The following is a 71,581-nucleotide window of genomic DNA, read 5'->3' as shown; positions in this document are numbered from 1 at the left end:
CTTAGAGCCGGCTCTACTTTGTTGTGGGAGCCGGCTCCCACTTCCATGGAGCTGGCTCTCACCTCCTCTGAGAGCCTTGTCCCCGTTGCTTCGTTTCAATCCGTCCGCTCCTTCTCTGATCAAATCCAACCACTCTGTTGGTCTCTAAAACTAATCTTAGGACTCATAATTTAGTCTAGAAGCATTCCCCAAGATTGTTTACAATAGTTTTGAAAGCAATTACAGAGTTTAATCAGGCCATTTAAACTAGCGTTGTTGAAGAACGGCACTGAAACTAAATTGCAAGATCAGTTTTATCCCAACCCCTCTGTTCTTCCTCCAATTTTAAATTTGAAGTCTTAAATTACATCTAGTATCCAATCAGACCTCGGTTGATTTCAGTAAGATTCCAAATAAAAATTAAACCAGTAAGACGTTACGCCAAAACAGAGTCAAGAAAACATACGTGCTATGATTATTTTGTAAATAAATTTCACAGATAAAGCGATCAAGTAAAACATATATAAAACATGCATGGTTTAGTTTAAGGCCAATTAATCTCCTAGAGATGTCCAGGTGCACAGAACACAAATCAAAGGGAAGGAGGAAGATAAGAACTTGCCTGTATAGTTTTATAAACAGAACCTTGACGCCGTTGTTCTAAGCTTTCCGGCAACCACTGACTACCTTCTAGCCTCCTCTGGTTCTGATCTAATCCACCAAACACCTCCCTTGGTCCTCTCTGTTATTCTCCTTGACAGACCGTTACGACGCTCTGTTCTCTCAACTTCTCTCTTTACTGTAAACGGGAATATGGTGAATAGGGTTTTAGAAACCCTCGGCAGACGTATACCCATATATTTATAGAGTTATACCAAAACCCTAAATTAATTAGAGCCCTAACCAAATCCTAACCGGCCCATAGAACTTAATTAAATCCTGTGTCGGCTAAAGAAACTAAACCCTCAATTATGAAAATAAAATAGTTAAGTAAAATACTTCCTAAATTACTTCCTAAATTAAAACCTTTAATAATCAATTAAATAAAATAAAATGCAATAAAATGCAATTTAAACAAATAAATAGATACCAATTAAATACACGTCACACAGGTAAACAATTAAATAAAACAATTAAACCAAATAATCATGCAAAAATACAACAAAAATAATAAATAAATGCCGAGACTATCCTTTTAAATTAGGGGTATTACAATGGGCTTGGACAGTAGCGATGTACTAATCGGTTGGGTCTCATGGATTACTCGAATAGGAGAGTAACGGGTACTGTTAATATCCATAGATGATTATACATATATATTTTTTTGTATATGTGTATATAAGGTAAATCAAATTAATAGGATTTTAGGGTTGTATATAACCACGAAATCTGTAGCCGACTTATATATTATTTATTTTATATTTTGTTTTATTTTCTTTTGTTTTTAGTTTCCTCCTAGAATTAAAATTAGGTTTTCCAATACACCTATAAATATATTGTGTTACGGCTGGTTAGGGTTGAAAAAACAAAACACAGACCCTATTCACGTTCTGGGATATTAGGAGGAAACAGAGAGAGGTTTTTGAGAGAAACAGAACAAGTTGTGAGGTTTTCCGGCTGGGGCTTCAAGGCCCGACCTAGGAGAAGGGAAGAGCAGAAGTAAGGGGAGGCTAGACAGTAACTCAGTATTGCCGGAACAGTGGACACGATGCCGGAATTTCATAACTGAAATCACAGGCAAGTTCTTTCCTTTCTTTCTCCCGTTACCTGTGTTCTGTGCATCCTTAGACTGTCTCTAGGGTTTTAATTGATCAATAATTAAATTATACATGTTTGTTATGTGCTAAATCAGACGTCTATATGTGTGGAATTATTCTGCTAAAGTTCTTGTACCTCTGGTTTGCAGTTTGGAGTGGAAGCATGTTTAATCGGTTAAGGTTTTAAACACTGTAATTGAATTAAACTATTATGAACAAGTCATGGGGATGTTAATGGGATGTTATAAGACCTTAGGTTCAGTTTTGAAGAGGAGCAGAGGGGTTAGAATGGAACTGTAGTTGCAAGATTGTATTCATTGTTTGTTCGTAAAAGCGTGTTAAGACGATTGTTATTTTTGTTGTTGTTTTAATTCCTACTGTTATAACAAACTGAGGGATGCTACTGGGTGTTAATTAAACTCCTAAGATCAGTTTTAAAGACCAACAGAGTGTTAGGAATAGACCAGAGGTGAAGAGGACGGACTGAAATAAAGCAGGAACGGACTGAAGCTCGCAGAAGGGGAAAGAGACAGCTCCACGGAGGGAGGAACGGCTCCCCCATGAGTAGAGCCTGCTCTAGAGGAAGTAGAGCAGGCTCTACCTCTAAAAGAGGCGGCTCTAGGCAGGTTAGAGCCTGCTCCACTTATTTGGAGAAGGCTCTGTAATCATATTTGTGTTCTGGGGCTATTTGTGTGTTGTTTGGTTCGATGGTGGTTTTTCTGAGCTGTGTTTGGGTTAGGGAGATGGATTGATATATTAATTCAAGAAATATTAAAGCCCTAGGATGCATTAATTTATTTATATGCTAAGGTTTTAAACCGTAGGAGAATCTAAGGCAAGACGCAGGCAATTTACGGACTTAGCAGACCGAAAGGACTTAATTGTGCAAATTGCGTCTAGAAATTAAAAAAAATTGGAACATGGTTTCCAAGCATTATATTATGCTATACTAGAGCCATTTTTAATAAATTAAGGTCTTTATACTCAGGGGTTTTAATCGTGGGAAGGTATACAGCAGTGCAGGTTGTTAACGGATCAAGGAAGTTTAATTGTTTGTTTTTAGTTTAGCAATTTAACGGAGTATGTATATATTTGTAACTCTTGTTGTGGTTGTATGCTAGGATCACTCAATTAACAAGTTTGGTCTATGCATATCCTGGATGTTAATTGTTGAAATACTAAATACTTTTATACAATGCATGAATTTAAGCTTGGAATTTTAAATTGCTGTAATATTAAGCATTACACTGCAATTATTTGGATTAGGGTTTGGACTTTAATTGTTGGACTTGTACTTAGGCTCTGCCAATCTAATTAGACGTTGGCCTGGAATTAATTGAAGAAATAAATGTATATTTTTTTTGTCAATTACCTGGATGGATGCTGGAATTAAACTTGACGAATTTGTAAACTTTGTTTTGTTTAATTACATGGATGGATTCTGGATATTTAGTTGATGACTTGTTTAAATTCTGTGTTTGTCAACTATATGGATAATGTGGACTTTATTTGATGTACTGCTTATAATGTTGCATCATTTACGGATCATTTGCATATATGCACCGGTATGGGACGGTGGTATACGGAGTGATGGATTAGGTCACAACGCTAATTCCACCCCATTCATACATACGGAATGGATTAACTAAAAACAGTTAAATCCTACATGGTTTCATGTCCTGTCAACTAAAACAGTTGAACGACATACTGGATGGTTGTTTATATTTCTGCGTTAGGATGGATAGGGTTTTAACTAAAACGTTTAAATCCTGATTATATGTTGTGTCTTGACCAATGAACTATTGACCGGCACCACATTGTATTTGGAAGGAACTTATATATATAATTGGAGTAGGGATTTAATTAAAACATTTAAATCCTAATTTTATGTCGTGTCATGGCAACGAATCAGTTGAGCGGCACTACATTGGTTTGGATGGGAATTTATATATATAAATTATGGTACCGCGATTTGAGCTTGAGTCTCATAGTCGACGGTTAAGGTGCGTATATGCAGTAGGATGCGTAGCTAGCTATGTTGGTTGAGATATACCCTGTTAGGCTTAGGTAGTCATGCCCACTCTGGTGCGTATTGTATGTTACCTTCTAATCAGGTTGAGACCCTCAGCATAGTTGGTGAGAGTCTTGTAGTGTGGATATATATTTATCTATTACGGACTATATAGATATGTTTGAGACTTTTAGGATGTATCTGCGTATCGGGTCTCTGTTTGGATTGTAGTTAGGATAGAACTTGTTCGTGGGCCTGACCCACTATTATTTTTCAGGTAACGGACGGTTCCAGGTCTTAGAGCTTGTTCGTGCTGAGCAGAGACGACTACTCATTCTACCGACGATGTAGGGGGGTTCTTCATGGTTTAGCAGTGGACTTCTTTTTAGTTGTTCGCTTTCCAGTATTGGCTTTTGATTAGGGGTCCACCAGATGGATTCCCGAGTTGTATTATAATTGGAGAGGTTGGATGTAACAGACTAGTTCTTAATTATAAGATTTATTCTGAAGTTTTTAATAAAGGATTTTCATTTAGTTTCTTTCCAGCGAATTTTATTTACTCATGTTTATCTTAATTATATTTTGTGTTCGATTATTGCTTATTTGATTGATATCCTCGGGTAATCGGGCGTGGGCCTGGCCAATCCGCATCCGGAAATCCGGGGGTATCACAGTTGGTATCAGAGCACTCCAGGTTCTAGTGTCCTTAGGAGTGTTTTCGTTATAAGACTTCCGCGTTGCGTCTCCTAAAAACTTAGAGCCATGTTAGGATTCGTTGTACTCTTGTTACGGATCTTTAGGAGGAGTTGATGTCAATTGAATTCTGTAGATACAGAGTGGTTGACACGAGAAGGAGGATAGGGTTCAAGGCGAGAGCGATACGGACCCAAAGGAGTAACGGAAAAGGTTGTCGGGTCTTTGCCATAAGCAGAACTTAGGATCGAAGGTTTAGTTCCAAGGTTGGCATTACTTAGAAAGTATACGCCAAGGAAGGATTAAGGGGTAGGTGTTAGGTCACCGCTTATTAGGACCAACACAACTTCAGTTGTTCTCAAAAATGAGGTAAACAAAGAGTAGGGTTCTGAAGAGGATCCTAAGGGGGGAGATATCAGCGTCTCCAAGAAAGGGGATATTGAAGCTTGAAGATAAAGGATCGCACGAGGGTGCTCACATTCACCAGTAGTATAGTGAATAGTACTAGTGAAGTTGGTGTGAACCAATCTACATATAGTTAAAGTTTCGTAGCATCTCTCCGGGAGTTAATTGGGAAGTACTCTTTAGGAGTTTGGGAACCGGATGGAGTTCTTACCAGAACAACGACGTGATTTTATATCACATTCCGGAGAGTATGGGGATTAGGTTGTGACATTCTAAGTTGGTTTGTAAAGCCACGATAGACGGTTTGCATTCCGCATATTAGGAGGATGAGGGATAAGCCTTTGGATATTTATTTAAGCAAACGATTGTGCGGTTAATGGATAAGTTTCAAGGTTGGATAATTACCAACGAAACTATGGAATGAACTTTTGGGAACTTGAGTTCAAAGGAGGTTTTCTTCTCTGGAATGGAATATGTCTTAAGTGGAATTTTATTTTGGTTGTTTTGTGTATTGTGTGTACTACGTGTTTCATCTTTGATTGTTATGTTTTTCAATTTTGTTATTACGTGTTTCATTTTTGTTAATTAGTCCAGATTGGGAGTATGGATTGGTTGGGAACACAAGTATGTGATCAACCAACTATTATGTTGATGACATGGATAATAGCGATATGTACCCTAGGATTTGTGAAAGTATGGTTATAGGATTGAGTAGAAATACAAACTTCTAGCCAATCTAATGGATCTGCGTATGCATCAATATGGTATGCTAGTTAGGATAGGATAGTTAAACTATCAAAATGAGACAAATAATAAAAAAGGATTAGTTTGATATGCTCAATGCTAGGTGGGGATTCGTTTTTTTACAACGCTATAATAATGGTGGTTGTTAGTGTCTTGGGGATTCGTGAAGTTGTGGTAGGTAAAGATCACTGTAATTCCACTATGGTTCGGACGGAGGATTTTGTGCTGGTAGGTACTTATTAGAATGACGCCGAGAGAGAACAATGGGCTGACTAAATCTTCATCAGTCTATTCGTAAACAAGCCATTGTTCTTGAGAGTGTCATGTGGAGGGGTTGCTGGAGTGGCACTTGGAGGAGGAACCACAGGTTCTACACTGTATAGAAAAAAAAATGTGAAATTTTTAGGATCATCATTCGCAACAATTAGCTGTTGGTACGACTTTGATGACTAGATGGATGTGTTAAGGGCAGGAGGAGCGACTGCACGTCTATATAAGGAAGCAGTGCACGGTGTGTGTGGAAAGTCATAGTGAATTGACTTTCGCTAAATGGAATTTCCGGTTACTTTTGTTATTGGTATGCTTGTCATTAACTGGCGATGCATCGCTACAATTGCAGGGTTAGCTTTTGTGGATGCTCCGATATAAGCAATAGGTGTAAACAAAAGCTAGTGGTACTAGACCAGTGGGTACTTCCTGTAGACAAATGGGAAGAGGGATATAGGGACTAAAATTCAGAACTCGTAAATCTTTATTGATCCTGGTGAAAACAAAACGCTTCACGGTATGAAGCCGAGGTTTGGGGAAATCGGCAAGCAGAGGTACGTTGTGATTTGACACCATCTCTAATATGATCGAGCTGGACTATTCGAGATTGCTAGATCCTTGTAGGTTTTTTATGTTCAGGAGGAGATGATTAAATCTTTTCATGGATTTAGATGAGGGGTTGCTGACTTTTACAAAGGGCCAGGTTTTTGGTTGGAATGTTGGTTTGGTTAGATATTAAATCGGCTCAATTTTGGTTTATTTTGGACTGGTAGGATATCAGTTCGTATGAATAGAGGGGATTACAAGACGACTTAGATGCCTCAATGTGATGATTCACATTTTGCATTAAGTTCTGTCCGGTTGAAGGGAAATGGGAAGTGGACGTTTTCAAAAACCGCTAGGAGATTACGATTCTTTGTTGAGTTCGCAGTTGAAGTTTAGCCTGTATAATATTGACACTGGCTTTTATCACAGAAATAAGGAAGTCAACTGCAAATGTTGGGGTTGATCTTCGTGGAGGTGTTACTTTACTCCACTCGAGCTTAAGGTGCTGACGGCGGTTTAGTGGTTTGTGCTAGTGCTGTCAAGATGGGTTGCGATTTAAAATCAGCACTTCTTTTCAATGCACTGGGATGATTATAAGGTACATCAGGATATCAAATGTCTGGTTAAGTGAACCGGATAATGTTGGATATATAAAATTTGTCTATCTGGATGGGTTGGTTTTAAATTAATGTTATACGTTTGTTATGTAGGCTCGGACTGTGGGTAATTTAATTCTTTGTTCAGTTTCAAATTGGTATATGATTAAATTAAGGCATGGTTAAATTGTTGACATGGTTGATTTGTCAAGTATAATAAATATACTTAAGGCGGCATGGGTGATTTGCCACAAACATGGTTGATTTGCAACGGTTTAACACAATATACGAAAAAGGGGGCATGGTTTACTTGTCAAAGTATAAATAATTATACTTAAGGAGGCATGGGTTAGTTGCCAAGTTATGACTCAATCTATTCATTCTGATAGAACTGAGTCCACACGAGACCCGAAAAAATTCAGAGTTTCGTGAATTCCGAGGACTGAATTCCGTTTGTTAGGGGGGAAGAATGTAATACCCCTAGTTTTGAAAGGGATATAATCGAAATTTTATTATTTATTTTATTGTTTTCAGTAGTTATTTTATTATTTTTAAGTGCTTATGTGGCTATGTGTGGAATTTGAATGACGTGTTGTTTGAATTGATTTGTGGATTTAATTTAATTATATGCTTAATTTTTATTTATTTTATTTGGTATTTTTTTAATTAGATTAAATGTGTATTTTATTTCTGGTTTAAAATGATGGGCTTGGACAGTAGCGATGTACTAATCGGTTGGGTCTCATGGACTACTCGAATAGGAGAGTAACGGGTACTGTTAATATCCATGGATGATTATACATATATATTTTTTTGTATATGTGTATATAAGGTAAATCAAATTAATAGGATTTTAGGGTTGTATATAACCATGAAATCTGTAGCCGACTTATATATTATTTATTTTATATTTTGTTTTATTTTATTTTGTTTTTAGTTTCCTCCTAGAATTAAAATTAGGTTTTCCAATACACCTATAAATATATTGTGTTACGGCTGGTTAGGGTTGAAAAAACAAAACACAGACCCTATTCACGTTCTGGGATATTAGGAGGAAACAGAGAGAGGTTTTTGAGAGAAACAGAACAAGTTGTGAGGTTTTCCGGCTGGGGCTTCAAGGCCCGACCTAGGAGAAGGGAAGAGCAGAAGTAAGGGGAGGCTAGACAGTAACTCAGTATTGCCGGAACAGTGGACACGATGCCGGAATTTCATAACTGAAATCACAGGCAAGTTCTTTCCTTTCTTTTTCCCGTTACCTGTGTTCTGTGCATCCTTAGACTGTCTCTAGGGTTTTAATTGATCAATAATTAAATTATACATGTTTGTTATATGCTAAATCAGACGTCTATATGTGTGGAATTATTCTGTTAAAGTTCTTGTACCTCTGGTTTGCAGTTTGGAGTGGAAGCATGTTTAATCGGTTAAGGTTTTAAACACTGTAATTGAATTAAACTATTATGAACAAGTCATGGGGATGTTAATGGGATGTTATAAGACCTTAGGTTCAGTTTTGAAGAGGAGCAGAGGGGTTGGAATGGAACTGTAGTTGCAAGATTGTATTCAGTGTTTGTTCATAAAAGCGTGTTAAGACGATTGTTATTTTTGTTATTGTTTTAATTCCTACTGTTATAACAAACTGAGGGATGCTACTGGGTGTTAATTAAACTCGTAATATCAGTTTTAAAGGCCAACAGAGTGTTAGGAATAGACCAGAGGTGAAGAGGACGGACTGAAATAAAGCAGGAACGGACTGAAGCTCGCAGAAGGGGAAAGAGACAGCTCCACGGAGGGAGGAGATGGCTCCCCCACGAGTAGAGCCTGCTCTAGAGGAAGTAGAGCAGGCTCTACCTCTAAAAGAGGTGGCTCTAGGTAGGTTAGAGCCTGCTCCACTTATTTGGAGAAGGCTCTGTAATCATATTTGTGTTCTGGGGCTATTTGTGTGTTGTTTGGTTCGATGGTGGTTTTTCTGAGCTGTGTTTGGGTTAGGGAGATGGATTGATATATTAATTCAAGAAATATTAAAGCCCTAGGATGCATTAATTTATTTATATGCTAAGGTTTTAAACCGTAGGAGAATCTAAGGCAAGACGCAGGCAGTTTACGGACTTAGCGGACCGAAAGGACTTAATTGTGCAAACTGCGTCTAGAAATTAAAAAAAATTGGAACATGGATTCCAAGCATTATATTATGCTATACTAGAGCCATTTTTAATAAATTAAGGTCTTTATACTCAGGGGTTTTAATCGTGGGAAGGTATACAGCAGTGCAGGTTGTTAACGGATGAAGGAAGTTTAATTGTTTGTTTTTAGTTTAGCAATTTAACGGAGTATGTATATATTTGTAACTCTTGTTGTGGTTGTATGCTAGGATCACTCAATTAACAAGTTTGGTCTATGCATATCCTGGATGTTAATTGTTGAAATACTAAATACTTTTATACAATGCATGAATTTAAGCTTGGAATTTTAAATTGCTGTAATATTAAACATTACACTGCAATTATTTGGATTAGGGTTTGGACTTTAATTGTTGGACTTGTACTTAGGCTCTGCCAATCTAATTAGACGTTGGCCTGGAATTAATTGAAGAAATAAATGTATATTTTTTTTGTCAATTACCTGGATGGATGCTGGAATTAAACTTGACGAATTTGTAAACTTTGTTTTGTTTAATTACATGGATGGATTCTGGATATTTAGTTGATGACTTGTTTAAATTCTGTGTTTGTCAACTATATGGATAATGTGGACTTTATTTGATGTACTGCTTATAATGTTGCATTATTTACGGATCATTTGCATATATGCACCGGTATGGGACGGTGGCATACGGAGGGATGGATTAGGTCACAACGTTAATTCCACCCCATTCATACATACGGAATGGATTAACTAAAAACAGTTAAATCCTACATGGTTTCATGTCCTGTCAACTAAAACAGTTGAACGACATACTGGATGGTTGTTTATATTTCTGCGTTAGGATGGATAGGGTTTTAACTAAAACGTTTAAATCCTAATTATATATTGTGTCTTGACCAATGAACTATTGACCGGCACCACATTGTATTTGGAAGGAACTTATATATATAATTGGAGTAGGGATTTAATTAAAACATTTAAATCCTAATTTTATGTCGTGTCATGGCAACGAATCAGTTAAGCGGCACTACATTGGTTTGGATGGGAATTTATATATATAAATTATGGTACCACGATTTGAGCTTGAGTCTCATAGTCGACGGTTAGGGTGCGTATATGCAGTAGGATGCGTAACTAGCTATGTTGGTTGAGGTATACCCTGTTAGGCTTAGGTAGTCATGCCCACTCTGGTGCGTATTGCATGTTACCTTCTAATCAGGTTGAGACCCTTAGCATAGTTGGTGAGAGTCCTGTAGTGTGGATATATATTTATCTGTTACGGACTATATAGATATGTTTGAGACGTCTAGGATGTATCTGCGTATTGGGTCTCTGTTTGGATTGTAGTTAGGATAGAACTTGTTCGTGGGCCTGACCCACTATTATTTTTTAGGTAACGGACGGTTCCAGGTCTTAGAGCTTGTTCGTGCTGAGCAGAGACGACTACTCATTCTACCGACGATGTAGGGGGGTTCTTCATGGTTTAGCAGTGGACTTCTTTTTAGTTGTTCGCTTTCCAGTATTAGCTTTTGATTAGGGGTCCACCAGATGGATTCCTGAGTTGTATTATAATTGGAGAAGTTGGATGTAACAGACTAGTTCTTAATTATAAGATTTATTCTGAAGTTTTTAATAAAGGATTTTCATTTAGTTTCTTTCCAGCGAATTTTATTTACTCATGTTTATCTTAATTATATTTTGTGTTCGATTGTTGCTTATTTGATTGATATCCTCGGGTAATCGGGCGTGGGCCTGGCCAACCCGCATCCGGAAATCCTGGGGTATCACACTATCTGGGCCCCATAATGACGTTGCGGAGTCACTAAAGGTCAGGGACAGTAGCCAATCCTTCTCTCAGCGCTGCGGAGTCACCAAAGGGGGTTACATTAACAGTTTGAAAGCGATGATTCTGATTGTGAAAGGGGGAGCGACATCGACATGCATTGCATCTTATTATTTGTGTTGAGAATGATAACCATGTTGTATTCTCACCTATGTTGTATGACCCCAACTCCTATTGGCCTATTCTTTGTTTTGGATTCACGGGGTCTCATGAGGTGCGTCTTAGGCGCCACCTACTGAGCAATTCGCTTACCCCACTATATATATTATATTTTTCAAGTCATGGCAAGGAATTGGCGGATGATTATCCACCACAGAGCTAAGTGAACTTAAAGACATTTTTGAATGTATTTTGTGGGACTTGAATTATTCTTGTAGAGTGCATGACACAAAATGTATTATTTTGCAATATGTGAATTATTTGGATTTATCATGTATATGGCCATTTGGGTAATGTAATTAAATTCGTATCATGTTAATTCCCGCATATCATATAACGTGTTGTAAATTACGTTATCAAATGGTGGTTATTATTGCAATTTAATGTTGAAATGTATCTTAGTTTATGTACGTGAGTGTAGTGGCACAGGTGTTTGGACAGTGGGTGAGGATAACCCAAACCAGTCGACCTAAAACCCCATACGTCGACCGAGTTGCATGAACCAGTCGACGTGTAGCTTCCTATACATCGACCGGTATCCTGACAGTGGGCTTTTACCCAAACCATACGTGAACCAATCGACGTGTGGCTCCTCATACGTTGACCGGTATCTTTACAGTGTGGTAATGTTGTACACGTTCCAAACCAGTCGACGTGTAGCTTCCCACACGTCGACCAGTATGTCGGCAATGGGTATCACCACTGTCCATAACCCAAATCAGTTGACGTATGATGCATATACGTCGACCGGTTTAAGTCACATATGTAATTACTATTTAAGTTCTTAAATTACACTTTGGCACCAAGTGAAATTACACGTAATTATTTTCTTTGACCCACTAAAATGCCATAATTATATTTTGACCCCCGAAAGGAGTATATTGCCCCGAAGCTTATTTTATTTACTATGTGATACAAGTTAATGACCGTTGTACCCTTGAGTCTCAATTTATTGAATTATAACAAATTACCACTTTGCCCTTTTAGACCTTATTTTTTAAATTTAATGTGAAAAGACCGTTTTACCCTCGGATGATTTTGGGTCGGGTAAGGACCCGTTTAATGATCCGGATCCATGAGGATTTGGGTCGTTACACTTCCTCCTTGGTCCAGCCTTTAAGCCACAGCTGAAACCCTAATGGAAATCCCTCTGTTTGCCTCATAATCTCTCTTTGTGTTTTCTCTCTATAACACTGTACGTGCCTAGGGTTTTTCCAACCCTTTTGAAGACGTATAACAGTGTATATATAGACACCAACAAAACCCTAGGTCCAATTCTAATCAGAGATGGAAAACCTAATTAACTCCTAGTCCAGTCGGCCAATACATGATCCATAAAAGACTAAAACCCTAGTTTTATATTACAATTAAAAATACTAATAATTAAACCTAATTAACTCATTTAAATAACCAAACAAACATTTAAATAATTAAAACTAATTTAATTCAAGTAAAGAAAATAAAAATATAATTAGATAACCAATTAAACAAACAATTCAATTAAATAACAATTAGTCAATTAAACAACCAATCCACATAAATAAAACAATTAATCAATAAACATAAACACATATCCACTTAAGCACATAAAATACAATAACTAAATTCCAATTAAGTCCTCTTTAAAATTAGGGGTATTACAAAAACATCTCATTCTTTACCTCTTTAATATATGCAGCTAACTCAGCAGTTGAAAGACAAGTGCTTTGGGAGAATATCACTTTTCATGCAGGCAACTTAGCCCAATCCCCATGGCTTTTAATGGGTGACTTCAATGTCATCCCTCATGCTGGTGAGAAGTATGGTGGAGCAATGAGATAGTGCTCAGCCATGACTGATTTCAAAAAATGCCTGCAAAAAGCTGAACTTGAAGATCTTAAATTCAATGGAATCCTGTATTCTTGATGTAACAAGAGCTTGGGACTAGCCTGCAGTGCCAAAAAATTGGATTGAGCCTTGGTCAACCAAATGTGGATCAACTCTTTTCCATTATCTGAATATAGCTTCTTGACACCAGGGATCTCAGACCATAGTTCTATCTTGGTTTCCATGAATTTCAACATCCCAAAAAGAAACATTCCATTCAAGTTATTTAATGCCTGGAGCAGTCATCCTCAATTCCTACCCTCAGTTCAGGAAGTTAGGCAAACTTACATCAAAGGCACAGCAATGTACCAATGTGTGTAGAAGCTCAAACTATTGAAGCAAATCTTCAAAGCAAACTGCAAAAAGGAATTTACAGACATTGACTCTAAGCTATATGTAGTCAAATTGGACCTTGTTTCCTGTCAAATTGACCTTGACACCGATCCAAGAAATGAATGCCTCAGACAGTTGGAAAAATCATTAACCAATGAGTATTTAAGGCTGGCCAAACACTAAAAAGACATGTTGAGACAGAAATCAAGAATGACTTGGCTAAAGTTGGGTAACAACAACACCTCTTACTTCCATAAATCCCTCTCATCCAGGAACAACAGGAAGAAAATAGTGTCTCTCACCACTGATAATGGTCAGGTTCTAACAGATAGAGAATCTATCAAGGCTGAAGTTGTAAATCACTTCAAAAACCTGCTTGGCTGTTCCCTTCTCCTACTCATAGCATCTCTGATCTGCAGCCTTTCATTACCAAAATGGTTCCTGATCACTTACACAGTCTATTGGATGGCATTCCTTCTCATAGTGACATCCAATTATATATGTTCAAGTTTAGCAAGGACTAGATGGATACAATGCTGCATTCTTTCAAAAAGCTTGGGGAATTGTGGGGAATTCTGTCACTAAGGCTGTTGCTGAATTTTTCAGGAATGGAAAGATGTTGAAGATGTTATCTGAAGGAAACAATACATACATTGCATTGGTTCCCAAATATCAAAATCTAACCTCCATTCATGACTATAGATCAATATCATGTTGCAATTCCATCTACAAATGTATATAAAAAATTCTAGCATCAAAGTTACAGCTCTCCCTACCACATATAATTAATATGTCTCAATCAGCTTTCATCAATGGGAGAAAGATTATTGACCCCATTTTTCTAGCTCATGAGCTATTAAGAGGGTACCACATTGAATCTTCCACTACTAAGTTTGCCATCAAGATTGATCTAAAGAAAGCATTTGATTTAGTTAAATGGGATTTTACCCTTAGTTGTCTCAAGCTCCTTAACCTCCCAACCAAGTTCATTTCACTGTTATAGGCTTGTTTCTCTTCTCCCTCTTTCAGCATTGCTCTCAATGGATAATTCCAAGGGTTCTTCAAAGGGAATAGGGGATTGAGACAAGGTGACCCCATCTCACTTTTCCTATTTGTTATTGTTATAGATGCAGTGTCATCCATCATCAATGATTATGTTAGGAGAGCTCACACCTTCAAATTCCATTAGAAATGTGGTGCATTGAAGATCACACACATCTCCTATGCAGATGATCTCATTCTGTTTTGTCATAGAGATATCACCTCAGTCTCAGTGTTGAAATCTGCCCTTGATCACTTCTGCAGTATGTCAGGTTTGGACATCAATTTCTCTAAAAGCAATGTCTATTTATCTGGAACTGACCCACACACTGAAGCTGCAATCACAACCATGCTTGGCATCAGTATTGGATCCTTTCCAGTCAAATACTTAGGTGTTCCACTCATATCCACCAACCTAAAATCAGCCCATTGCAGCATACTTATTGAAAAGATCACAAATAGAATCTCACACTGGTCTGCAAGATCACCCCTTATGCAGGCAGATTCCAACTTATCAAAAAAGTATTGGTCTCAACACAAGTGTACTGGGCAAACATCTTCATTCTCCCCAAAGCAATGATCAATGGGCTCAACAACATTTTCAGGTCATTCCTCTGGTCAGGTCCTGAAATGAAATCCACTGGTGCTAAAGTGACATGGAGTAAAGTTTGCTTACCAAAGGAGGAAGGGAGTCTTGGCATTCTAAACCTGGAACTATCAAACAAGGCTAGAATCCTAAGGTATATTTGGGATCTTTACTCATGCAATCATTACAGAATTTGGATCACTTGGTGTAGGGTTCACCTCATCAAGTCAAGGAATTTTTAGAGAATCAACTTCCCACAACCTTGTTCTTGGAGTTGGAGGAAGATTTTGCAATTCAGGCACATTGCTAGACAGCTTCTCAAACATAGGACTGGCAATGGCTCAGAGACCTCATTTGGTTTGACAACTGGTCCTCAGGTGGCCCTCTTTGCAGTCGTTTTCCACTAACAATTCTTACTGATGCAGGTTTCAATGAATCAATCACAGTCGGCTCTTTCATATAGAACTTATCTTGGTCATTTCCTGCATGCCTTTCCTCTGCCATTCCTGAGTTACTTCTTCAGCCCCCACCATGTTCTTCAAGAAGTGATAGCAAGATTTGGTTGGCATCACCAAATGGCAAGTTCAGTTTCAAGCACATAACATTGTACCTTACAGAGCACTCTCAACTAGTCCATTGGCACAACTTAGTTTGGATTTCACCTACAATCCCTAGAATGAAATTCAACCTATGGTTAGCTGCATAATCCAGGTTATCCACTCTTGATAGCAGATCAATGTCCAACCACAATAACCTTTGTGCTCTATGTCATTCACACACAGAATCACATCAACACTTGTTCCTCACCTGTTGTTTTGCATCTCTTATCTGGCGATTCATCAAACTCAAATGTAACTTCTTCACTACAATCACTAACTGGGAGTATCTTATACAGTTGATTTCTGCACAATGAAAAAGGAACTCCCCAGCAAATCTACTTCGCAAATTATGCTTCTCATCTATGGTTTACCACATTTGGGAGGAAAGAAATGAAAGAATTTTCAAAGGGAAGAGCTCATCTCAAAGATTGGTGCTTGCTCGAATCACTGCAATTCTCAAATTGGGGTTCTTGTGCGATTGCTCCTCTTCGAGGAAGATTCTCTCAGATTAGAATCTCTCTCCTGCTTGCTGTCATCCTCTACCAAGGCCGCCGAACTGTTAACTTCACCGATTATCTTCTCTAGAGCTGCTTACCAGACTGCACACTAACACCCACAATTAACGGCTAAACAAGCCGTTAATTGCGGTTATTAGGTTGGAAATTGGTGTTAGGCCTTTCTCTTGTTGGGCCTTATTTGGCCTCCGTTTTCCTTCTTTGGACTGTTTTTGGCCTATGGGCCCACCCATGTAATTATTCTTTCTTTAATTATAAATTTGCTTAAGATTCCGAAGAAAAAAAAAAAAAAAAAAAAAATTGAATCGATCTCACCACCGTGGAAAGGTTCATGGTTGAAAAGTGGGTCGTCTCCTAACAGATAACCAAATCATTTTTATATCAAAATAATATTAATAAAATTAACCAAAATAATCTCACCTAACATCGAATAAATAGTGCAAGACCTACCTTTAATTAAGAGCCATTTTTGTAGAAGTGGTGGGATTCTTCATCACGAATATTGCGACAAGTTTTACCGAAGCGAGAAAAGACACTTCGAAAAAGAACAACCAGGCATTACAACAGTATTTTTCAACATTGCCTCTTTGTCTTGGGTTGTGATTGTCGCATTTTATTTTATTTCTTCTAACATAATTGTGATAGGTCATCAAAAAGGTAGAAAAAGATGTTTAGGTCACTTCATCTTTAACAAGGGCCTGTTGGTTCCTTTTCTTTATGTCACATAAAGGTTGCAGAATGGATTTGGTCTGGTTGAGTGACTCTACATTGAATTTGAATTAAAGAGATTGATGCTCTCAAACACAATGTAATTTTAATTAAACGAGTTTAAGTTAGTTTAAGTCAGAAATTAGGTCGATTTGGATGGATTAGTCTGAGCTCAACCAAATCTTTAAATAAGTTAGAACAAAATTTTAATTTATACTAAATTTGAAATGGACTTGAGTGGAGTTTTAGGAACCAAAGCTCAACTCCGGCAAATTTAGCTTACTAACCTAATCAACTCAAAACTAACTCAGCCAGCTTGAGTCTAATCGAAGTTTAGAAAAGGATAATGATACAATTGACGACGTATTACTCACGATTCGAAACCCAACTCGTTTGTAAGGCTAACTTGGCTACACACGTAACTACAAAATTCCAACTCAACTTACCTTATAAAAAATAAATCACGTCTTAAACACGAAATGAAAGGGTACTCGGTAGAATGGGATTTTAGGATTTTGAAATGTTAAAGGTATGCATTGCAATGGTTTGAGAAGGAGAAGAGATGGCAGAGAAGAAGTAAAGAGGATAGAGAGAGTGACGAGGGAGAAAACAAAGACAAGATTGAAGATTTGAATATAGGGTTTCATAAGAAAAGTAATGTTTTGCGGCCATTTACACAGAAATAATTGACCAAGCTAATTCTAAATATCTTCAGACTTCAGTAGTTCAGAAGCATCAAATCTGGTTCATTGGTTAACAATAAATATATATTTATTTACAGGGACAAGCCTATAAAATAATGTGAGGGGGTCAACAATAATTTTTTTAAATAATTTTAAGGGAGCAATGATAATATTTTATGAATATATATTTAGAAAAAACATGTTAACAAGAGTATATTACTAAAAAAAAATCACCCACCTACATATACATACAAGTGTGTTTGGAGTGAGGGTAGAATTAAAAAAATGCACTTTTTTTTCTCTCTCTCTTCTTTTTTTTTATTTTTTTTCAGTAGACACGTAAAAATTGAAAATATCCTACACTTATGCATTTTCATTACTAAATTACATAGAATAGTAATGTCAACACAACCATAATTCAGGAGAAACAAAAAAAAAAAAAAAAAAAACGCAACCATAATTAGTTATGTTGAATATCGAATGACAATACAGAACCATTGACAAGACAAGTTCAAATCCAATTCTGCCATCAATTATATTTGGATTCTCATGTAAAATGTCGGCAATTGGTCTGATGAGTAGGCTTCAATGTGATACTTATCCAAAAAATTGTACGAGGAGGGATAATATGGGAATTTTATTTTTCATACATAGTATATAAGTCCAAAATTTCATAGAAAAATCACTCCTATACTAGGTTCACGCAAGCTTATCCTTCTCCAGCAGTAATGTTTTTAAATATTGATCCCCTCTCAAAATTATGTTAATTAATTTAAAGAATTGGGCCAGGAAAGTTAAAAGTTAGACTAAGAAATGCAAATAATTAAAATTTAGTATTTTAAAATTTATTGAAGGTACTAACTCATTAAATTATCGAGACATCTATAACCAATGTGACGTTCGCAGACATATTTACATTCATTTCACTAACAAGAAAGTGAAAACGAAATACTAAAATTATTAACCGATCAAATAAATGAACCAACAAAAAACAAATTATTTAGAGGCATTGAATAAAGAAGCTAAAACACTTTCCTCTCCTATAATCCTATTCCTTGATATTAATTCTCAAGTGAAATTAAAAGTACATGGAGAATGAAGAATTTCCCGCTTTTTATTTTTCTTCTTTCCTTTCTCCTTTCCCTCTTTTTCAAATGACGGTGTTCCTCCCTTCCTTTCCATTCTTTCATAATAATATTATGTTTAATAATATTGCTGTATCTCACAAACTCACAATTTTAACAGAATCACAATATGTGAGACATCAAAACTTTTAAAGATTTCATAACACTTAAAATTATAGACATATTATAATTTTTCTCTCTTAGGGCAGAATCAAAAGCTAGGAGGAGGAGGAGGAGATGGGAAGATATACATGTGTGTGTCTATATATATATATATACACACTAGTAAAAAGTAAGGAAAAGGAAACGAAAAATGAGAAGGTGTAGGGTCGAGTCTACACTATGATACTACTAAATTTGTAGCCGCCTCTGTAGCGTGGCAGCAGTTCTGATACTTCAAAGGACAAAGTATAGTGGTTTGTTGCAATATTCTTACATAAAAGTCCAAAACACGTGCTGTAGAGACAACTTTTGGTGAATTGTGACCGTCCAATTAAAGTCATGATGGACTCATAATACTTCTCCTGTGTCTCGATTTAGACGCCGCTTTGGAAGAATATGAATTTTGAAGGGAACGTATAGAATATGCTCTTGTCTTTTTAAAAAATTATTAACTTACTTTTATATTTAAATTTTAAATTTTAAATTCCAAAAGTATATATGAAAAAATATAAAATATATTATTTGTAAAAAGAAGTGAACAATTATTTTAAGACAGACTAAAAAAACACGACATTTTTTTTAAAACAGATGAGTAATATCTAAGCAAAATTAAAAATTACGACTATCTTAACTGAACTAACCTTAAAAAAAAAAAAAACATTGGGAAAAAATATATGATAAGGGTTGATTGCATTTCTTTGGAGGAGAACAAAAAAAGAAATTGAAAAAAGAAGAGTAAGAAGGGAAAAAGAAGATGAAACAATTTGAGAATTTTTTTGAAAAAACTAATTTTAGGGGAGCATTCTTTGTAATTTTATAAACTATATGCAGAAAATGTCAATATATATATATATATATATATATTTGTATAAGAGTGAAATCAATGCTATTAGGAGAGGATCAATATATATTTTTTTGAAAAAAACTAATTTTAGGGGAGCATTCTTTGTAATTTTATAAACTATATGCAGAAAATGTCAATATATATATATATATATATATATATAAGAGTGAAATCAATGCTACTACGAGAGGACTCCTCTCGTAGTAGCATTGATTTCACTCTTATACAAATTTCATTTTCATAAAATATATAAACAAAAAAAAAAAAAAAGAGTCTTTTTTGGAAGCACGCATGAAGCATACAAATTGAAATAAGAAAAAACAACAGGTTGACTCAAAGTCATGAAGCATACAAATTGAAATAAGAAAAAAACAACAGGTTGACTCAAAGTCAAAGTCAAACTGGTTATATCAATTTTAGAAATATTAGAATCGAACATACCGTTAGAACTAGTGGGCTTGGATTGAACCGAACCCTAAACAATCAATTTAGCTCGATTCTACTGCCATATATATATATATATAATATAATATAATATAATTATTACTAATAATTCTATTATTTTTTGCATCAAATTTAGAATCAAATAGTTATGAACGAATTTTAAATATTTAGAACCGAAATTGAATAAGTTCGTCAAAGAACCGAACTAAAGTGTTCAGTTTGATTCAACCCAATTTACCTATTCCTAACCCCTTTTTGTGCACCTCAGAAAGAGTAATGTTATACATTGTTGATAAAAAAAAAATAATAATAATTAGAATTAATTTTTTTGTATAAAATATGGGAGTTAAATAGATAAAAATAATATAAATAAATAGAAATTTTTTTTAAAAAAAACCCAAAATAATAAGATGGTCCTAGATCATTCACAGGTGATGATTTAGTGCAATTAAGAAAAGTGGCAACAAAGGAATGTAAAAATATATTACAAAAAGAAACATTAACAGAAACTTTGATGGTACCAGAAGTTACCAGAAACAAATAATAGTCTACTGAAAAATTATTAAATAATTATAGACATTATTAGATGATTTTGGATCATCTATTTTTTAGTGGTTCAATAATCAAAATTATTATCCAAATATATTTTTGTAATAAATTACAATTTTCATAAATCTATTTTATTTTAATTAAAAAGAGTCTCTATTAAATTTAGCCACCAAATCATCTAATAATTTCTCCCATCATATTTAATTACTTGCCAGTGTATTAAAAAAATTTTAATAAAATAAAATAGTAGGAGTATGTAAATAGACGCAGAATTGGCAGTGACCGTTTAGTCAAAAGGTCAACAGTATATATATCTCTCTCCTTTGTCTATAATTCTATTTATAGAGCGAGAGAGAGGCCATTTCTTCCCTGTCAAAAAAAAGGAATCCCCCAACGTCTCATTCGGTTATACGCATTTCTCGTGTCTGTAATTCAAACAAACAATCTCTAACCACCTGTCTCTCTCAATATCCATCCTCTTCCCTTCTCTTTGTACGGATCATTTCAGTGCTTCTCTCAAATCGCATTCATATTTATATTTTTACTACAAACACACACACACACACACAAAACACACACACATATGATCATACATATCGTTTACATGTTGAAATCGGTGCTTCTTGATCATAGTGTTGATTAGTATATATATAATAAGTGTATGATCTAAATATATTGAAGTGGGAAGTAGATCTTCGTAGATTGTGATGATTGGTTTTTGGAGATTGTATTAGGAGAAAAAATGAAATGTGGATTGAAAAAATAGTAGAGATTTTCACTAAGATTGGGCGTTTTGGTTGTGTTTTAGGTTAAGGATAGGAAGAGATGGAACAGAAGCACTTTTTGTTGTCCGCATTGAGCGTAGGGGTTGGTGTGGGGCTTGGATTGGCCTCTGGACAGACTGTAAGCAAATGGACCGGCTACAATTCTTCGGCCGAAGGCATTACGGCCGAGCAGATAGAGCAGGAGCTTCTGCGACTACTCGTCGACGGCAAAGAAAGCAAGGCCACCTTTGAAGAGTTTCCTTATTACCTCAGGTATAGGGAGGGTTTGTTTGTTCGTTTGTTTGTTTTTTTTTTTTTTTTTTTTTTTTTTTTGGGAATTGTTATTAAATATTTCTTAAATTTAAATAAATCTGACATGTTGATAATTCCATGTTGTTAATAAGGACCTAAAGATTTTTTATTTTATTTTTATTAATGTTTTACTTGCAATTATGAGTATATACAATCGTATTTATTATTTTGTTTTGATACATAATTGGACCACCATATCTGGTGTGAGGATATCATTCTGCACATGCTTCTCTCGCCTATGGATTTGCGTGTTTGTCTAACTACTTTAATTTTTTATGAGCCAAGTTGTACTATTTTTATAACCTTATCATCTTTATATATATATATATATATATATATATTCATTTTTATAGATTTTTTTTAGTAACACTTGAACTGGTTAGTTATACCAATTTATTATCAATGAATTCGAGAAAAAGTATTTGTCATTCACGAGTTTTGTACAAATTATTACTCCGTATTTAATAGCTGGATCCAGAATTTTATGAGACCTGCAGATTCTGGTCTGGTATCAAGTTCTTCTCTCAGACAAATCTAACTCAAGGGTTTATTGGTCTTTGATTTTGTGATTATATTTTTATTTAGTTATAATTTATGTCAATCATGCTCTAAGGTTTGAAATTTGACAACACGGACTTTGTTCCATAGATTTCTATTTGCTTCTAAAAATTACATTTGTCACCTCTACCAATACACGAAGCATCATCAAAAATAGTTTTTTACTCTATTCTCTCTTTTCCAAACTTTGTGAATTTTTTTTTTTATAATTTCTTTATTTAAGAAATGCAATGTATAATTCGAACATTACATTTTGAGAGGAAAAAAAAAAAGAAAAAAGAATCAAACAGTATATACATTGATATATTTGAACAAATAAACATTGAGATTTAATGGTATATTGTGAGTCTTGCGTATCAATTGTATGAAGTAACTATTGGAATTATCATGTCTTCTTGGTCTACTTATGTACAGTACGTTACAAGTCTCTATTCTTCAATGCTTTGAGATTGAGGCAATTTCTTTCTCTGGTGCTATATGATAACCATTCTGTGTCAATGTTATGTTGATGGCAATGACAGTGAGCGGACACGGGTGTTATTGACAAGCGCTGCATATTTCCATTTAAAACACCTTGATGTTTCCAAGCACACACGGAATCTTTCGCCTGCTAGTAGGTTTATATTGCTCTCAGGGCCTGCTGGTATGCTACCTCGCCTTGCATGGAAATAATTATTAGTATGTTTTTGACACACTCTTTGTGGCCTAAACTTGCTTTCATTTTTTTTTTTTTTTTTTTTTTTTCAAGAACTTTACCAGCAAATGCTTGCGAAGGCTCTTGCACATCACTTTGAAGCGAAGTTGCTAGTATTTGATGTAACCGACTTTTGTCTAAAGGTGACTGATTAAATATAATGTCAGTTGTCCTTATGTTCATAGCTTGTCATATTGTCACGCTAAATTTTAGTTGTGCTTGATTTTCCTCAGATGCAGAGCAAGTATGGCAGTCCCAAAAATGTAAGTTTGTTTATTTATTTATTTGTTTTGTTTTGTTTTGTTTTTAAAATATGATATTGTTTTTTCCACGAGCACTTGCAATATCAGTTGCAGAGTGGAAGGTTAATGGATGTTTCCAAATTAAAGGTGTGGCTGCTGTGTACAGTCAATATCATTTATTTCTGCACTTCAAAAACCGTTTTCCACATTATAATTTTATTCTTTGTGAGATATAAATATACCATTAAACTTTCAGTGGACTATTTCCTGATTAGTTGTTTCATTATGCAGTCTTTCAAGAGATCTATCTCAGAGGTGACATTAGAGCGAATGTCCAGTTTGCTTGGTTCCTTCTCAATCCTTCCCTCAAGAGAGGATACCCGAGGTACAAGAGGAAGTACAGATTATTTGTTTTATACTTAAACATTAAGGTTCATGAGAGTCATGTTTATGATCTTGTAGTGGCTAATTGCATATTAGAATCTTTATGACTTGGTTTTGAGCTAAACATCGTTCTGATGCTTATATTATTGTGATTATAATTTTAAAATGCCATGTTCAGTAATCGGTGCAGGAATGATTAATTATGGTTTAGAAATGGCAATTTAGTTGGCACTTGGCAGTGCTCAACTATTTGATTTGTGGTAATTGAGTCTCCCATTCCTTTACATTGATTTTATATGGATCTCCAAATGCAAATTGAGAACCACATACTCTTCTCCATTTGGGAAACTGAAAAATGCCACTTTAGTTCAAGTTGATGCATCATTGGAAACCCTGCAATTGTCCCATATTTTTGCTAGCAACAGAGTAAATCAGATTGAAAATATGGAAAATAGTAATAAATAAATCAATAGAAGCTGTTATGTGCTATAATATTTCAGAATATGTTACTTGAAGAAGCTTCTATGTGCTTCATTTTATTTTATTTTATTTTTATAATTGTTTTTTTTTGCTAATCAAGCTGTTATGTACTTCTCACAAACTTTAAGTTGTGTATTTTATTTTCCTTTCTGCCTTGTTCTTTTTTCTTTTGATGACATTTTCCTCTTCAAATTTGTTTAATGTGGCTTCAATTATCTTACAGGCACATTTTGCAGGCAAAGCAGCAGTGTGGATATTAAATCAAGGTACAGTAGAGTAGTTGTTGCAGTTGGATCACATGACACAGGTTTAGCTATTCAGATTATTCTTAATATATAACATTATCTGTACTTTGTAGGGTTATGGAAGGTTCTAATGATCCTCCAAAGCTTCGCAGAAATGCCTCTTCTTCCAGTGATATGAGTAGCATCAGCTCTCAGTGCTCCTCCTCAAATCTAGGTTGTAATTTAGAATTTTTGTTTTGATATACTTTATGAAAAACGTGAAGAAACACTTGGCTGTGCATTTTATAATTTTTTAAACATTGATAACTTTCAATATGTTTGCAATTTATTTATTTATTTTCAAATCACATCCTTGAAGCACTACCTCAGCATTCAATTGATTATGATTAGATAAAAATAATCTGCTAATATACAAAAGTTTTTCTTCTGTGCATAATTGTTTATCTTCAAGCGACTTGTCAGTGAAAAAATGTTCAAGTATGTTTGAGACCTGCCTAAATTTGGTTTCTTCTAGAGAATGCCAGGTCGGAGGAGTAGAAAAGCCATTACTGTCCTCTCTACCCCTGCCTTCTGGGACACACATCAATGGGGTTGGACTCTTGGATATTATATTTACTGGATTCTATCTAGGATAATATCATGTGAAACTTTCTAAGCTAACTAAGCCTGATTAATATCTAATGTTACAGTTATATCTAGTGCCCTTTATGAAGTGTGTATTATCAATGACTTTAAATCCAAACGCATGGTCAAGGCACAATTTGCCACAAGTACCCTTTGGGATTTTTGTTGTTTTCTTCAACTTATTCATTTTTCATCTGAAGTTTTTCTTTCTTGTTATATTCTTTTTAACATTTTGGACAGATGGTTAACTAATAATTTAACTTACTCCAACCTCTGGCCTTGGGATTCAGCTCTTCCAACTCAATATGAGTAAAATTTTCCATAACTTTGAGATTTGCACAAGTCACACCTCTGGATTCCCTTTGACTAGTGAGTCCAAGATTTGCGTAATTCATTATTCAAATTCTTCTGTTCAATTTTATGAGAATTCATTTGATTTTTGATTTTCTTGTTTTTTGAAAATTTCATCTACTACAAGACTTGATACACTGTTGCATGCGGATAGGTCTTGAGCAGTTATTGTTAAATGGAGGGTAATTTATTTAGATTTTGTTCTTACTGATTGTTGGTACTTGTTTTTGGTTTTTAGCTCCCCTCAAGCGCATGAGCAGTTGGTGTTTTGATGAGAAACTTTTCTTACAGTCACTTTACAAGGTATTATGACCATGAATGGGTTGGTTGCTTTAAAACGTATAAAACTATTACTTATGCATAGCCATGTTTATATGATTTCTTCACTCGATTAGGTTCATTATGCAGCATTAGCTATCTGGGGATGTACTGACTGGCATGGTTTGTTATTTCACTTGCAGGTTTTGGTTTCAGTCTCTGAAAGCAGTTCCATCATTCTTTACCTCAGGGATGTTGATAGGCTTTTTCTCCAATCGCAAAGGCTATACAAATTGTTTGATAGGATGTTGAAGAAAGTATCAGGATCTGTTTTGGTACTTGGTTCCCGGATGTTGGACACTTGCGATGATTGTGCAGAAATGGACGAGAGACTTGCTGTTTTATTTCCTTACAATATTGAGATCAGACCACCTGAAGATGAGACTCGTCTTAGAAGCTGGAAAACCCAACTAGAAGAGGACATGAAGAAGATCCAGTTTCAGGATAATAAAAACCACATAGCTGAGGTACTTGCAGCAAATGATCTTGAATGTGATGATTTAGGTACGATCTGTCATGGTGACGCGATGGTTCTTAGTAACTACATAGAAGAGATTGTGGTATCAGCAATATCGTATCATTTGATGAACAACAAGGATCCAGAATACCGAAATGGAAAGCTTATTATATCATCTGAGAGGTAGATGCCAAAATTTCCTTTCTGTGGTATTGCTGCATCCTTTCTCTTCCAATATTTTTTTTTTTTGGTTTGAAAAAGTTCCATGTAATTACTTTCTATCCCTGGAACAGTTTATCCCATGGATTGGGTATCTTCCAGGAGGGAATAAGTGGTGGGAAAGGTACTCTTAAACTGGGGATGAATGCTGAATCTTCCAAGGTATGTTTTACATCTAAAACATTATACTTATTAACAATCTTAGAGTAGAGGATATGTTGTCATTATTGATATGGTTTTCATTTATCAATCATAGGACTCTGAAGGGGAAGGGATTACTGGGTCAAAGAGTGAGGCGGAGAAATCAGGTCCTTTAGCAAAGAAGGATGGTGACAATCCATCTTCATCAAGAGCTGCGGTGAGTCCTACTTCGGTTATTGCTAATTGGAAAGAGAGATAAGGATGAGGTGAAAAAATGAAACCATTGAGAGCTATCTCATTGGACATGCTGACAGTTCCAAGCATGAATCTTGATACTTATTTTGAATATTTTATGTCACAGAATTTCAATTTAATGCAATCAAAATTCATGCTGTCACAAATCTCACTATTTTCTTTAAGTTTAATAATACAGTAAATATACTCTTTTCTCAATGATAAGATATTCTTGCAAAATGATCTCATTATTGATTTATCTGTTATATAAAGTACTTAAATTTACTTTACCAAAAAATATATATGTGGTAAGTAAATTTCCTGACAATATGTGTTCGTGTTCGGATTTTCTCAATGATAAGATATTCTTGCAAAATGATCTCATTATTGATTTATCTGTTATATAAAGTACTTAAATTTACTTTACCAAAAAATATATATATGGTAAGTAAATTTCCTGACAATATGTGTTCGTGTTCGAATTTTTTAGTAATAGAGAATCTGGTATTTGAGAAATATGAAATATATTTGTTGATGGAATAACTTACAAGTAAATTACCATTGTTCCTTTACATACTTTATATTCTAGAACATATATTGTCAGGATTTTTATGTATTCTATATACCAAATAAATAGAGGACATTGCTTGGTGTAATGGAAAAAGCTCTGGCAGACAAGCATGTCACATTATTGACTCTTAAGATCACCCAATTTGTCCAAAAATAATGTCGATGGTGAAGTTTATCTCCAAGTCTTCTCCTAGAACCTATATCAGTGGATCAAACAATGGATAATGACCAAAAAATATATGTCTAATATGCACATACAAGATCATCTAAGAAATCAGCATCATTTTGCAAGTACATTATTTCTGGTTAAGAAAAATATTACATTTACTTAGGTTCATTGTTTAGTACAGTGGTTAAAGCTCAGCTGCAAGTGTGAAAATGCGGGTTCTAATATGTAGACAGCCATTTTGTGCAAATAATTCCAAATGTTAAGTCTGCAGTCAGTCCGCTCTTCATAATACCGTTGATTGAGGGGGACCACACTGGGTTAGGGCCTTTAACTTCATTACCATGGTTCTAAAATTCCTGAGTTTCATTAGTCATATCGGGAATCTACTTTTGGTATGGATTACTTCAGTTCTTTCATTCCCTTTTTATTAGTTTTGAACCTTATGTTTTCCAACAGGAAGTTCCTCCTGACAATGAATTTGAGAAACGCATAAGGCCAGAGGTGATTCCTGCGAATGAGATTGGAGTTACATTTTCAGATATTGGTGCCTTGGACGAGATTAAAGAATCACTTCAGGAGCTTGTAATGCTCCCTCTTCGAAGACCGGACCTCTTCAATGGTGGGCTTCTTAAGCCTTGCAGGGGTATATTGCTTTTTGGGCCTCCCGGTACTGGTAAAACGATGATGGCAAAGGCCATTGCTAATGAAGCTGGAGCAAGCTTCATCAATGTCTCAATGTCGACCATTACTTCAAAATGGTTTGGGGAAGATGAAAAGAATGTCCGTGCTCTGTTCACACTTGCAGCGAAGGTTTCTCCTACTATTATTTTTGTGGATGAGGTTGATAGTATGCTTGGGCAGCGGACAAGAGCTGGGGAGCATGAAGCTATGCGGAAGATTAAGAATGAGTTCATGACACATTGGGATGGGCTGTTGACAAAGCCGGGTGAGCGCATCCTTGTTCTTGCTGCGACCAACAGGCCATTTGACCTTGATGAAGCAATTATCAGGCGGTTTGAGCGCAGGTATATTTGCATATTTTTCACAATCAGCTTTATCCTTGTACTTCTGTGCTTCTTTAACTATTAAAATTGATATCTTCAGCAATAGCAGGAAACCTTAAATATTTATTTCTAACTTTGGTGTTCTGTCTGCGTCCTTTATCTGCTTCCACGTTTGCCTCAAGCTTTTAGTTTGCATGTCAAGTAAGCGCACATATTTATTTTCATCATCCATCCAAATTTTATGAATAACACTCTTCTTTACGTTTACTGAATAAAGGTATTTAAAAAAAATCTGATTACTGATGTGGTTTTTTTTACTTTTTTTGTTGAAGAGAATGCGTCGGTTCATCTTGATACTTTCAGCTTATAAAAGTTCCATGTAGTAAGTTATTAAAGAACAAAATGAAATAGTCAACTTCAAATCTAATAGTTAGTTTCAAACCATTTATTTGTCTGTTCTTATTTGCAGCTGTCATGAAATTGTAAAATCACTTATAGACACGTTGCATAGAAATATTTCCACCACATTATTTTAAACAGTGGCAATTGCTTAATGCAATGGTAAAATCTTGGTTGGCAAGCACGTTAATGTGGGTTTGATTCCTAGAGTTGTCACTTTGTGCAAAACAATGTCAAAAAGTTTGTCTATACCAGTCTAAGCTAGCCTCCCAACAAATCTGCACAGGCAGGACGAACACTGGATAGTGAATTTTCCTTAGTCTCCTAAACCAACAATCACTAGTTACCATGGTTCTGAATTTGTTAGAATCTTCTTGTAAGAAATAAGCAGACAAAATATACCATTGCAGAAATAGATCATTGATATTCAGCTTTGTGTTTTGTGGTGAACAGAATTATGGTTGGTTTACCACCTGCGGACAGTAGGGAAATGATATTGAGAACTCTTTTAGCAAAAGAAAAAGTAGGTGATCTAGATTTCAAGGAGCTTGCAACCATGACTGAAGGTTATAGTGGAAGCGATCTTAAGGTTTGTATTTCTATAAATGGAAAATTTTAATTGAATTTCCAGAACTGGCAATGGTTCTGGGCACTAACTATTTAAAAGCAGAATTTATGTGTGACAGCAGCTTATCGGCCTGTGAGGGAGCTAATACAACAAGAGAGACTGAAGGATATGGTACATGTTCTAATTATAAAAATTTCCCATTTAACATAAGTTTTCACTCAACTTGTTTTTGACCGTGTTTCTTGATGATATGTATTCTGAGTTTCTCTTTTCGAATAACTTCTCTGTACAGGAAAGAAAGCGGAAGGCTGAAGCAAAGAGCTCAGAAGATGGTTCGGATGAAAAAGAAGGTGGTAAAGAGGAGAGAGTAATTACTCTGAGGCCCTTAAACATGGAAGACATGAAGGAGGCAAAGAATCAGGTAAACTAATCTGATTCTTGTTTTGTAATGCTTGGGCAGTTCTTAGTCAAGGATAAATTCTCTATTCAGCGAATGTAGCTAACTATAACTACTATCAGTTTACCATCCAGTTCTGTTCAAAATTATCTTCAATGTTCCAGCCCTTTCTAGGAGCCTGCTTGTACAGTTGTACTCTTACTAACTTGGAACATGTGTGGGATTTTGTGAGAAGTATCATTTGATTTGAGTTATCTAAGCTGGCTCCGGTTACTCATATCCGATACAAACACTGCTCTTTGTTGTCAACCACCTTACTGGGAATGAACCTGTCATCTGATAATAGTCTGGACCTTATGACATGCCAAGATTTAGTTCTGGATTTCGAATTCTAAAATTCTGTGGTTGGTCTTTCATTTTTTACCCCCTAATATTTTCTTGAATGAAAAAGTTGTCATTCCCTTTCTCCTGTTGTCAAAATGTAACAGTAAAGGATATACATTCTGGATCCAAGTTGATTACTTGTGAAGTATGGCATAAGTTTTATTTCCTGTATGCACACAGAATTACAATTCTACGTAGATATTTATATTTAGTTTTTTTCTGTTAAATGCTGAAAAAGTATTTTATGAACTGCAGGTTGCTGCCAGTTTCGCCTCTGAGGGATCCGTAATGAGTGAACTGAAGCAGTGGAATGACTTGTATGGAGAAGGTGGTTCGAGGAAGAAAGAGCAGTTATCTTACTTTCTTTAGATTGCACGATATAGGCACTTTATACCCTAATGAACACCATTCCATGTGAAAGGCGGTGAAGGTTTGTAAATGGAAAGCCAAAATGCTTCACTCGAAACCCTATTATTCCAGGACACAAGGGTGACACACTGCAACAAAAGCTAGAGCTCCAAGTGCTTGGATCAAAAGAAATTCTGAAAAGCTTGATTTGGCCTGTAAAATATTTCTCAGATGATGATTCGTTTGGCATTTGTGTATCATGCTTGAGAGAGAGAGAGTTGTCGGTATTTATTAGGCCATTTGTGTTGATAATGTCATGTGAGTGGTGTTTGGAAATGCACATTGGTTTCAGAAACAGGGAAGAACTTGTATAGTAGTAATATATTGTACATTGGTCTTGTTTAAGGGTGATGATTCATGTTTATTTACTCTTTATCTAGTTTGCTTATATAAATTTGGAGATTATTAGTGTGTTTTATGAGACTGAAAAAACACATTTATGTTTCTCCTTTTGAATAAAGTTGCTTCAGCTGTTTAATCATGTCTACCGTGCGAAATAATTGTATGATATATTTGGGTATCCAAGGTTATTCCACGCCTTCTTATCCCGGGAAGAGCCAACCAAGATCTTCTATTTTGTCCGATTGCATGTTTGGATATAGTAAAATATTTTATATTTATTGGTGTTTGGTTATTGTAAATTATTTATAAAAAAAAAAAAAATAGTCTATCAATTTTCAAAAACTTATTTTACAAGCTACACTTAATGGATTTGAACTCAACTTCCACCTTTATCAAATACAAAAAAATAATAAAATGTATTTTACTTGAAAGAAAATATATTAAATTGAAATAAACATAGTAAAAACTAATATTGAAAGCGTGCGACAAATAAATAGAATGTTTACTTACAAATGAAAAAAAAAAAAACCAAGACATAAAATCTATAATAGAAGTGTGAAACAAACAAAAAAAACATGTTTATTTATACATGTAAAAATAGACGTAAATGCTATGAATCGGTACAGTAAACTAAAAGTGATAAAATAAATGCATGTTCATCAACGCTTTTACTTTTTTATTTTTATTTTCTCCAAAAATAAAATCATGAACTCATGTTCAATTGTTTTTTGCTATTTTCAATATTTTGAAAGCAAAAACATAGAAAGTAAATTCAATAAATTATAATTTTATTTGGGTAATGCTTGGATCTGTCTTAGGAGGATAAGTTTTGTTCTGCAATTTCACGTGGTCCTATCAAAATTTAACACCTGTCATAATATGAAATAACATTAAAAAATTGAGCAATTTGGATCAACCCGAGTACCCGATAGAATCCAATTAGAGACCCATTTTTTCTCTCTCTTTCTCTCTTCTTGGCTTCCCCTTTCAGAAACCCTAAATCTCAATCCAACTCCAACTTTCAGAACTCCAAAAATGGTGGTCAAAGCTCAAGCCACCTTTGCTCTAGGGTTCGTTCAGAGAGCAATAGATTTGGCCCAATCTTCGCCTCCCTCTTGGCAATCCGCTCTCCTCTGCAATCTCGCGATCTTCGTTGTGGGTTCTCCGCTTCTCGTATCTGGGTTGTCTCTCTCCGGCATTGGGATCGCTTTCTTGCTTGGCACTCTCACATGGCGCGCTTTTGGGCTCTCTGGGTTTCTTCTCGTCGCCACCTATTTTTGTCATTGTAAGTCATAGAATCTGATTATTTTCTTCTGTTTGCTATACATTTGTTTTGAAGTTGTTTATGGGTTTTAACTGAGAATTTCCATTAGCGATCTAGGCACTCTTTCATTATAGTGCAGGGCTCAAGTCCCTAATGGGATGCAAGATTCCAAGTGACTGTGTTGTTAATTATCAAAAAGAAAAAGGAAATTAAGTTTTTTTTCGGAAATTTGTGGATTTAAAATACATATGCGAACTGTTAACAAAAATGATTAAATTTCTGATCAGTGAATGGGGTCAATGATTTTGGATATGATTATCTATTAGGGAACGGCGGCGACAAATGTGAAAATGGCTCAAAAGGAGGCTTAAGGGATTGCTGACAAAAATAAAGGAAGAAGAGGACCAGGAAGCCAAGAAGAGAGAAAGAGAGACAAAAAATGGTTCTCTAATTGGATTCTATCCGGTATCAGGTTGATTGCTCATTTTTTTTATATTTTTTATTGTTATATTAGATTAAGACAGGTGTCAAATTTTGATAAGGTCACGTCAGATTGCATATAAATTTTGTCGATCCAAGCATTATCAATTTTATTGTTGTTTTCGTGGTAATCTTTCTCTCTCTAAAAAGGGTATCTGGGTTTGTTTACCCTTTTTCACCTCCGTCTAGAATGGGTTAAAGTCAAATGGATCAGCTTCTTTGGCACTTTCTTGAATTCAACGTTCCTATAACTTGGGCCAGTCCTCTGAGGTACTTGCACATTCATCGCGATTCTTTGGCATGCACAGAGTAGAAAAGGTAGACTCTGTAAACAGACGTTGTTGTAGACAATGTAATGATCATCAATTTTTGGTCGTCCATCACCTTCTGCTGGTTGAATAATCCCTTGTCCTAAAGTTGTGGCCTCTCTTCTTCTCCGGCAACGACGACGCCGGAATCAAGATGTAGTTTATGTGGTTGAAAAGAGAGAAATAGATGAGTTTGATAGAGGAAATCGTCAGTCCAAATCCTACATCATTCCAGCGATTCGATGAAATTGAGGCATAGTTGTCTGAAATTGGAAGAAATCGGGGTGATGAGATGATGGGTCAACTGTAGAAGGAGGAAGAGGTTTCAGTCTTCAATGGATGATCGGCGGCGTTTGGTAGCAGTTTGTGGTGGCAGAGAAAAGAAGAGAGATGAGCTGGTGTACCCTCCGGTCGCCGGTCACTAATCGCCCGATTCCAAACTTGCAGTGGTTGTGGTATGGGTCTTGGTGATAGGAGAGGATGATGGGTTAGAGGAAGAAAGAGGGGGTATAGACTGTAGAGTAATTTTGGTAGGATAAGTATCACTAAAGTGAAGATTGTGACTTTCGTTTTTCTTTATTAAAAGAGATAGAAAAAGTTAAATTACTTTATTGAAACTGATTTTTACTTTTGTTTATTTTAGAAATTAACAGTGGAAAATAAGAATTATTCCTGTAAGAAGCAAATTCAATGACACGAAAATATACAACGTATTAATAATCTAAATGGTGTATTATGCTCATTGTGAAATGTTGAATACAAAAAAAAAAAAAAAAATCCCTGTTTGATAATAAGATAATTACGATTTTTGTTATTTATTTAGTTAATTTTTAAAAAGAAAACTTGAATCGTCTGACTTGAGGGACACCGATACGAAGGACCCGCGTCGGTCTTCTTGATGAAAGAACCACCGCTTCTCTGATGTTCGCGCCTGCATCTCCCATCTCCCTCCCTTAAATACATGCTTCGCTGCAAAGAGATCCCATAAATTCTCACTCTATCTACACATATATATTCCTCTGTTTGGCCCTAATTCCCTTGATCTCTCTGTCCCAAAATGGCAGAGCCATTAGAGAGGTACCAAGAGCTAGGGTTTGGAGAGTCCCTACAACAGACGTTTCGTTACCCCATAGCCTGCAAAGAACTCAGCTTTATTCTCAGGCAAATTTACTCTAAACTCCCCAAAAATCTTCAGTCTCTCATCTTCCAAGACACCCTCACCGCCTTTCGTCTTCTTCCCCAGTAAGTCTTCATCTCCAATTTCTTATATAATTATTTACTATCATCCAAGCTATATAAATTTTTATCTTTTGCTTTATATATATATATGTATGTATGTATGTATGTATGTGTGTGTGTATGTTTTTTTTTTTGGTATGAATTTGATGCTAATTTGGTTAATTGCTATGATTTCTAATAGCATATTGTTAATGGTTGTACAAAATTGTTAGGAATTTCAGAAATAGATCTTTTCAAGTTGTGAAACTGTGGTTTTCTTTCCCTGTTAAATCCTGATAGAGTTATGTATTTTGGTCCTATTGTTAATATTAATGTATTTTAATGAAGTCTTGAGGAATTTATCTATTTGTTTAGCTTCGACTTGGGTACTCTGCATAAAAACATAGTGTTATGGTATCCACCTACTGACAAAAGATTTCGAATTTTCGAGTGACAGGAGGTAGGTAAACCCTCTATACCTGTTTTCTACTAATAAATGCTAACAGAGATGTGGAGATCGCTTAATATACGTCTTTCCTTTCCCAATTGACTCCAATGTATATTCCCAATTTCTCATTTATATATATATTAAAAGGAGTATATTCTCAATCTCATTAATTGAGGCCAGTAAATGCATTTGTAGACGATGATGATGATCCACAAAGTTAAATATAAAAGGTGAAATGGCATGTAATAGAAAAAGTTGAAGAGAGAGAATTCATGTGGTTGACCCCATTCACATGGGATTAAGGCAAGGAGTATGATGATCAGTAAATGCTGATGGGGAACGGGGTGTGATTTGCACACATGAGCTGCACAACGTTACTTTTGGAAGAGGAAAAGAGAAATAGAATTAGGAATTTTTGTAATTTAGGGCTACATTGTTAGGTTCCTTGTTATTTTGGTAATGTTCTATTTTAGGTTTATTTTAGTATTTCAATATATTAGGGCTTGCTTAATGTTTTTCCTGATTATAAAGGGTTGTTTTTTTTGTTTTTTGTTTTTTTCTTCCCTCATAAGTATATATAAAGGCTTTTTTGTAAACAATTTAGTTTTGAAAATGTTGAATGTTATTGTTGAGTTTGCGAACTCTCTTTGTGTCTCTTCTTCCTCGTTCTTGCTGTCCTTAATCCCTCAGTCCTTCTGACCTACCTCCTTCAATCTATTTTCTCACCTCCTTCGTCTGTATTCTCACCTCCTTCGTCTCGCCTCATCTCATCTTCTCATCCCTATCCCCTTCTTTCTTTCTGGTTCGTATCTAAAGTTCTAAACCCTACTTGTCCCGTGTCAAATGCATTTGTGGAAAATTAAATTTTTGAAATTGGATAATGCTTTGGAATCAACCACTTCAATCTCTAGGGTTATAGTGAATTACTAAAAATATGTTGCTTGTTGTCCTACAAGTTATTTTTTATTTTTTATTTTTCATCAATTTATTGAGTCATCTTTCTTATTACATATGGATAAAGTAACCTTACTGGATTAATGGCTGATTTTTTTTATTTGGTAAGTAATTAATGGTTGATTTAACAATAGAATGCAGACACAAACTGCCATTTCAGCGGCCAATCTCCTCCTTCAGAGTGCAGAGGCTGCATTGCCTAAGCAAAAGAGGGCTTTGGCAGTCACAGAGTTCAAGCATGCAAAGGTTGCTCAAAAGAGACGCTGTAAAGCCCAACAGAAAGAAGAAGGTGGTTCTATGTTTGAAAACACTGTTTAAATAAATGCTAGACTCAGCTCTTTTAACTGCAGTTCTCCTACGAGTTTGATCCTTGACTGATGGAGCACTTGATGTATGGACTACGGCCTTAAAAGTTAACACCTGAAAGTTGGATATGTCAGTTCCTTTGTTCTTTGGGTTAATCATCCAAGAATCTTGGTCAAACCCAATGATATGGACTTGGATTACAAAGCTTGTTTTCTTATTTTCAAATTTGTTAGAACAAATAATATGTCCAGCTATGATACCCTGCTTCTAATTGTGAATCCTACAATATCTATCTGGATTATGCACATATGCATAAGAAGCTGTCTGTAATTTATATATGTGGCAGCATGTTCTGAACTGAAATAGAAAATAGATGAGGAATATATATATTATGTTATTGGCTCTCAGATTGGTCCAGCATATTCATTTCTTGTTGGACACAATTTGTTATTTACCAGGCCGTGGAGCGAAATAGTTTTACATCATGAGTTGTAATAAATCATTCTTCCTATTATAGGCAGATAAAGCTAATAGTAGATTATATTTAGTTATACTTTGGCCATTGCAATTATCAATAAATATTTTGCATATTCTCAGGTTTGATCCAACTTCCTCGAGATGTTCTTGTGGACATCTTCAGTTTCTTAGATTTGAGATCTTTAGTATCTGCTGCATCAGTGTGCCGGTAAATTTTCTTCCTCTAATTTTTTTGTTTTGTGACATATAACTTGGATTGTGTCCCCAGCATACATAGTTTATTTCACCTAACCCATATCCGTGTTACATGGACACTTATTTTCCCCTCAACGTAGGCGTGTAACCTAAATTGGATGGTCCGATCCTCTACATGACGATGGAAAAAGGAGAGAAAAGTTAGTTTAATAGCATTCCTACTTCTGAGATAATTGGAAACCCTTTTCTAGGCCACGTGATACATCTCATTTAATTGAAATTTTAATTTTCATCAAAGAACTGTAACATCATACATGACAGTATTATGTAACATATGTTGTATGTATTTAAATACATTTAACATGTCTACGTAATCAAACCAAACTTTGGGAAACATTTCAGATCAAACCTCCATATTCTAAGATTTGGGTTACAGTAAGGTCCCGAACATTTAAACACACACCCTACTGGATACACGTACCAGAGCCCATGTAACAAAGCCCCACCTCCAGAGCATGTGGACATTCAACAAATGATACTGTATGTTCTGGTGTATGTTGCCTATAAGTTCAGAACTGCTTTGCTCTTCCACTATTCTGTATTTCATCCTTTTCTAGATTCAATAACAATCTTGAATGTTTCTTTGGAAGGTTGTGGAAATCGGCAGCAAGTGACAACTTTCTGTGGCATCAGCAATATGTTGTTTTCTTTGGTGCTTCTAATGCTTATTCGAAGGGGTCAGGGCAAAATAGTGGTGTACTAAATAATGGGCATATATCTCTAGAAGAGGGCATTCCTACTACTGCTTGTGTCAACTGGAGAGAAGCTTTTAAAAAGGCATATGAAGGTATGTAATCCTTTTCAGTTTGATAAATTCAGAAACTATCACAGTGTACGATTGTATCACTTATTTGACTATGTGAATAATTGCACCTCATCATATTCAACTCTCTCTCACACCTACCCACTCACACACATCCACACTACAGAGGTAAACATCCATGTTTTCTCCCCAACAACTTTCCTTTGCAAAAATGTTTCTCCTTGTTCTAACAACCTTATCCTTTTCTTTTTTTTTTAGGCAATTTATCGAAGAAATTTATGTCTTATAGGGGATACTGTGGGCACTGCAAAATGATTGTTTGGCTTAGTGGTATGAGATGTTCCAACAAAGACTGCACAGTAAATTCAAAAAATCAGCAAGTTACGCTTGTATCATCTGAGCAGGTAAGTTTTACAACTGTTTTTTTTTTTTTTTGGTCTAGTCTTTCAGTTGCAGGTGCTATTTATTTGAGTTGATTTTTGAGCAGTTGATTACTTGTATCATTTTTTTTTTCCCTAGTTGGTATTCACACACACATGCTTATGTCATTTCAGTTGTTGTAATGCTTTATATGTCATTAACTTTCCTTTTGGTTTTACATCTCACAATTTCTGCAAAACATTCCCCCTTCTACTCCCCAGAACCTAATTTTCCACACGCATAATCAATATAAATAAAAGGGTAAATTACCCTGACCTTCCCTGAGGTTTGATGAAGTCATATCAACCCCACTCCGTTTGGTTTGTACTGGAAATGTGCTTTTTCAATAGTCTTATGTATTGCCATTTCCTTTGCTTCTAAGGATATGTCCTGTGTGCACCTGGAATTCTTGATCCTCTGCCAATACAACACCGATTATGAGAAAGGAAAAAAAAAGAAAAAAAAAAAAATCCCCACTCCGTTAAAGGGCTGTTAGTGCTGTTAATAAAATTTTTTAAATACCAAAAATGCTCTTCAATGAAAGATATTTACTTGTTTATCCTTACTGACCATCATAAATTACAAATTTAACCCTAGATGACAAAAATATTTCAATATTTTTTATTCCATTAAACTTATAAATGGAAATTAAGTGTGTGCATATAAATATGTAATTTGTTTGTTTATTTTATTCCATAAAATATATTTAGTATACATATTACAGTATATATTTAATATACATATTACATTATTTATGTTTATTACGGTATACACACACATATATGTAAATTACATGCACCACTGAGTCACTGACACCACCACCATCCCATCTTCTTACGGTTCCTCTCTCCTCCACCACCACCTCCCTCTGCTACCATCCCTTATCTATCCTCTTTCGGTTCTCTCTCCATCACCACCAATTCATCCCCACCACCCACTCTACCGCCACCTCCTCTTTTCCCTCTCGATTGTGAAGATTGCTTCTTCTTGGAGACCATGTAAGTTATCTAACAGAACATCGACAAGCAGAGTCCTTGAAGGAAATGCAAGAAGTTTTGGGACCCAAAATCTTGTTAATTTCGTCACGATTGCAGAGCTTCTAGTCAAAGCCAGGAGGGAACTCGATGGTCTTGGAGGGATCCTCTCCACTACTCTCACTCTGTAACACCAAAATTTGTGAACCAATTTGGTTGAGTTTGGGACTTTCGCTGTTTGAGGAGGAGAGGTAATGCACGGTTGAGGAAGGGAGGAATTGGAGGGTGGATCAATGGTCTGGTGAGGGATCCAGGGTGGATCAGTGATCTTGAGAGAGGAGTTTGAAGATGAGAGAGGATTCGCGTAGTGATTGTGGTTGTGGGTTACCGTGGAGTGTATATTTATATATATTACCTTCACATGTTTATATATTACTCTAAATTATTTTTAATAATTTTTGCTTACCTCAGCATTGAGGTAATTGAATAAAAATTATTAAAAGTGAGGGTTTTTTTGTTCTTTTGTGATGGATTTTGACGGTCCTAAGGATTGGGGTGTCAGAATGACTTTTTTTAAAAAAGTTTTATTAATGGGTGATAAGTTAAAAACTCAAGGGAGGTCAGAGTGATTTACCCTAAATAAAAAGTAATATCCTTCATTGTATAATTTCCAATATTCTCCAATCTTTAGAGTTATTTAAAGAACCAACTTTGAAGCATCACTTTTGAATGTGTTCTATTTATATTTCTGTCATTTTCTTTTGGTATGGCCAGGGTATTGGGATTTGTTTTTCTTATCTGGTTTCCAGCATGTCATTATATAAACCAAACAAATAATATATGATATGCATTTGTATTTGCCAGATTGTTGGGTATATATTGGATGATACTCTATCAATGGTATCTTCTTCAGATAGTGACAGTGATTCAGATGGAGGGTCTGTTTTTAGGGTGTGGGCCCATCTAAGAATCAAGTAGTCTTCTCTCTGTAAGCAAAGTATTTCTCCTTTTTTTTAATTTTATTTATTATTATTATTATTATTATTATTATTATTATTATTATTATTATTATTTTCTGGTGGAATTGTTCACTTATATAATGTCTACATGATGGTGTCTGCCAGAGCTTAACAGAATTGAGGACAGAGTCCTGGATCTTTAGAAATGAGCTCAGTAACCTAACCTAATTTTTCCTCGTGCTTTTGGTGTTTGTTTGGGTTATCTGTGGCAACAACTATCAAGACTAGAAGACTGGAGGTAATGCCTTTTATTGAACCATTTATTTATTCAACCAGAATGTATATATATGTAAATTAATGTAGTTTCCCCATGGCTTCTTTTGTGTATATGCTGAATCTAGTAATCGAAGGTGAACTGTGTAATTCCTATTTGTCATTTAAAAGAATTCTTCATGTTCTCTAACTTCATCTTTTCCTTTATTGGGTCCTTTAATTTTTCAATCCTCAAGTTACTGAAATTATATGTTCTACATACTGTTTCCAACTGTTGCACGGGGGTGCATCTGATTGTTTAAACACAATATCGCGAGCCTTTGATTGTTGGATCAGTCTTGTGGGGGAGTTTTATCATATGGGCTTGGACTACCCTGTCTCGTGGTATGACTGAAGTTCATACTACTTTTACTGAGTTGCTCACCTGATTAATAGCATACTGGTTCTGGGAAACGATGCTACATTAAAGTCTCTAGCATTGCTTCATTGCTAAGCAGCACTGACTCTTCTACTTATGGTATTTGTCTATGTTGGTAAATTAGTTCGTCTATTCCAGATGAATAAAGAAAGTGCAACTAGTTTGAATGAAATTTTAAACAGTAAGGTGCTTCAGCTCTTAAAACTGAACAAAATAGATGCTTTTTCTAAATAAGTACGTTTGTTAAAACTTTTAAGATACCACTTAAATAATAAGTATCACTTAGAATGGCTCAAAATTTAAAGTTGGAGGAGGTTCACTTATCACTGAACACAGAATACACTCAGTTATGCAAGTTACAGTACTTTTTTCTTATTGACAAATTTGACCCAAAACATTGAGAGATCGTTTGTACACCTCTCCCCCTTTCTTTGTCAACTATCTTGTATCTTTGTGATTTCCTATTACAGTAATAAGGATACCAGTAGCTGAGTATCAAACCCATAATCAACGATTTCTAGGTGAGTGATGAAAGTTACAACTTAGTCATTTTAAGTCTAAATCGAGTTGGTTGATGAGTTTCAATTGAGTTGGGTATTTGTTTTCATTGCTTGATTGTCTTATCTTTTACAAGTTTCAATAAGATCAATTTGCAATTAATTTAGGAATTTTTTGAATGTTTACCGTTAGGAATTTTTTGAATGTTTACCTTCACCAATATGTATGCTCGAGTATGGTCTCATGTATGATCCGGATGTGGGTATTGGTGGTGGGTTTGTGCAAGAACCAAATAAAGAACAATATTCCTTGAACACGGTATATGGTTGGCAGTGTCTAGACTTTACCCTGTAGTTGATTTCATGCTAAGTAGAGTTTAAATTGTTTATTATTGTTTCTTGACAACTAATGAAATTCTTACAATGTCAAAAAGTGGATTAAATCGGTAGGACACATCATCTCTAGTTAACAAACGTTTGAGAAAGATATACAAACATTGAGGTCAATAATTTCTCATTTAATTCAATTCATTTCAAGATAGTAAAATAAAATTAAAATTGCATGTAAAATAAATCGCAAGGTTTCTGTCCAGTTTATGTCAATATAGGGTAATAAGCTAAGATTAGGCTGCTATGCACAAGCACACACTAAAAAAAACTACGTTGAAATCTTGAATTGAACCACTTACCATTCTGTTAAGCTTGCATGTTTTAAATTAATTTTGGGGGTTTATGGTGTTGTGATTCGAGAATAAGTTCTTGCAGGAAGGATTAATAATGTTTGATTTTAGGTTGTATATGGAATTAGGCTAGCATATTAAGTAATAAGTTGCTAAATGCTTTTCTTTCTCTGAAATATCAAATAGTCATTTAATTATATAATGACTTGTGTATATTATTGATGCAAGGATTACTAATGTTTGATTTTAGGTTGTATATGGAATAAGTCTAGCACAGAAGTAATAAATTGCTAAATGCTTTTTTTTTTTTTTTTTTCCTTCAGAAATATCAATAGTCATTTAGTGACTTGTGTATATTATTGATGCAGGTAAATTTTCATTCTGCGATGTTGGGTCTCCACATACACTCAAGATTGGTCGTGTTAGAACGAAGGTATCACCCTATTCATTAAGGAAGAGTTCATTAACCACTTGATGAATAGGATGATACCTTAGTCATTTAATGTGCAAAGAATATTGTAATATCATCCACAATTAGATTCGAAAAAGTTTTTACATATACATTTTTAAACAGTTGATCATGTAGATTTTCAATTTGACAGCCTTTTTCAATAGTGATGAAACTCAAGAATCTTCTGAAATTGGTAGGGAGGAAGACAATTGATCTACCTTTATGATTAAATACCAGATTAAATTGCAAATGAATCGTTTGATTCTTAAATTTGAATTTTTTACTTTCTTGTAAACATATTCGTGAAATTTGTCATTAAATTTATACCTATTCCCATATAAGTTAAATTTGGGTTTTATTTATTTCTTGATCCTTAGGGGACTTGAAATCTCTATTTTCTATTTTAGAAGGAGAGGAAGTACATCTATGTTACAACATTTGGTGTTATATTTAATATTTGTAATTCATCTATTTAATATTTGTAATGATGAATTACGACATTTATGTTAAATAGACTATTACTTTGAGTTTTACATATCAACAATTAATTAATTATTATTATTATTATTTTAACCATAAGAAGTATATTGACATTGAATGATGTCATTACAAGACAACAATGGTGAAAATGCAGACTTCAATTCTTTTTACTAACCAAGCAGTTGCTTAATATTCAAACAATATCAAACAAGATTTCATATTATAAAATTTATAAACACTTTTGATCTAAAATTTGTAATGCTCAAACGTAGAGATCATTTTTCATTCTTTTTCAACCTTAGAACAAAGGTTGGAAATTAAATTTGAGAACTCTCCTAAATAAGCCTTATTAGTTCTGTGGTCAAAAATTTACAAGGTTTTATTGAGCAAATCATTTTCCGAAAAAAAATGCAACAACAACAATCATATCAAACAGTAAAGACAGCATACACATCCTTCAATCCCTCCGTAAGTGCAGAAAGTCTGGCATAAATGATATCAAAAAATTGGAGTTCCTTTGACAATATCATATTTTCATATAAATTGTGAACCCAAAGTAGAATATAAAGCATAACAGATGAGCAATAAGTCTACCAGTCGACAAATCGTTAAGAAAACACTGCTAAAACATGTCAATCTCAACCTAATGTCACCGGATTGGTGGCTCTAAGCCACCTTCTTGTCTTTAAGTGGCCCTTTGGGAATCTTGCTTAAAACCTTGACATTAAACACTGCATACTGCTTCTTGATCTCCATCTCTGCTTTCTCAGCAAAGGAGTCAACTTGGTCCTCATATTTCTCATAAAGCACAGGCACGGTATGCAACACAACAAAGGCTGTTCATTTTCCAACAAAAAAATTCAATTAAAGCTAATGTTCAAGAATACTGAAAATATGTAAATAACATAAAAAGAGAGATTAAATTTGCACAAATTTCTTACATATGTATAACAATGTCAGGAAGTTGCAACAGCTCCCCAATATTGAGAGAAACCACAAGCCAGCAATCACCTGATAAGCATAACACCAATGTTTTCTGAGCGGAATATGATGAATCCCTAACTATCAGAAGATTTTAGGATGCATGAAGGGGTCCATTAACAAGCCAACTCAAGTTCAAAACAATCCGGTCATTAGTTATTCCCAAATATAATCTAGCTGGAAATTTGGGACCCATTTGAAATGAAACATCACGTGTTGGTTTGCAAACAAGAAATCAAATTCTGTTGTAATTTGTGCAAGGAAAAGAGGAGACAACATACGGCAAGAAATTTCTTCAAATCTCTCCCAGATGCAATTTCCCGGAGGATTGCAAAAGCTCTGTTCATTTCAACTCTCAAGGCAGAGGCTACATCCAGGACAATATCATCAGAAAGTCCAAATTCTGGAATTTTAGGTGGAGACCTAATTATGTAAAACAGCAGGAGTCAATAGGCAGGCAAAGTCACACAAAACAAGCAGAAGAGGGGAGGGGTATATGAAAAATATTAAACGACTTACTTGTTGACAAAGGTAGATGCATTCGACCACAGAAAAAGAGTGGCCAGAGCAAGTATTGAAATGTGGCATACTAGAGTCAGCAAGTGGTACTCAAGCAATTCAAAAAGAATCCAAATTCCAGTGGCAACTCCAAGCACGCCAGCAGTAACCTTCTTGTCCCTCCATAAGAGAATATCAGCAGCTGCCACAGAATATAATGTAAGATAAATGTTTATCAATAAATGCGCACACGCGCGCGCGCACATAGAGAGAGAGAGAGAGCTTTCTGAGTAATTATAAGAAAGAAATTTTCAAAAGTGAGGATTCTTTTATTTATGGAAGTACAAAAAACAAAAACAAAAAAAGAAAAAGGAAAACATATTTTTGAGATTCAGCCCTACTATAATTGAAAAGACTACTAAAACTACCTTTTGGGATACGACGTACTCACAGCACAAGCTTTCCAGAAAATAAAAAATTCCTACCCTTAACCACCACATCCGTGGAACAAAATCACCAAAGCCTCTAGCAAAACAGTAGTAGTAGTACACAACTCCCAGTAACTACTTGAGTATTTTTAAATTTCACATTTTTATAGTCCTGAAAAAAGCTTTTTCAGGGGCTGTCAAGCTACCTAATGCTACCTCCTTTTTCCAAGTTTGGGTACCAGTAGTTTAAAGAAGAGAAAATAAACACCATATGGGTAACAACTCCTAATAAACATCTATTGTTATGTTTGGGAGCACCGAATCGGTGCCTTGGATTTGGGATTGGACAGAGTTTAATTCAAATTTTGTAATAAATTTTCTCCAATCCCAAATTCAAGACGCCATTTTGGTGCCGCCAAATATAGCATTTAAGTTTTTGCTTCCACATTATGACACACTCAATCCAATTCATCAAAATATTTCCAATGGGCTCAACTGAAAATGTTTTAGTGTTAAGTCTTAAATAATGAAAAAAAGGAAAAAAAAAAAAAAAGAAAGAAATCTAAAACACAAAGTATTACTCCTTCTGTCCCAAAAAGAGTCTCTTTTGGGACACTGTGACTCACAATACGCATTGCAGAGAAACATGTGAACAATAATGAGATTATGGAGTACCTTAAAATAATTTCATAAAAAATACAAAGGTTGTCTATCGAGTAGCTCCCCTGCAGTTTATATCTTATACTGCAGGTACTAAAATGGTGCAACTGGTGGAAAATCTGAGTAAAAAAAAGAATAAATCCTAAAAGAAATTAAGACAATTCATAAGCCTTGCAAGAACATATGATATGCCTAGCTGACCTTCAATGACTGAATAAGAGTTCTTCATTAAAGATTTTATCTAACCTGAAACTCCAACCATATATTGTCAGAGCACGTAAGGTTATCAGATATTGCACAATATGGGTCAGGTAGGCTATAAATAATCTTCACAAAAGGCATTGTAGCCTATTGGTACTTCCTCACCTTCCAAAGTGAAAGGTCGAGGGTTCAAGTCCCCAAAGGACCAAAGTGAGTGTGTTGGTGGTGTGTCCAAAAAAAAAAAGAGAAGCCCGGGGGCCACGCGGGGGGTGGGGTTGTTATAGTTAATCTTCATGCTAAGTCTCGTACACATATTGTCTTCCATGTTTCATCTCAAAAAAGACAAATGGACAGCAAGTGCCAGTCCAACAGTATTTATCATCAGCTCGGGAAGGGTAGTATTGCAACTGCAACCAGAGGCTATCCTTGATCACAGAATGGTGAAACAGCAAACCATGCTGTCATTGAAATTCTTGGTGGCAAAGGGTAAGTATTGGAGATGTAACATGGAAACATTATTATAGCTTGCTGAAAAACTTTCATGATGCTTGAAGATAATCAATAATGTTGCTTGAAGGGGAAATAATGTTACCTAGATTTTTTTGCAGTGTCTTGTTTTTGCATGTGCAATAAATTTTTAGTGAGTCTATGTTGTACGAAAATGGTTCAATTTCATAAGATGTAAGTGATAGGGTCAAAGGTGGTAGTTCATTAATCTAGTTACGCGGAAGAGTTGAAAGGATCATGAATTCTGTAGGTAATGGTGGAGCTTGTGCACAACATTGTTAATAGATGGTAGAATGTTTTGGTAGATCGTTGAAGTCAGCTGTTAGAAACTAGAAAATGGTTGCCAATTGAGTCAATTTGGAATTCATGCACTCCAAGGAATGTTTTTAAGCGGTTTGAGATAGACAAAAGTGAACCTTTCCAGATATCTAAATCTGTATGCAAATTTCAACATCTTACTATGACTAAAGTGACATATCACATGCCCAATCATAATAAAGGTGATCAAAGCACAATAAAATTAAGAATTTACAGAAAAGAATCTGCCATAACCACATCCAAAATGGATGTATCCACAACCCCTTTCGACGGATGCGATTTAGCAGAAATTAATCAACCAGTTATCAACAAGATCATAACTAGATTGTAAAAAATAAATGTGGTTAAACATGTTTAATAAAGCCCTATGATCAACCAATCAATAAACAAAATCTAAACATTAGCCCTCCTAAATCCCAAAACAATTAATACAATAAACTAACATTCTATAGGAATCATGAATTGCAAAACCTAATGGAATAATTATATTCATGTGCATTGTATTTAGTAGGAAATGTAAGCCCTAAACGTGTTGTAACTTGAATGTGTGTGAGAGAAGAGAGAGAGGTTTTCAATACAGTAATTCCGTACGTTTTCCGCCGCCCAAGACCTTGTGCATAGGCGTCTCTCTGCCGAAGAGTCGATAGATCTTGGCTTTGATAGACGACACCGGTGACGACTTCTTCTCATTGTCGGAATCGGACGACGAATCGTGGCCGTGAAACGTATCCGTGATCTTCTCCATCACCGATTCAACGACTGATTCTGGCTCTCCGGCGTGATCGGCCATCGGGATCTGAGTCACCAATTTCCGATATGACACACCTCGCCGACGGTAATCGAACTTCCAGTGAGTTTTTCTTCTCCAAACAGGAAGGAATTTTGGTAATGCAATGAAATAGTAGTCCGTAGTACAAATTTAGGCACGGAGTCCGAACCTCAGTTCCGGTGCCGAGCCTGCTGGTTCGGAAATAACGGAAATCGATGTGGAGCAGGTGCGCGGAAAATGGGCAATTCTCTCTCACCGCTGCTTTGCTCAAGGCTTGACGGGACGTTAATGTTGACGTTCGCTTCCACGGCGTCAACGTACGGGTGAGCCATTGATTGACACGTGGAGTGGAAGGAGTGGTGGAGCGTTATACGGACGGTCACTCAATATTGGAGCGGAGCACCATATGTTGTGGAGTTTTTTGGTCCGAGGCCAGGGACAAATTTGTCACTTTCGGGATTTATACGTAATAAATAGAAAATCAATGTGTGAAAATATGTGCGGTTTCAAATTTATTCAAAAGTGAAAAAAAAAAAATTTATTCAAACACATGTTTTTCTTTATTGAGCAATATCGTAAAATAGGCTGATCAAATAGTACAAAATTAAAGTAATTAATAGACTTATTTACGCTAGCCATTTCATCTCATGATTGTAAATTGCTTCTTTATGTTAAGCATTTTTTTTTTTTTTTCAGTATGTGAAGTGTTTTTAAGAGTTTGAATATCATAATTTTTGAAAAAATAATGATATTTTTCTAAGTTAAATGTCACATGAAGGCCTCTGTTACAACCATTGCACAAGCCCAAATTTGTTTTTTGGAATAAAACTTCAATATTTTACTTGAAAAGTAGATGAAATGTAAATTGAGTTTAAGTTTTTATTGGTGTTTCCATTCTAATTTTTCTTTCTTAATTTCATGACTTAACATGGGATAGGATGACCAAAGTAACATTGATGAGGTTAGTAAAAATAATTTTAAAAGTTAAATATAGCCGTCAAAATGACATGTAATAAAAAAGATAGAAAAAAAAAAAAAAAAGATTCATGTAACCAACCTCATTCATACGAAATTAGAACAAAAATAGTTTTCAGTATTTAAAAAAGCAATTAGCCAACTACCACCAATCATTTAACTTCAACATGTGAGAATAAGCATGTGAGTATGTTAATTTTTTGTGTAATTTTTTTTTTTTTTTTTGCACCAACTACCACCAATCATTTAACAACATGTGAGACTAAAGCATATGAGTATGTTAATTTTTTGTGTAATTGAGTTGAGCTCTATAGCAATGAAATGTAACCCAAGACCAGAAACATTTTCCATTAGTGCATTGAGTCATGGACATCACTAAGAATATTAAATTTTTTTATTTTTTTTAATCATGATTGATGAAATAATAATGTATATGACTATTAGATTTGGTTTTGTAAATACAGATTATGAAGGAATACCACTTTATGCGGAGTAATATAGAAGAGAGTAGGGAGTAATTTATTTACATAGATTCAGATTTACTGACAGCAAAATAAATAAAGAAATGAACTATATATTACCAACGTGAGATGCACTATTTGGTGTCTCCCATTGCTCCGCATGCTCAGCAATGTGCATCCCACCTATTTCATCTCTCTCTCTCTCCCCACTCACGCACGACAATGGACCATGTAGAGTGACCACACACACAATGCACACGCACTATCATGACAAATGACAATGGACCACGTAGAGAGACCATACACAAAATGCTTCTTAAAACACGGATTATAAAATTAGATTAACACAGTTTTTCGACGTAACACCGTAAATTATATTGTTGATTTTTTTTAAAGCTCGGACAAATTACACACAAATCATATACATACACTATCATGACAGTGGATCATGTAGGGAGATCATACACAAAATGCTTCTTAAATCACCGATTATAAAATCGGATTAACACATTTTTCTAAAGTAACAAGGTAAATTATATTAATTTTTTTTAAAATTTGGACAAATTACACACGGATAAACCGTTAAGTATTTACTACTTTGACCAACCTAAGATTTGGCGCGTGTGCTCAACGACACTACTTTAAAAATGACATTTTTGCCCTTCACTTGTATAAAATGCAATATAATAAATAATTAAAATAAAAGGACATTATTGACTTTTCATACTCAAAGTCACTTTCCAGTGTCAGCGAATGGATTTAGGGGAGATAAAAGTAATAAACTTTAGACAGTCTAGTCTAAAATAAGTATAATTGAATTATTCTGAGCGGATTCGGGATTGGGGGTGGGCTAACATTCATGGGCTTAATTGGTTTGAACTTTTATTTTAGTATGGTGGCTGACTTGAATTGGGTTTGATTGGGTGGGCCATTTTTGGGGTGGGCTAATACTATTAAATTTTTTTTTTTTTTTTGAGCTAAGCTAATATTAGTATAGCGTGTGTGTGTGTATATATATATATATATATATATATATATATATTTTTTTTTTTTTTTTTTTTTTTTTGAGGTTGGCTACAGCCCACCTACGCCCACCCTTCCATCTGCCTTTTGTTCATGAATAATTTAGGTGTGACTCATCTAAAGCTCAACTCATGAGTGAATTGCCAAGTTTGAATTAGATTTCTAAACATGTTTAATAAGAAAGTTGATCCTAAATAGTATTAGACCCGATTCATATAGGCTCGTAAATATGACTAGATGTGTTTGATTTTTGTTACGAGCAAAAACTCAAATGTAGGTTCATTTTATAATTTGAATAATCATGCTCATGGTTTGATATTTGATTTTTCAAGACTTAACTCATGATCCATCACTATATTATATACTTCCTGCAAATTTTATGGAATAATTATATTTATGAGGTTGATAAGTAAACCTAGTAAGTAAACTAAATGAAGAGGTTTGTTTGTAAAATTGAACCTAAATCGAGTCCAAACATGAACATAAGATTAAGCTCAATTTGTTTTATTAAACAAGTCGAATTGAGCCCGAGCTTTTCAAAATTGTTACTAAGTCGAAAATTAATAATCATAATTTTTTTTTTCAAATTAAGACCCTAAACGATTTATCAATATTAGAGCATGAAGAAGGAAAACAAACCATGTAGAGAAACAAAGGCATCGCTTAATAAAGATGAGAACATCTCTACTTACTACAAATTACAAAATATGCACAAATCAATAAAACGACTATATATATATATATATATATATATGATTCACAGGAAAGCAGTTGAATTTAAGAAAGAAATTTTATTAGAGTTATGGTCGAAATACCGAGATTGAGGTTTGATTCGAACCATGACAACTGCTGGAGATGCCTTAGAAGGAAGACAAAAGTTGCTTAGGAACTACTTCAGAGGCTCTTCTTCAACAACTAGCTAGAGAACGCTAACTCATATCACTTCAAAAAAATATATATATAATAAATAAAAAAATTATGTCAGGGTATATCCTGCGGTTGATGCTAATTAAGAAAACAGAACAATATAGAGAATATGCTATGGGTATACTTTTCCTATTCCTGGCCTCATGGGGTCAAATCTGAATCATGACAAATTTTTTCCAAGTATTCATCATTTTTCAACAGAAAAAATGCAAATCTTATATAGCAAATACTTAAAACCAAGGCTGTAACCCAAGAATTCGGATTCTCTCTTGTGCCTTAATCCTGTCCCATTTGTAGATATATTGTGCTTTACGTTACAGTGCAACAAAATATTACATAAAAATAAGTGGTTTAGATGAAATGGCAAGGAAGAGTATCGAGCAGGTAACTTAATAATAGGATTCAAGATTTTCGCAGAGCAAATTGGATATGTAGCTTATTTGCCAAGATAAAAAGCAATTGCACATTTTAATTATAAAAAAGCAAATATATATGATTAATAAGAAAGCAAAATTAATTAATATAAATCATATGTATTTACTTTCTTATAATTAATTACCTAGATGTAAGAAAGGAGCGTTCTAATTCAAAATGATGCCAAGGAAATCAAATCTAATAACTCTGCATATGAGTCCCTCTGAGTCACTCGGCGATTGATCGGTGTAGATAGCGACAGATGGAGCATAAAGCATAATCATTCAATTTATGGAATGAGAACTTGTGAAGAATAATAAAGATGCCAACTGAAATGGAGTTGAATAAAAATGTTAAGTAAACTAACCATATCATTGACTAACAATTAAGTTTATAATTTAGTGTATAATACGGATTCGAATAATATGGTTTGATTGTTGTTTTAACTTTAAATTTTTTTATTGTTTATGTATTTTAATTACATGATTATGAATGACTGACTTAGAATTTTTAAACAATTGAAAGAACTCATTGTCGTTCATAATTATCAGCTCAATCTCTTCAAAATCTTTTACCCAAAAATCCTTCATTTTCTAATTACCATAGATTTTATATCTTTTTATATTATAATCCTTCCTTTTTCTAGTTATTGTACAAGTTATATAAGAAAATTGAAGAAAAATAATCTTCACATGGATGACATACCGTGTAAAAACACACATATATATATAGGAGATATCTCGAATCAAAAGAAAATTAAAATCTCCTATAATTTGTTAAAGTATTCTAAAAAAATATACAAATATTTTTCTAAAAACTACTCAAGTATTCTAAAAGAAATAAAAATATTATTCTAAAAACTGCTCGAGTATTTCAGAAAGACACAATATGTACAATAATTAAGGGGGAAAAAAAAAATCTTCATAAGACTTGGAGAAGACTGTGTCATTAATATCAATGGAGACCAGAAGACTGTCATTCTTTGCCAAGAGTCATTCACTAAATTAATATATATGTGAAACTCATATGCATAAATTATAAATATATATATATGTATATATAAATACATAATTAAATGCAAATATGCCTACACAATGTATATATATCTGCCTACATGGCTACATGCACATCATATATGCATACATACACACACAAATGCACATACATATACATATTTTTTAAAAAAATCAGTTGAATACATGTGTATATTTACGCTAATATAAAATGTGTGTATTCATTGAATACTTTGTAAGTATCTGTGTTGCGTAATTAAGAACTGATAAGATTATTTTTGAAGTGTCAAAAGTGTGTGAAAAAATAAAAATAGACGAACTATCTAGACAGATCTATCTAAAATTGCATGGGTTAACAGTATAGGCCCAGCATGGAAACAGACCGAAATAGGCAAATAGGCCCAACGGGCAAACAATAGAAACCCAAAAAATGTTTAAATTGTCCCATATTATCAATTGATTCTTCATTTTATTTCTCTTTTCATTGATTTTTTATTTTATTTTATTTATTTATATTTTTTTCATTGGGAAGAAATTTATGGACAGATTTTTGTCCAACTAGATCTAAACCATTATCATTCATTTTGGGAGTTAGGTGAGATACCATTAGGTTACAAGACACATGCCTCTCTTTAAGAGAATTTTGTAATAACAAAAGTACAATTTTTCCTTGTTTATAACAAATTAGTAGAGATATTTTTAAAGTTTGGAGACAACTTATTCTTTCAACATAAATATAGCAAAGATAACTTACTCATATTTATATTCTGATATTTTCTTGGCACTTTTATTTTTCCTTATTTTTCTGGTGAAAAGTAGAGTCGTGAGACCATATAGACCATCCAATTTGGTTGCAACTTTGAAAGTCAAACCTTTAACATGAAGAGATAGAGCTCTAGCTTTTTAGAGTTAGGTCAGTAAACACCATGCGTGACCCATCTGGACCTATAACTTTGCTCTTTGTAAAGAACCCAAAGTCTGATAAGCATCAGTTTTTTAAAAAAGACAGGGAAAGCAAAGTGCACCTTCAACAAAGAGCTCACTTCTCTCCACTCTTTTGAGTCTTTTCATTTTGCCTCTTTTTTCCTTTTTTTTTTTTTTTTTCTTCCATCTTTTTGGAAATTTCTTGTCAATCTCCTAAGTCCTAAAGTTTATGTGACAGAAACACCTTTGCCCAGTATAGAATCATATCCTCAATCTTCAATTTTTTTTAAAAAAAATACTACCTCCGTTCCAAAATAGATAACCACATTGGGAGGAAAGGAATATATAAATAAATAAATATTTGGTTTTCAATTCTATCTCTTGGTGAATTACTAAATAAATAAAAATCAAAATTATCAATTCACTGTAATCATTATTATTATTATCAATTTTGTTGAATATATTGTTGCCATGGATAGGTTTATCATAAATGGGTTAGGTTTACTAAACTTTCCACATATGTCAATTTACATCAATACAATATACAATTTCTCTCTCTCTCTTAGTTGTTTAACTAGAGACATATCGTTCAGAGATGCTCAACGTGTCTTAAGTGGTAATTCCACTCTTCCATGCGCTTTTACGTGCACCAGCAGTAATTCCGCACCTCAACATGTCAGATCAACTCCATCATCGCGCCATCAGTGGTCATTACGCGTTTACACGTGCCTTCAACATGGTGAATCTTTACAAATTCATCACCCATAAATTTATAGTAGTTACTACCGGGGTTGGCAACGTCAACCTATTCACGCTCCGCACCTACATCCAAGATATTCATATATCCACCCTACGTCATCGGGCACGTTGGCATTGGTGCAACTTTTACAACAATGCTATTAGTTGTGCCACGTAGGTTGCCACGTAGCAGAGGTGCCAACAATAATGCCAAGTCACTTGTCACTTCAATTGCCATGATCGGTGACGTGCCAGCTACAAACCATATAAGGTTTAGGTTTATTTGGTCTCTACACATATGGTCTACTATATAAAGCCCTTATATATTCTTATATTATTCACATTAATACAAAATACAATTTTTTTCTCTCTCTTATTTCTATCAAATTCATAGCTAATGTTTTGGAACTAAAATGTATCCCAATGTCCATATAGAATTGGAAAAAAAGGAGCATCTCCAAGAAATTATCATTTTTTTTTTTTTTTGATGACCCAGAACTCTCTTAGGTTGGGCCTTTCGAACCCACCCCCAAAGCACCAAACTGGGGGTATAACGGCCGGTCCCATAATTACAGCACTAGGTTAGTCAAAAGTGATAAGGGGACAACAAGGTTCGATCACTGGCGTCCTATGTGACAGCTCCAAGCTTTACCAATCTGTCTAACCCCCGGGGCAAGAAATTATCATTTCTTCCACTTTGTTGTACATAGGACAAAAGAAACAAAAAAAATTGTTGTTCTTACTATTATATATATTTTTTGTATATTTTTTAATTTTTATTAGATAAGTATTCACACGCACAATTTACAAATTTTTAGGCTATTTTGAAGAGGAAGAGGTTATATACTATCAGGCTAATGGACCATTGATTCTTTCCTACCAACTTATTCAGTCATTCCCTCTTTACTTCCAACTGATAATAAACGTATTAATTAAAATCCCATCTAATCTGAGTTAAAAATTTCATTTGAAAAGAATTTTGCTTTACTAAAACGCCTATGAAGTGGATATGAATAGTACATATAGAATTCGTACAGTCTTCTGTAGACCAGTGCTAAAATGAAGTGCATATGGAACCCACCAATAGTAATACGTACTCTGTAGTGTGCGGTACTTACTACTTAGCGTGTTATGGTTATAACATCTGGTGGTACGTTTATACAGTGTCTCTCATTAAAAGGCTTAACCCACATCACATGTTTAAAATGAACGAAACAAACAAACAAACAGACCATCCAAACGCTCCTCTCTCTCTCTCTCTCTCTGTGTACAAAAGCTTACATTTTCCATCTCTCGATTCTCTGCACTGCCAAACACCATCAAACGAAGGAAAATTATGTTACGTTTTCACTATCATCCCTATTTTTACATGTACAAGTCTTTTTTTCACTCTCTCTAGTCTCTATCTCTCTGTACATAGTTATATATATATATATATATATATATATAGTCTCAATAGAGTTTCCCAAGCCAGTTAAATCTCAATAGAAGCGTGTCTCTCTCTCCCTAGTCGGTTAAATCTCCGAGCCAAACCTTATTCTTCAGCTACACTGGCCCTACCAAGCATGCAAGCTTTCAGCTTACTCAATCTCTGGCGAAATGCCGGTGGTGATTCCACCGCCGTAAGCGGCGGAGGGGACTCGGACGCCGATATCTCAACCGTTCAACAAGTAAGCCATGAGTCGACCGTGGAAACCGACGATGATGAGTCTTTCTTCGATTTGGAATTCACTGCACCTTATTGTGATGACAAGGAAGAAAACAATGCTAGAGATGTCAATGATGAAGATCGAGAAACGAAGTTCGATTTCGTTGAGTCTCCAAAAGATGTCTTCTTTGGAGGCAGAATCGTGGCATTAGAACCGAGTTCGAAGCCTCAGTCTCCGATTTCATTGCTGAGATCTTCGCGAGTCTTCATGCTAGGGTTTAGGAAATCAAAATTCCAGAAAACAGAGGAAAGCTCTGTTTCCATGGCGACTCCGAAGCATAACCAGAAGAAATCGTTACAACAAGGACAGAGCAAGCGGTTCACAGTGAAATGCAAAGTCAAAGAGGTTCCGATTGTCCCGCTCTTCACCAGAGACAACAGTTTGAGAAGCAAAACCGTGAAGCAGAGCTCATCTGAATCGCCTCCTGACGATTCGTCCAAGCGGTTTTCAAAAGATGCGATACAGAAGTATCTGAAGCTGATCAAACCGCTCTATGTTAGGGTTTCCAAGAGGTACGGCGAGAAGATGAAATTTTCAGGCCAGTTATCGACCACGACCCCGTTGTCGTCTGCGTCAACGGCACCATCGTGCTCGCCGATAAAGCATCCGGAGGAGAAGCAGGGGAGTCGGCCGGCTGTCCTTCGAGTAGTGGGTAAGCAGTTAGGAAAGAGCCGATCCGCGTCGTCGGACGCCGGAATGATGCCTCCTCCCGTGAGTAGGAGAGACGATTCACTGCTGCTGCAGCATGATGGCATTCAAAGCGCCATTCTTCATTGCAAGAGATCCTTCAACTCCTCCCGAGGTATCAAAACGCCTTCCATTAATGTCTAATGTCCCATTCAATTTGAATTCAAGTTTTTTTTTTTTTTAAATTTCACTTTTTCCCCCCTTTAAATTTGGTCACAGAAGGCGATGATCCATGGACAAAATGTGTTGAGGAGGAGAAAAGATGCAGCATTTGAAGCTTCCATTACTCTAATTTTGAGATAGAACAAAAGGCGGGAAACTGATTATCTAGTAATCATCCTGCTTGGATTAACTAATACCTTATATTACGTTAGTTATATATATATATATATATATATATATATCTAGATTTTGTATTTTGGTGCTGCATAGGATTTTGGATCTCTCCCCTATTCGTTTTTCATTGTTCGTGCAATTGGTGAAGCTCACCATTTTCAATTTTACTGTTGCATTGGTAGAGCGGTCACCTAGCTTCCCGAGTTCGAGTTTCCCTTGTATCATTTCATTAAGCAATTTATTAGTAATTTAGTTGGTAAAACGTCTAGCTTCTCCATAACTCTCCGGTCCTGGTGTTTTCATGTTTGAATTTCCTCCCTTATTTAAAAAAAAAAAAAAACTATTATATTTGTTTAATTGTGAAATTTTATTATTAAAGTGGTGAAATTAAATTTTAGTGAAGTGTATCGATGGCTTATGTAAAAATGGCTATCCAAGAGGATTGGGGTTGATGGGAGAGAGGGTAGGGTAGTGGATTTGGTCAGAGTAGAGATGGGTTCTCTTGTAGTTATCTGTAAAGTGACTGGACATGACATTTCATATCAGTGTGAGAAATGGAAAGAAATGATTAGTCTGTGGTGTGCGTATATATAATTTCTGTATTTGGCATTATGTTGCGTTTGAACATTTGGTATCGATATGATGACCGTGATTTCTCTGCAAGTTAAACTTATTTCTGTCTTTCTGATTGACCGTTTATTTGTTTGATAGTTTAGTATGACACGAAAAGAATCCCGGTGTTACTTTTGAGGGAGTAAAGGTCTTTTATAGGGATGGATCATTAAACTCTAGGGTTTTAGAGAAATTTAGGACAATCTCTTTATTTTAAATGTGTGTTAGGTGTTTTTCATTAAAAAGAAAAGAAAAATTACCCTTTGGGTAAAAGGGGAAAATTAATACCATCTCACTGCAATACAAACAAAATAGTACATCATTGTTCAAACTTGAGTTTACACAAGCCCAAACAAATGAGATCATAGTTATTAAGTTAAGAATCAAGATTAATTAATGACATCCTTGGTTATTCTAATATTATCCAAAGATCATAAGTTAAACAATCCCCGCGTGCATGCAAAAGTAAGGTGACTTTATACCAAGGGAATGGATTTGTCCTTTTTATTGCTGGTTGAGAAGTGGATGAAATCAAAATAAGGGGGGATGAAAATAACGTCCCTAGGGAAGCAAACACGAGGTAATAACTAGTAAGGAAAATAATTTTTTTTTTAGTAAATCACATTCTGTATTCACAAACACTCTTTCTTTTCTTATTTATTATTTTTAAAATTTTGTAATTAAAAATAGTGTATACATTTGTGATTCAACTACATCACTAAATAGATAAACATTATCCTTATTTTATAAATATATCTTCAATTAATGCATATGATAGAGTTCACTATTTCCAATTTTCATTTAACAAAATGTTTATAATTATTGTATTTTTTTATACTGATTTCATTCATTCCTTTTGAATGTATGCAAACTGGATTCGGTGGAAATAATATAATCTTTCTTGTGGCTTAAAATATTGGTATTTGGAGGCATAGTTAATTAGCATCACTTAAAACTAATTAAGGTGGTATTTGCACATTCCTTTAAATAGTATGTTTTGTTTTTGAAATATTAATCAGCTTCAAAATAAATTAACGTGATGAAAACTAATTAAAATTTTTAAAAAGATTTTCAACACAAAAGTTATACGTGTGTGTGTATGTTTTTGATTCACAAATATATTTGCATGCATGGATATATTGATTATTGTTCAAGTTAGATTTATGCATATGAGTTTAGGGGCGTAACTTTACTAAGGTCTATAAATATGGTAGTTGGTGGAAAGGGGGTGGTGGTAGGAAGGGTGATCGACATCTTTAGATGTTAAAGGTGGAGATGACCATAAGGGTGTAAGAGGTAAAGAAAATAGTGACAGAGATAAGGAAGGAGAGAGAGAGAGATGAGAAATAGAATAAATATAATAATAATAATTTTTTTATATTTTGAAAAATTATAATAAGGGGAATTATATTACACCTCAAAACGCTATAATTTTGAAGCACAAGATTGGAGTTCTTCCTTGCAAATATTAGCTTAGATGAACTTGACAAGATTAGCTTATATGAAGGGATCCTAAGGGCTTGTTTGGGAAGTGTAATGTGATGTAGTGTACTGCTCTACTCTAGAACAGAACAAGTATTGTGTGATGTAGTGTTCTGAAAGGAGAACAAAACATGTTTGGGGCGAAAATTTTATTCTGATAATTTTGGAATAGAAATTATTATTATTATTATTATTATTTTATAATTATTTTAAATTAAAAAAAATTAAAACAAAACCCACAAGTTTGCAGTTGCAGAGAGAGACAATATCAATCCGTTTTCTTCCATTTATTCCAAGGCAAAGATTCAACAATCCCTTAACCAAAATCAAGGAACTATCCATACGTTGTTGAATAGAAATAAAGAATGCCAATCTTTGATAATTTTGTCATCATCCAATTGTTCTCAAATGGGTCCATTCAAAGAAAGATCGAGAATAGAGATGCAAGCGTTTGGGAGGCTGAAATGATTTGCCCTAAAAAAACAAATAAAACAAAACCCACAAGTTTGCAGTTACAGAGACAGAGATCGAGAATAGAGATGGAGGCGTTTGGGAGGCTGAAATGATTTGCCCTAAAAAAAAACAAAACCCACAAGTTTGCAGTTGCAAAGACAGAGATCGAGAATAGAGATAGAGGCGTTTGGGAGGCTGAAATGATTTGCCCTAAAAAAATTTGAACAAAACCCATACAGCTTTGCAGCTGCAGAGAGAGAAAGGGAGAGAGAGAGAGAAACTTGGGCAAGTTCAGAGTTGAGAACGAGAATAAAAATGGAGATGGGACTTCTGATCCTTGTAGATTTTGTACTCTGCAGTTGGAGAGAGAGAGGGGGAGAGAGAGAGAGACTAGGGCCAGTTCAGAGTTAAGAACGAGAATAGAGATGGAGGTGGGACTTCTGATCCTTGTGGATTTTGTACTTTGCAGTTGTAGAGAGAAAGGGGGAGGCGATTGGGAGGCTGAAATGATTTGTGGAACACTTGGAACAAGTTTTTTTTGTTCCAACATTTGGCCCAAATAGTGCAAAGTGTTCTGATACTGTTCAGACCAGCACAGCCTCCACCAAACATGGTTTGGGCCTTAATAGTGCTACTGTAGCACTATTGGGAACAAAACAACATAGCACGGAACATCTACCAAACAGGGCCTGAGTGAAGTCCATGCAAATTGATTAGCTTAGATGAAGGCCCATGTACAATTTTTATTTTGCTTCTTATCTAACAATGGAAACTCAATCATTACTCTCTCCCCTCTCTCTATTTTGTTCTCTATCTCTCCAAACAAACATATGATATATCATAAGGAAAATGATTATCAGCCGATTACTTAAAGTGAATTGTCTGACTTGATTGGTCTGTAAGCAAAATATAAAGAAGTAGAACCCTCTACTTTCTTATATTTGATAAAGATGGCCAATAAAAATTTATAAATTAAATAACTCATTTTGAGAGTTCGCCCAAGTATCACTACTACATACAGTGATAGAGGCAGCATGTGCCCAGGGGGGCAGCTGCCCCCTGCCCATGCTGCCCTACTATAATTTTTTTTTAATACATATATTTGTAAAAATTGATAAAATGCCCCCCTTGAAATTATTAAAATGATCCCTTTGCTCTTAAATTTACTAAATTTTATTTTATTTTATGCATATAATTTGTAAATATTTATAAAACACCCTCATAAAATTTATAAATGATCCCCATAAAATTATCTATTTCTAAAAACGTCTTTAATTCTTTATTTCTTTTCCTTCTTATTCTTCAAATTTCTTTTTGTTATCTTTAAAAAATTTTGCATTATCTTTTTACAATTAAAATCTATTTTTTCCTTCAAAATTCTCTCATATTTTTTTCTTTTTATTTCATTTTCTTCTTAAAAAATTTATTTTTATTCTTTAATTTTTTTTGCACTCATACATAATTTATGTGCAATAACCCTTCTTTTTTTTATTTTATCTTCTTATTCATTTTTTATTTATTTATTTTAATATATTATTATTATAGTATTATATTTTCGATTATTTTATAGATGTTAATATATCCTGAATCAAATTCTTGGCGCCCTGACTACATATCATAAACAAACAAATCCCATGGTAATTTCGAAAGTAAAATTGGCATCTGTAACGGCATTTTTCTACCGTTGATATATCATCCACGTGGTGATTCAGGAGTACTTCAATAGGTATTTTGGTCAAAATTGCCTTTTAATGTTGCAGAGAGCCATGCTCGAGAAAGCAACCTAAAGAAGACGAAATCCTCCCTGTTAACCAAAAAGTTTGCAGTAGTCCGGAGTGTGTCTTCACTTTTAATCCTTTCACATATTTGACTGACCTCTCCAGGTTCAACGATTGGAAAAAGAAAAAAATATAATGTTAAAATGCTACTACTATTTTATTTTATTATCATGAAAATAACAAAGAATATAAATAATAAAAAAATACGGTAATATTTAACTAGCTTTCCATATCATTTCTCATTCTTAATTATGTCATCAATCTTTTTATCCTCACTATTTATTCAAAAATAATATTAAATATTTGTTTTATCCTTAATATTATTCAGAAACCATATCAAATATTTGTTTATTTTTGTTTTTCTTTTTTCTGTTCCCCACTAAATATATGAATTAGATGGAGATGTTAATCAACTTAATTTTCAAAGTTTATGTTTTTTTATTATTCATAAATACTGTGTAAAATTTAGTGTAAAGTTGCTTTACTTTAATAATATAGTTCAATCCAAATTGTTGAATTAAATTACAGTCTAAATATATACGTAGTATATAGGTTTACAAAGTAGAGCACAGGCTATACAAGAATTTTTTGCAATAATAATTATTGTGAGGACGAGAAACGCCAAATTGAGTTGCGTCCCATCGCAGACTTGGGCAGTGCAACTATGAAGGAGCAGGCGGCATGGCAATGGGCATCAAAATGTACTGAGTGGCCTCCTCACATCTCATCGCAGACTTACCCAAATTAGAGGTCAGTCCACTCTCAGATCCACACTCAACTACCATTCAATATATCAATGATATATCTTTTACCCTAAAAAAAAATATATCAATGATACACTCTAGGACTGAAAATATATATATATTCTAAAAAATAGCAAAACTGTACTGAGTACTGACTACTGACTACTGAGGTATGGTAATAAAAAATGTGTGAGATCAAAAAGTAGTCGACCCCATTTCAGGCCGAACCATTTTGAACAACCAAGTCAAAGGAACAGGATGGCTTGGTCTTAGCATTTAAGACCGTGACTAAACCAAAAGCTTTTTTAATTTGAATGACCAGTCAAAAGCTTTAGTGCATATTCATATCAATATATGAATATATTAATAGAATTATAGTGACCTTGGCACTCTACCTCTAATATATATATATATATATATATATATTTTTTTTTTCTCTTAAAATATATTTGATTTAGGCAAATATCATCCGGGTGTTTCATTCAACGCTGCTGAGTATTTTGAGTCCTTCTCTACAGTTGCCACACTTTCAATGACGACCCACTTTTCATTTTATTCATATAATTTAATAATGGAAGGGTGAATTATCAAAGTGATATTAACAATGGCCTAGGTTCGAACTTCAGTGAAGATATGAATATGTGACAAATTCTTTTTTTTTAAAAAAAGATTGAAAATTCAATTCTAAATAAGGAATATGCATACGAGTACCAAACTAATAATAATAATAATAATAATTAAAGTGATGTCAAAGAGCTTCTTTAGAAATTATCTTAGAGCAACTCCAATGCTCTTTCATTTGGGCTACTAAACTCAAAATTTGAGAGATGTGTAAAAAGTGGGCTCTCCAATGTGTTTTCATTTGGGCTGTTAAATTTTGAGAATGTCAAATTTGCTCTCAGATATAGGAGTTGCCAACTTTTTTGGCAAGTCTTCTATCGCTCTGTACGACGTCGTTTGGAACGGCTTTCTATCTCTAGTCATTGCTTTTCTGTCCATTGCTCTGTGGTTGCATTGCCCTGTTTTTCACTCTCTCCCTCTCATCTGCAATGACAACAATTATCGACAGTGACCGGATAAATTCTCATATATGTATGTATATAGATACACACACACACATCTATCTTTTCAGATCTATAAATTTTGTTGAAAAAACTCAATTTCTGTGATCAGTCTCTCTGTTTCTCTCAAAATTTTCATTACCCAACTTGTTCTTCAATTTGGGGTTGGCTCACACTTGTTAGTTATTATGTGTTTCGAATTTAGATGTTCTTTATTTTGATGAATATTTGAGATTACGGTGTTTCGAATTTAGATGTTCTTTATTTTGATGAATCTTTGAGATTACGGTGATGACCTCAAAATTATTTTTAAAAACCATACATACAAGTTAGCAATTGCACAGAGAGGGGGGCAAACTTGAGAGTTGAGAGACAGCGGCTGAAGCTTGCGAACGGCGAACCCGAACTGGAATAGCGGGCGATTGAAAATGAAAGATATGGGTTTTGATTTTTTGAACAATCTGAAATGATATGCCAATATGGGTTTTGAACTTTTGATTCTTGCAGACAGATAGATAAACTGAAATATATGGGTTTTAAACTTCTGGTTCTTGTAGATTTTATAGTTTGCAGTTACAAAGAGAGAGAGGGCAAGTTCAGAGTTGAGAACGAGAATAAAGATGGAGGCGATTGGGGAGGCTGAAATGATTTGCCCTAAAAATATTTTGTGGGACAGAATGCAATGAATGGTTAAGATGGAAAGGTAATATAGGATTGAGGAAGCTAGAAGTGGGTTGGGCTTGGTTTAATGGAAGTTGAGAATTACTAAAATATAGCATTTTGGATGAAATGTATTATTGGAGTAGAATTATTAAAATATAATATTTTGACACTGTAACTCATCTCAAAATATAAATTTAGCAACCGAAATGACATTTTACATTAGAGATGATCCTACCTACTATACATAAAGAAGAAACGCCGAAATTCAAAATATGCAGTCTGTATAAAAATATTTAGACATTATGGTCATTGTTTGGTCACAAAATTCACTCCTATTTGACATGGACCCTTTGGCAGTTCACAAATTACTACAACGAACTGTTTTATAGAATGAACTATAAATTCAACAAGAAGTTCAACTTCATATATATATATATATATATATATATATATTACAAAACAAAAAATGGCCAAGTCAAATGATTAGATATAGGCAAACACTGTTGTCCTCAAAAAAAAAAAAAAAAAAAAATTAATAATAATAATTTTCAAAAGCCAAAGGCCAAAAATATCATGTAAACAAATACATATATCAACTGCGTGTCAAATTCCGGAGCTCCTTGGTGGAGATATTAATTTCCATGTTGCAATTCATGTCAACTGATTTCTTCTTCTTCATCACCTTCATTAGCTCCACCTTCCCCTTCAATCTGGATTGGCTGCTCAGCGGCAAAAACCCCGAGTTTAAGTCACTTCCTAGCTCCAAATTGATCGGCAAACCGGTTGATGACAAGTCCACAACCACACTCAACTTCTTGGTTGATAGTGCTTTCGCTCTTGCCTTTGGAACAATGGCACTACCCACTTGGGCACCCTTATAGAAGAAGAAAATAGTGCTATTGTCGAACTTGTAGTGACCAAAATTGGTATTTTTCACTCCCAGCTCAGCATTCATCCTCAATTTGAATGAAGGGTTTGAAGCCACAACCTCAAGGGTCTCAAATGCTGCAGACCTAACGCCAAATTTAGGATTTTTGATCTTCATCACGGTCAGAGAAAAGAGCAATATTGACACCGGTTTGGAACACAGCAAAAGCAACAGCATATGCCAATCATTTCATGCGCTTCTTGCGACGAAGCTCTTTGGAAAGCTCGAAGCCTCCAGCCTCTTCATCACTCCGAACATATCCATTGGTTGGCGCCAAAGGATAGGTCTGTCTCTGATCCTTATCCGCCATTGATGATTTGAAAGAAATGTTGATCGGTATGGAAGATAATGTGGCCATATATATATATATATATATATATATATAGTACACCCATACGACGTTGGTGCTTGTAATTGACGTATTAAACAATGTGACACCTTCCTAGAAGCTTTACTTGAAAATGCTAGGATCAATTTTAGTGGACTTTCTAGAAACGCGTCTAAAGTATTTGATTTATGAATTATTCGAATTTGGTAGGTAAGAATGTGCAATAAAATATTTAATTCAATAATATTAGATTGTTCTACAGGAAAGGGCCAAAGTAGGAGTAATAGCTTAAATGAGCATAGTCTGCATTTGTTAATAAATAAAAAAATGGCTGATACAAAATTTTGGTTTGTAAATATTATCCTATGTACGTTCTTCTATCAATCTGCTATTCCTATTTATAAATGAACACACCCTTGTACCAGAGACCTCTAGTAACCGACTTAGAAGTTACAGATACATCCAGCTAGATTACTTCATTATTACTCTTTCAAGCCATCAAAATTGATTGGCTGGACGATTTTCTACAATTATCTAGAATTACAAAGTAATCTTAACAAATAGTTCTATTTCAATTGACATATTACTCTATTAATATGTTTACACAATGAATCTGTTTCTCTATGAGAGAACATGGACAGTTTGGCGTTACTTATGTATGACAAGCAAGCTGGAGAATGTGACATCTAATATAAAATTTTAAATCCTATAAAGAGTTTAAGCAACATAAAGTTTGAGAGTGACGAGAATGTGAGTTTGAATGCAAATGCTAAAAGACTCTATATATTTTTAGTCTTATATCCTGCCTACATCAATGGAACACACACTTGGTACAACATTTGTATTTTAGTGACTCATTTATTGAATTGCTTAATATATAGGGTAAATTATTCTCTGAGTTTTTAACTTTGATTAAAGTTGGTTAAAACATTGGTCTATCAATAATCAAAGATAGGTCCAGCCCGTTAACAATTCGCTAGGGCAATTAGAGATTGGTTATTTAATACTCCTCGACTAAACATGTGAAATGGTCAATTTAAACTCATCAAATGAAATTACAAAATTACTCTTCTTATTCCTCTTAATTTTCATTTCACACCTTACTTGATCGTATCATATAATTTGTTTAACTACATATTTGAAATTTCTATACCTTTTTGAGATTACAATGTGTAGCAATCAACTATCCATTCTTTATAGCATGGTATTTTTTTTTGGTTTTTCAAAATAGAAAATTGAGGGTTTAAGTCCTTGTAAGAATAAGTGGGTGTGTGAGTACATTTCTTATTAAGATAGGAGAAAAAAAAAAACACTGATCCATCTTCTAATTGCAAGAAGAGTCCGTTGCTTCGTCTTCAATCCAGGATGAAACACTAATCAAGAAAGAGTCGGTTGCGGTGGTGGATGGTGGGGATGGAATTGAAGGTGGCCAAACAACGAAACTGAATCAATATAACCATCTTTTTTTGTGGATAAAAAATATTTAGAACGAACCATATAAAGTGAGACTCGGTGATGATGCAATCGTGTGGGGTTTGGTGTTAAAATTGTTTAATTTTCCATTAACCAAACATAGCAACAAGAAAATCACATTTGAGAACTCAAGGTTGAACATTAAACAACAAAACAAGACCTAATACGTGGAGGCCCGAAATGGAGTCCTAGCGAGAAATGGGCTCAAGTTTTGTAGACCTTGCAAAAGCATATGACTTAGCTATAGCAAAGTAGCTCCGGTCGGTTTTTTGAGGTTCATGGACTTGAGAACGGAATAAAAAAGGGGGAAACTCAACCGTCTTACGAAAGGAAATGCCGGCATAGTAATCGGATCTGCTTTTACATATCTCCCGGTATTTGAAACCCTACTTTATCGAATTATAAGATAGAAAGAAAGCAGTTGGTTGGGACTACGACGCGTATTCAAAATCTTTCTTTGGATTGAATCCTTGGCGATGGCTGATTGTTAAACTTTAGTAGCAAAGGATGGTGGCATCATTGACAATGTTTTGGCAAAATCTTAAGATGTGATTGAAGGCTTGAGCTAGTCAAAAGATGAGAGTAATTTAGTCAAATTTAAACTATATTTGAGATGGCTCATTCAGCTTTACAGAGTATTTGGAGCTCTGTACTCCATAAAGAGGAAATTCCAAATAAAAATACATGATCATCTTTTAATTGAAATGTAGGGGTTGGACATGAACGGTGAACCTCACACACACAAACACACACTTGGCTGCTACCACAGAGTGAATGCCAAGGTTCAAAATTTGTTGCCTTCAGAAAGAAAAAATGTTGACAGTGTGTCTACAGTCCTTGGTATCATGAAGAAACTTTTCTAATTTGGGTATGGAAATCCAAAATGACGCCACACAAAATTTATTAATTAGGCCATTTTAGGAGTTAAAAATGCATCTGAAAGCCTGTTGATTAACACTTTGACCATACTACCCTTATGATATTCAATGTAAAAAATAATGATTTTTTTCCCAGTTAACTAGTAGAATGAACTTTAAATTCAACTACAAAATTCAAATCCACGTATATATATCACAAAACAAAGAATGGCCAAGCCAAAGGATTACAAACATTGTCCCCCTCAATATATATATATATATATAAAGTAATTTTCAAATGCCTAAGGCCTAACACATAAGTAAACATATATGTCTATCACTTGCACGTCAAATGCCGGAGCTCCTTGGTGGAGATATTAAGTTCCATGGTGCAATTCATGTCAACTGATTTCTTCTTCTTCATCACCTTCATTAGCTCCACCTTTCCCTTCAAATTGGATTGGCTGCTCAGCGGCAAAATCCCGGAATCCAAGTCACTCCCTAGCTCCGAATTGCTTGGTACGCCGGTTGATGAAAGGTCCACAACGACATTGAACTTCTTGGTTGATCGTGCTTTCGCTCTTGCATTTGGAACAATGGCACTACCCACTTGTACACCCTTATAGAAAAAGGTAATAGTGCTGTTGTCGAACTTGTAGTGACCAAAATTGGTGTTTTTCACTCCTAGTTCAGCATTCATCCTCAAATTGAATGAAGGGTTTGAAGCCACAACCTCAAAGGTCTCAAAAGAAGCCGACCTAACTCGAAATTTAGGATTTTTGATCTTCATCACGGTCAGAGAAAAGATTAATATGACACCAGTTTGGAACACAGCAAAGGCAACAGCATATGCCAAGCATTTCATGCGCTTCTTGCGACAAAGCTCTTTGGAAAGCTCGGAGCCTGCAGCCTCTTCATCACTCCGAACATATCCATTGGTTGGCGCCAAAGGATAGGTCGGCGTCTGATCCTTCTCCGCCATTGATCTCTTTGATTCTTGATAAAGTATATTATTGGATCTTTGCTGGTTGAATGTGAGAGATTTGAAAGAAATGTTTGATGGTTATGGAGGGTAATGTGTCCATCTATATATAGTGCGCGCCACACTGGTTGGTGCTTGTAATTGACGTATTAAACAATGTGACACCTTCATGGAAGCTTACTTGAACAAGCTAGGATCTAGAAACGCGTCTAAAGTATTTGATTTTTAAATTAATTATTCGAATTTGGTAGGTGACATTGTGCATTAAAATATTTAATTCAATAATTTTAGATGGTTCTTTAGGAAAGGGCCAAAGTAGGAGTAATAGCTTAACTGAGCGACACATATATTGCCATTTTCTTGCTCTAGTTATCCTCGATTTTTCCTGTCTAATAGCGCTTACTACTTTGATGTGCCGAAACAAAAATAAAATTAATAAAATAAAAATGACTATCCAATTTTATTATAATCAATATTATTCATAACATTCAGAGCTGTACTATTATCACAAAATCAAAATCTGTAGATGATGTTGTTCTATCAGTTCTCCATATTCATGGTAAAGGAATCAAGAACCATCATAAATGTTATTTTATCATGATTGTGGGGCAGAGTATTTCTTTCTATTTATTTCCCATTTTTTTAATGATATTTTTTATTTTTGAAAAATTAACTAAATGTTGTTTCTATATGAAAAATAATATTTGCTATATATATATATATATATATATATTTTCATTTATCTCATTTCTGAGAGTGGAAAAAGTTTGAGAGTGACAAGAATGTGAGTTTGAATGCCAATGCTAAAGATTATGTATATATATTTTAGTCTCATCTTCTGCCTACATCAATGGTACATACACTTGGTACAACTTTTCTATTTCAGTGTCTCATTTATTGATTTGTTATTTGCTGGGAACTATTCAATGTTAATATATAGGATAAATTACTCTCATACCACTTAAATGTAAGGACTCTGTTTTGATTGGTGGTTGGAATTATTTTTAGTCCATTTGAGCTCTAACTTAGTCCCAAACAAGTTGGTACCTTCCTCGGTATTTGGAAACATCATTAAGGCCCAAAATAAGTAGAATTGACAAATTTTAAAAGCGAACATCTGAAAATATCCAAAGCCAATAAAATAATACAAATACTACTCTATAAGCATTACTAAAATTATTATATGCAACTTTAAAGGCTCAAATATGCAAATATTCAGTACTTATTATACTTTCAGACTTACATATTCCCAGTCCCTTAGCGGTACAAAACAAAAATTAAAATACAGCAAACTAAACTAATTAACTTCCTTTTTCGTGAGAGAAACGATCGCATTTAGTGTATACGACAAGCGTAGTTTTAAACTTCTAAGTTACCCTAAGTGGATGAGTACTCACAAACATCTAAAATTTGTACATAAATTGCACTTAACTCAATTACTTCGATGTACTGAAACACGGTTACATTCACATCATTATCAAATGAATTAGCACATGAAGTATAAGAAAGATTCATACTTCCAAGCAATTCCAAACTTCCAATTACATAAACAAACACTATAGTCCCCACACAAAATTCCCAATCACTACCAACCTTAGTTTTCTTTTGAAGTGAACTAACATTCAATTTTGAGTTTTATCCTTTTATTCTTATATTACACATCACAACTTCTTTCAACTTGTTAGTATTCAATTCCAAGTTATAATAACCACAACATGAATTCATAATTACATTTATGCATTCATTTTTTTTTTTTTTTCAAGGCGGCAAGCTGTGCAATGTTGTAAGTCCCAGCTGGTTTTTGGATTGATGATTTATTAATCATATCATCTTAACTATGAATCTATGACATATATACATGTGTAAGCTATATAGTCTATATGCATATGTGTTATCCACGTCTTCTTGAAGTTTTTTTTTTGGAAAGTTAAGCAACTGACATTAAAGCAAAAATAATTACAAAGTTTAGGGCCGGAGCCCAGTTACAAGTGAGATTAAGAACAAGCCCAATGGGCAACAAGGGCACAGGCCCAGACCAGCCCAAGAGATCCTCCCATTAATTAACTTCGAAAGAGCCATTAATGGGGAGAACACAACCAATTCCGGTGAACAATTCAAACAGAGACGTAGCTGGATTGACGGCTAGGATGAAAGATCTGGAGGACGAGGAGGTGGTCTGCAACAGGATGGGGGAAGATTCCATTCCGAGAGAATTAACCTCGAGGCCGCAGAGTCCTTTAGAAATCCCAATCTAAGAATTGAAGTAATGGAGTGGATAATTCTGGCAAGAAGAGTTCTTTGTGAGCATTTACCTTTCTTGAAAATTCTGTTGTTTCGCTCTTCCCAAGTGTGATAAACCATTGCAGAGAAACAAATTTTCCTCACCAAGTTTTGGGGAGAGTTAGTCTTCCACATGGAACTTGTCAGCCAGACCAAACCATTCCAGTTTGTGATAACTGTTGAGAAGTGGCATTTGTCTTTTAGGAATCTCCAAATTGGAGAGACAAAAGAGCAATTGAAGAACAAATGATCATGAGATTCTAGAGAAGTAGCACACAGCGGACATGCGTTTTGGAATTTGGACATGGATTTGCTGTCAAGTGTTGACAATCTAGATTGGACTGCCATCCATAGGTTAAATTTCATACAAGGAATGATTGGGGAGCTCCATACCAGATTGAACCAAAGGACCTTGTCTAGATGCCCTGCTAGATGTCCTGCAAGGAATGATTGAAGTTGAAGTAATGTAATATGAATCATACATGAATTAGATGAATCATACATGAATTACTACAGGACATTTGAATGCTAAAATATGCAATACCAGCTGGCTAGACACAGTTGATGCATTTGAAGAGTAATTTGATCTTTTTAAGTTTGGCTCTTACTTTCCATTAGGGTTTCAAACTCTGACAGGGTGTCAGAGTTATTTTGACAAAACTTTTATTTAGGAGTGAAAAGTGAAAACCTTAGAGCATGTGAGGGTAATTTACTATATTATATATATGAATTATCCCGCGTATTTCTTCAAATTTGATAAGCCAATTGGTTCTACTTCTATTATAGACGTGTAGGTGCAAGAAATTTTGTTGACCACAAATAGCATAACATAGATCTTACATTAACCAAAAAAAAAAAAAAAACACTCACACCTTTTCTCACACTACTTTTTCCTTACACCGGGCTTAAACCTCTCCCTTCTTTTACAAAAATAATGTTATATTTTTTCCTAATGATAAAATTATATATGTAATATGTATATTTTATATCTTTCCCACCTACATACACTTGGTAGAGCTCTTGACTCGTGTGCTTGGAGTAAACTCCACTATATATATATATATATATTTTTTTTTTCAAACTCCCCTTCCCCTCAACTAGCCAATGGGGTTACTCTTACTAATTTCCCCAGGACCCCCACCAAGTCAAGTCATTAGTGGGTTAATTTATTGAAATTTGATCAATTGTGTGAATTTAACTATAATATTTGAATGTGGATTTTCTTTGCATGTATCACCATACTCATAATTACGAATTTTATTCTTTAATATACGTGCACTATATAGTTAAATCCAATATCATTTCCTCTCAAATTTTTATTTTTTATTATTATTATTATTTTTTTAACCAAACATTATTTTATGTCATTCAACTACTTTTTGTAATTGAAATTTGTCTTTGCCGATTTAATTATTTGATCAAATATCCATGTCATATACTTATCCATAAACGCATGGTAAAAAATAAAAAAATATAATATAAATAACATAATAATGGTACATAAAATTATAATATGAGTAAACATATAAGCTTTGAACACATACCTTTAAATTTTATTTTATTTTTTTGATAATTTTCTTTAATTAAAAGTATGGTGCTAATTGTAACAAAAATACATGTATAAGTTCAAATTTATTATTCAAGAAAGAAAAATAAATTAGAATCTTTTAGCTAAAGGTTAAAAAAAAAAAAAAAAAAATACAAACCTTCTGAAAATTTAAAATAACCAAAAAAGTTGGTCAAATGATGAGCACAACTTACATATTTTATGTCCAGCCCTTCTATGTGTCCCTCCTCATCTGGTCCAAAGTTTATTTTTTTGACTCATCACATTGAATATTTACCACCTGATTGACTTTAAACATCTGCTTATCCAAAATGATTGCT

General features: G+C 34.6%; 6 protein-coding genes and 1 pseudogene across 14 annotated transcripts; 4 read left to right on the top strand and 3 right to left on the bottom strand.

The window, feature by feature from the left end:
- The first annotated feature begins 20,952 nt into the window (after positions 1-20,952).
- Positions 20,953-30,882, top strand: LOC132312694 (uncharacterized). 5 transcript variants are annotated; one of them, XM_059811158.1, is made up of 17 exons: positions 20,953-21,088; positions 21,405-21,633; positions 22,752-22,873; positions 22,979-23,067; positions 23,158-23,187; positions 23,458-23,551; positions 24,254-24,296; positions 24,389-24,489; positions 25,489-25,553; positions 25,712-26,208; positions 26,319-26,406; positions 26,501-26,602; positions 27,815-28,383; positions 29,215-29,350; positions 29,432-29,500; positions 29,622-29,750; positions 30,366-30,882. In XM_059811158.1, the coding sequence occupies exons 2-17, from the start codon at positions 21,422-21,424 to the stop codon at positions 30,477-30,479; spliced, it is 2,460 nt and encodes an 819-aa protein (XP_059667141.1). In that variant the 5' UTR covers positions 20,953-21,088; positions 21,405-21,421; the 3' UTR covers positions 30,480-30,882. The 5 variants fall into 5 exon arrangements, with proteins under 5 accessions (XP_059667141.1, XP_059667143.1, XP_059667144.1 ...); XM_059811160.1 differs by lacking the exon at positions 30,366-30,882 and having other exon boundaries at positions 29,451-29,500; XM_059811162.1 differs by lacking the exons at positions 20,953-21,088; positions 21,405-21,633 and adding an exon at positions 21,669-22,180.
- An 894-nt stretch (positions 30,883-31,776) lies between these two features.
- LOC132312693 (protein VTE6, chloroplastic-like) lies at positions 31,777-32,596 on the top strand. The gene is made up of 2 exons (XM_059811157.1): positions 31,777-32,145; positions 32,451-32,596. Exons 1-2 carry the CDS (start codon positions 31,896-31,898, stop codon positions 32,504-32,506), a joined length of 306 nt encoding a protein of 101 aa, XP_059667140.1. The 5' UTR covers positions 31,777-31,895; the 3' UTR covers positions 32,507-32,596.
- Positions 32,597-32,713: 117 nt separating this feature from the next.
- LOC132312692 (F-box protein At5g52880) lies at positions 32,714-42,352 on the top strand. 4 transcript variants are annotated; one of them, XR_009483312.1, is made up of 8 exons: positions 32,714-34,154; positions 35,667-35,821; positions 36,436-36,523; positions 37,161-37,357; positions 37,592-37,737; positions 39,592-39,701; positions 39,852-39,984; positions 41,923-42,352. XR_009483312.1 is itself a non-coding variant. In XM_059811155.1 (7 exons), the coding sequence occupies exons 1-7, from the start codon at positions 33,970-33,972 to the stop codon at positions 39,856-39,858; spliced, it is 888 nt and encodes a 295-aa protein (XP_059667138.1). In that variant the 5' UTR covers positions 32,714-33,969; the 3' UTR covers positions 39,859-41,869. The 4 variants fall into 4 exon arrangements, 1 of the variants encoding a protein (XP_059667138.1); XR_009483314.1 differs by having other exon boundaries at positions 39,592-39,724; XR_009483313.1 differs by having other exon boundaries at positions 33,649-34,154; positions 39,592-39,715.
- Positions 42,353-42,956: 604 nt separating this feature from the next.
- On the bottom strand, positions 42,957-47,120 carry LOC132312691 (reticulon-like protein B2). Its single transcript, XM_059811154.1, has 5 exons — positions 46,670-47,120; positions 43,986-44,166; positions 43,748-43,889; positions 43,427-43,496; positions 42,957-43,321 (listed from the first exon to the last, which is right to left on the bottom strand). Exons 1-5 carry the CDS (start codon positions 46,866-46,868, stop codon positions 43,152-43,154), a joined length of 762 nt encoding a protein of 253 aa, XP_059667137.1. The 5' UTR covers positions 46,869-47,120; the 3' UTR covers positions 42,957-43,151.
- Positions 47,121-54,546: 7,426 nt separating this feature from the next.
- Positions 54,547-56,717, top strand: LOC132315011 (probable membrane-associated kinase regulator 2). Of its 2 annotated transcripts, none has more exons than XM_059813767.1 (2): positions 54,547-55,833; positions 55,941-56,717. In XM_059813767.1, the coding sequence occupies exons 1-2, from the start codon at positions 54,888-54,890 to the stop codon at positions 55,991-55,993; spliced, it is 999 nt and encodes a 332-aa protein (XP_059669750.1). In that variant the 5' UTR covers positions 54,547-54,887; the 3' UTR covers positions 55,994-56,717. The 2 variants fall into 2 exon arrangements, with proteins under 2 accessions (XP_059669750.1, XP_059669749.1); XM_059813766.1 differs by having other exon boundaries at positions 55,938-56,717.
- Positions 56,718-63,166: 6,449 nt separating this feature from the next.
- LOC132315010 (late embryogenesis abundant protein At1g64065-like) lies at positions 63,167-64,084 on the bottom strand (annotated as a pseudogene).
- A 2,553-nt stretch (positions 64,085-66,637) lies between these two features.
- Positions 66,638-67,472, bottom strand: LOC132315009 (late embryogenesis abundant protein At1g64065-like). The gene has a single exon (XM_059813764.1). The coding sequence runs from the start codon at positions 67,412-67,414 to the stop codon at positions 66,770-66,772; it is 645 nt and encodes a 214-aa protein (XP_059669747.1). The 5' UTR covers positions 67,415-67,472; the 3' UTR covers positions 66,638-66,769.
- Between the last annotated feature and the right edge of the window lie 4,109 nt (positions 67,473-71,581).

Source organism: Cornus florida, unplaced genomic scaffold (assembly GCF_030987335.1).
Source record: "Cornus florida cultivar Cherokee Brave unplaced genomic scaffold, ASM3098733v1 CherokeeBrave_3.0.0_Hap2_Chr06, whole genome shotgun sequence".
In the NCBI taxonomy this organism is placed as follows: domain Eukaryota; kingdom Viridiplantae; phylum Streptophyta; class Magnoliopsida; order Cornales; family Cornaceae; genus Cornus; species Cornus florida.
This window is presented reverse-complemented; position numbering and strand designations above follow the sequence as displayed.

Coding starts and splice junctions, on each gene's coding strand:
- LOC132312694 (XM_059811158.1), top strand. CDS start 21,422: ATGGAACAGAAGCACTTTTTGTTGTCCGCATTGAGCGTAGGGGTTGGT. Junction 23,068..23,157: donor TAACCGACTTTTGTCTAAAG/GTGACTGATTAA, acceptor GATTTTCCTCAG/ATGCAGAGCAAGTATGGCAG. Junction 29,501..29,621: donor AAGAGAGACTGAAGGATATG/GTACATGTTCTA, acceptor TTCTCTGTACAG/GAAAGAAAGCGGAAGGCTGA.
- LOC132312693 (XM_059811157.1), top strand. CDS start 31,896: ATGGTGGTCAAAGCTCAAGCCACCTTTGCTCTAGGGTTCGTTCAGAGA. Junction 32,146..32,450: donor CGCCACCTATTTTTGTCATT/GTAAGTCATAGA, acceptor ATTATCTATTAG/GGAACGGCGGCGACAAATGT.
- LOC132312692 (XM_059811155.1), top strand. CDS start 33,970: ATGGCAGAGCCATTAGAGAGGTACCAAGAGCTAGGGTTTGGAGAGTCC. Junction 35,822..36,435: donor AGCCCAACAGAAAGAAGAAG/GTGGTTCTATGT, acceptor GCATATTCTCAG/GTTTGATCCAACTTCCTCGA. Junction 37,358..37,591: donor TTTTAAAAAGGCATATGAAG/GTATGTAATCCT, acceptor TTTTTTTTTTAG/GCAATTTATCGAAGAAATTT.
- LOC132312691 (XM_059811154.1), bottom strand. CDS start 46,868: ATGGCCGATCACGCCGGAGAGCCAGAATCAGTCGTTGAATCGGTGATG. Junction 43,890..43,985: donor GCATCTACCTTTGTCAACAA/GTAAGTCGTTTA, acceptor TTACATAATTAG/GTCTCCACCTAAAATTCCAG. Junction 43,322..43,426: donor CCTGACATTGTTATACATAT/GTAAGAAATTTG, acceptor GAAAATGAACAG/CCTTTGTTGTGTTGCATACC.
- LOC132315011 (XM_059813766.1), top strand. CDS start 54,888: ATGCAAGCTTTCAGCTTACTCAATCTCTGGCGAAATGCCGGTGGTGAT. Junction 55,834..55,937: donor ATCCTTCAACTCCTCCCGAG/GTATCAAAACGC, acceptor ATTTGGTCACAG/AAGGCGATGATCCATGGACA.
- LOC132315009 (XM_059813764.1), bottom strand. CDS start 67,414: ATGGCGGAGAAGGATCAGACGCCGACCTATCCTTTGGCGCCAACCAAT.